Source organism: Ovis canadensis, chromosome 7 (genome assembly GCF_042477335.2).
Source record: "Ovis canadensis isolate MfBH-ARS-UI-01 breed Bighorn chromosome 7, ARS-UI_OviCan_v2, whole genome shotgun sequence".
Lineage (NCBI taxonomy): Eukaryota > Metazoa > Chordata > Mammalia > Artiodactyla > Bovidae > Ovis > Ovis canadensis.
The window spans coordinates 96980981-97052325 of record NC_091251.1 but is presented as its reverse complement, the minus strand read 5'-3'; the positions used below and the strand labels follow the sequence as shown (position 1 = coordinate 97052325).

General features: G+C 49.1%; 1 protein-coding gene across 7 annotated transcripts; it reads right to left on the bottom strand.

The window, feature by feature from the left end:
- Positions 1–17406: 17406 nt before the first annotated feature.
- Positions 17407–60682, bottom strand: JDP2 (Jun dimerization protein 2). Of its 7 annotated transcripts, none has more exons than XM_069595189.1 (5): positions 60409–60645; positions 55426–55602; positions 49201–49424; positions 26068–26172; positions 17407–18544 (listed from the first exon to the last, which is right to left on the bottom strand). In XM_069595189.1, the coding sequence occupies exons 2-5, from the start codon at positions 55508–55510 to the stop codon at positions 18359–18361; spliced, it is 600 nt and encodes a 199-aa protein (XP_069451290.1). In that variant the 5' UTR covers positions 55511–55602; positions 60409–60645; the 3' UTR covers positions 17407–18358. The 7 variants fall into 7 exon arrangements, with proteins under 7 accessions (XP_069451290.1, XP_069451291.1, XP_069451292.1 ...); XM_069595190.1 differs by lacking the exon at positions 60409–60645 and adding an exon at positions 59213–59449; XM_069595191.1 differs by lacking the exon at positions 60409–60645 and adding an exon at positions 58124–58337.
- Between the last annotated feature and the right edge of the window lie 10663 nt (positions 60683–71345).

The following is a 71345-nucleotide window of genomic DNA, read 5'->3' as shown; positions in this document are numbered from 1 at the left end:
CATTATTAATATCCTGTATTAGTGTGGTATAGTTATTATAATTGATAAACCAGTGTTGATATATTGTTCATGGCCAAAGTCTCTAGTTTACAATAGGGTTCACTCTTTGTGTTGTACGGCGCTATGAGGGTTTTTTGTTTTTATTTTTGTTTTGTCATGTGGTATGGGGTGTGGTATCTTAGGTCCCTACCAGGGCGTCAAACTGGTGTCCCCTGTATTGGGAGTGCAGAATCTTAACCACTGGACTGCCAGGGAAGTCCCAGTACTTTGAATTTTGACAAGTGTATAATGTCATATATATACCATTAAATATCATACAGAATAATTTTACCACCCTAATCATCCCCTGAGCTCACCTATTCATCTCTCCCCACCGCACCCTCCATGAACCCCTGACAACCACTGACCTTTTTACTGTCTCTTTTGTCTTTTCCAGAATGCCCTATAGCTGAAACTATATATATGTAGCTTTTCCATACTGGCTTCTTTCAGTTAGTAATATGAACTTAAGGGTCCTCAAAGTCTTTTCATGGATTGATTGCTGATTTCTTTTTATTGCTAAATAATATTCTATTGTCAGGATGTCCCACAGTCTGTTTATTCATTCACCCACTGAAGGACATCTGATTGTGATCAATTTTTGGCAATTGTGAATAAACCTGCTTCAACTTTTGGGTGGACATAAGTTTTCAACATATTTGGGTAAATATCAAGGAGGGCAATGGCCAGATCATATGGTGAGAGTATGTTTAGCTTTGTAAGGAACCACCCAGCCATCTTCCAAGAAGCTATACAATTTCGCATTCACACCAGTACTAAATGAGAGTTCTTTTCTCCACATCCTCACCAGGATTTGGTATGGCCATTGTTTCAGATTTTGGCCATTCTAATAGGTGTGTGGTTCTGTCTCACTGTTGTCTTAATTTGTGAATCTCTAGTAATATGTGACGTGGAACAACTTTTCATATGTTTATTTGCCATCTGTATGTCTTCTTTGATGAGGTACCAGTTCAGATCTTTTGCCCATTTTTTAATTGAGTTGTTTGTTTACTTATTGTTGAGTTTTAAGAATTCTTTGTATATACTGAATACAAGTCCTTTCTCAGATTTGTGTCTTGCAAATATTTTCTCCCAGTCTGTGTCTTTTGTATTCTCTTAATTGTAGGCTATTTTTCAGGGATACAGACAGTGTGGTATATAGATATAGATGGGATATATATACATATATACACACACACATAAATATATACAATAAAATACTATTCAGCCATAAAAAAAGGAATGAAACAGTGCCGTTTGCAGCCACATGGACCTAAAGATTATCATACTAAGTGAAGTAAATCATACAGAGAAAGGCAAATATTGTATGATATCACTTACAAGTAGAATAAAAAATGATTAAAATGAACTTATATACAAAATAGAAACAGATTCATAGACACAAAAACCAAACTTACAATTACCAAAGGGGAAAGATGGCAGGGAGGGATAAATTGGGAGTTTGGGAGTAATATACACACACTACTAAATATAAAATAGATAACAAAAAATAAAAATAAAGTATCCCTCCTGTTCACTAAAAAAATAAAAATAAAATAAAATAAAATAGATAACAACAAGGGCCCACAGGATAGCATAGGGAACTATATTCAATACTTTGTAATGACCTAGATGGGAAAAGAATCTGAAAAAGAAAATACATGTTTCTTCATGGATGTAACTGAATCACTTTGCTGTACACCTGAAACTAACATAACATTGTAAATCAACTATACTTTAATAAAACTAAATGAATAAAAATTAGAGGCCATTTTTCACTTCTGTGTTTTTCAAGTAAATGTTTAAATAAAGAAGACAACAGTGAACAAGAATGACTTAGTTTAGCCTCTCTTGCCTGATTAGAGGACTAGAACCAAGTCTAGTGAGGAGGAATCCACGTCTACATGTTTTACTTTTGAACAGTTTTGTATTTCTGAAACTAATTTTTAAAACTCCATTCATTGTTTTTATCTACAGTTTATGAAGAAAGAACCCCCTCCCCATCCCCCCCCCTTTTTTTTTGCAAGGCCTAATTAAAGAACTGCTATTCAGTATGTGGGAGCGGCAGAAATTGGACTCCAGGGCACCTTTGTGGGTCAGCTACTTCGTGGTGGGGGCGCCCAGTCAGGGATGGAGTGTGAATGAGGGGCTGCCTCTCCTTCCACCTACCGGATGCAGAAAGTGGGGGGTGTACCTGACCAGGCCCCTCCAAGTCAGTTCCCTGAGAAGCTGAATGTTTTACTTGAGCTTATTTCAGGAGACTCACAGCAATGACCTTGGTTGGACTCCTTTCTTCCCTTTGTAATGAGGAAAGGGACTCTCTAGAGCTCTGGCTGGAAGCTGCTTAGAAATGCAAAGGTTCAGCTACTTGAAGGGAAAGCATTTGAGGGAAATCTCCCCTGTGCCTTCAAAGAGGAACAGAGCTTTTTCAGAAACCAGGTGTAAAGACGGAGAGTTCAGAGGCTCTGGTCCCTGGGCCCAGAGGAGGTTTCTTCCCAGGCAGTGTTATGCAAATCTCACTTAATAGAAGAGTAGACCGACTCTTTATTCCCAGCAAAGAAAAACAGGGAAGGAGAAATAATACCCTTCACATTTGGACTATAAATACCACAGTAAATAGGGCTGGAAGGGAAGGATTGAGGCCTTGGGGGAGCTTGTATCCACTGTGAGGCCTACAGCTGGTGCTTCAGCACTGCTTCTCATGGGAAGGACTGGAGGAGCTGGATTGAGGGGCTGGAATGGACACCGATTGGAACAACCGCCCCAAGGACACAGCCACCGCTGCCTGGTAGCCCCTCTGTCATCTAAGAGCAGCAGATGGCTGAGAAGAAAACGTTCCCTGTTCGCTGACCATCGGGGATCAAAGGGACCAGGACTGCTGTCAAAGATTAAAGCATTGAAATGAGAACTACCTTTGGGGGAGCAAAATGATGAAATGGTCACCAAACCAAGATGTGTGCTCAGCCAAAACGGGGTATTGTTTTCCCTCAGAAGGAAAACATGCAGACCCGAGGGTCACCTGACGCCAGGTAGAATCTCCCTACCTGTAGCCCTAGACCTGCCTCCGTCACCTTCCCAAAGGACGGAGACCTCCTAAAGGCAGGGGTTCCATCAGGTCTCTATTTGTTTTCCAGCCTGGCTCAATAAAATGTTGCTGGGATTGAATCTGGTGGTGCTAACTGCCTCAGTTTCCTCATCATTAAAATGCAACTTAAAATTATAACAAGAAGCTAGCACATGGTAAATACTCAATAGACATTAATATATGTCCTTTGTTCGTTGTGAAGTCATATTCTGCTGTAATTGTGTAGTAATCTGTTTTTTTTTGGCTACTCTCTGTTGCAGACAGGATCTTAGTTCCCTGACCAGGGATCAAACCCATGCCCCCTTGCATTGGGAGCCTGGAGTTCTGACCACTGGATCACCAGGCAAGTCTTTGATAATTTCTTTTTCACAGCTACATAATCATAAGTCTGTTAAACTTTATAACCACAGTGGTAAAGAACCAGCCTGCCAATGCAGGAGAAATAAGAGACATGGGTTTGATCTCTGGGTCAGGAAGATCCCTTGGAGGAAGGCATAGTAACCCACTCTAGCATTCTTGCCTGGAGAATCCTCATGGACAAAGGAGCCTGGCGGGCTACAGTCCATGAGGTCACAAAGAGTCAGACATAACTGGAGCGACTTAGCATGCATGCACCCATTAACTCAGAAAACGGTGTATCAAGACACTAAAACTCAAGTTTTGACTGAGACACCAAAGCATAACACTTTGATATTATGATACATGATATCTGCACATCACCAAGTGCAGACTTTACACGTTTTAAAGAACTGGTTTCAAGGTAGCTGGACCTTTATCCAATTTGTGAATATAAAAGGGGCTTTTAGGCTTGGAGAAATGGGGAAAGCATTTGTAGAGCCAGTTCTTGGAGAAAAGAAACCTTGCTGTGGTGCTGAGTCCCCATCTCCACCAGGCTGCACGGAGGAATGCTGCCTCCTTTTCCTCAAGCCAACTGAAGAGGGGGCTGCCCCTGGAGCCCCTTGAGGAGATAGTTGTGCCGGGCCGGGTCTGTGTGCCCCAGTGTCTCTGGGCAAGGCATGACTGAGATCTTCCTAAGGCCGGTGTGGGCTGGCCTGCGTCTGTCTAATAAGGCTGTCTAGAAAATCCTGGATGTACCAGCAAGAAATTGGAGGTGAGAGACAGTCTCCTCGGCCCCAGGAAAATTGCTTCCTGCAAATATATTTGCCCAGGTAGAGGGACACACAGATGGAGAGTTCCCTGGAGACATAACCTAGGGAAAAAGAATTCGCTTTAAATATTTGCCAGACCCTGCGCATCTGGGTCCTAACAGTTCTAGGTCAAGAGCCCATTCCTAACCCCTCATCAGTGCTTCAACCCTGAGCTCCATCCCTGGGAGGAGCCAGAAACTGGCCAGCCAACTTGGGGTGAAGGAAGGGAGAAGACAGCGAGGAGCAGCGTAGAAGAGATCCCCAGCTGTGCCTCCCAGCTGCCCGCTCTCAGCCTGATGCAGGCCTGTGCCGGTGCGCAGGGAGAAGACCTGAGCCGACGAAGCCTGGGGTTTCTAAGGAACAAGTTGACACTTAGAATGGCGCAGGACTGTCTCTTACCTGAGAATCAGCGGAAAAGCCCCAGGCCTGCTGGAATTTTCACCCTGGGGCAAGGAAAGATGATCCTTGTTGGATATATTTCAAAGAGATCATGGGAGATAACACGGTAAGCTGTATTTTAATTTAGCTTGAGTTGTGCGTTCACAATAGCCAGCACCTTTCGGTCCATGGTAGCTCTTAGCCTCACTGGATCTGCCAGCTGCTACGGTGGCAGCATATATGGCGACATGGTATCTACGGCAGAGCAGCTGGTGCTGCAGCCTGGCCCTGCTGTAAGCACTTTCTTGTTCCAGGCACCATTCAAAACGAGTAGCTTTCTAAGCCACTGATAAATAGGTTAGAGCAGTCGGACACGACTGAAGTGACTTAGCAGTAGCAGTTAGCAGTAGTCCTAAGTGAGATGTACATATGTATTGCCTCCAAAATTCTGAAGCAGTCTACCAGGCCCTGTGCTTCTTAGTGATGGAGTGCGAGGGGCAATTGTCTGTCCTTAATTTTCAAGGTGAAAGTCCCTCAGTCGGGTCCGACTCTTTGTGACCCCATGGACTATACAGTCCATGGAATTCTTCAAGCCAGAATACTGGAGTGGGTAGCCGTTCCCTTTTCCAGGGGATCTTCCCAACCCAGGGATCGAACCCAGGTCTCCCACACTCAGTTCACTTCAGTTCAGTTCAGTTGCTCGGTCATGTCTGACTCTTTGCAACCCCATAAATCACAGCACACCAGGCCTCCCTGTCCATCACCAACTTCCGGAGTTCACTCAGAGTCACATCCATCGAGTCAGTGATGCCATCCAGCCATCTCATCCTCGGTCGTCCCCTTCTCCTCCTGTCCCCAATCCCTCCCAGCATCAGAGTCTTCTCCAATGAGTCAACTCTTCGCATGAGGTGGCCAAAGTACTGGAGTTTCAGCTTTAGCATCATTCCTTCCAAAGAAATCCCAGGGTTGATCTCCTAAAGGAGATTCTAAAGAATGGACTGGTTGGATCTCCTTGCAGTCCAAGGGACTCTCAAGAGTCTTCTCCAACACCACAGTTCAAAAGCATCAATTCTTCGGCACTCTGCCTTCTTCATGGTCCAACTCTCACATCCATACATGACTACTGGAAAAACCATAGCCTTGACTAGACGGACCTTAGCCGGCAGAGTAATGTCTCTGCTTTTGAATATGCTATCTAGGTTGGTCATAACTTTTCTTCCAAGGAGTAAGCATCTTTTAATTTCATGGCTGCAGTCACCATCTGCAGTGATTTTGGAGCCCCCAAAAATAAAGTCTGACACTGTTTCCATTGTTTCCCCATCTATTTCCCATGAAGTGATGGGACCGGATGCCATGATCTTTGTTTTCTGAATGTTGAGCTTTAAGCCAACTTTTTCACTCTCCTCTTTCACTTTCATCAAGAGGCTCTTTAGTTCTTCTTCACTTTCTGCCATAAGGGTGGTGTCATCTGCATATCTGAGGTTATTGATATTTCTCCTGGCAATCTTGATTCCAGCTTGTGTTTCTTCCAGTCCAGCGTTTCTCATGATGTACTCTGCATAGAAGTTAAATAAGCAGGGTGACAATAGACAGCCTTGACATACTCCTTTCCCTATTTGGAACCAGTCTGTTGTTCCATGTCCAGTTCTAACTATTGCTTCCTGACCTGCATACAGATTTCTCAAGAGGCAGGTCAGGTGGTCTGGTATTCCCATCTCTTGAAGAATTTTCCACAGTTTATTGTGATCCACACAGTCAAAGGCTTTGGCATAGTCAATCAAGCAGAAATAGATGTTTTTCTGGAACTCTTGCTTTTTCCATGATCCAGCAGATGTTGGCAATTTGATCTCTGGTTCCTCTGCCTTTTCTAAAACCAGCTTGAACATCTGGAAGTTCACAGTTCACATATTGCTGAAGCCTGGCTTGGAGAATTTTAAGCATTACTTTACTAGCATGTGAGATGAGTGCAATTGTGCGGTAGTTTGAGCATTCTTTGGCATTGCCTTTCTTTGGGATTGGAATGAAAATAGATCTTTTCCAGTCCTGTGGCCACTGCTGAGTTTTCCAAATTTGCTGGCTTATTGAGTGCAGCACTTTCACAGCATCATCTTTCAGGATTTGAAATAGCTCAACTGGAATTCCATCACCTCCACTAGCTTTGTTCGTAGTGATGCTTTCTAAGGCCCACTTGACTTCACATTCCAGGATGTCTGGCTCTAGATTAGTGATCACACCATCGTGATTATCCAGGTCATGAAGATCCTTTTTGTACAGTTCTTCTGTGTATTCTTGCCATCTCTTCTTAATATATTCTGCTTCTGTTAGGTCCATACCATTTCTGTCCTTTATCGAGCCCATCTTTGCATGAAATGTCCCCTTGGTATCTCTAATTTTCTTGAAGAGATCTCTAGTCTTTCCCATTCTGTTCTTTTCCTCTATTTCTTTGCACTGATCGCTGAAGAAGGCTTTCTAATCTCTTCTTGCTATTCTTTGAAACTCTGCATTCAGATATTTATATCTTTCTTTTTCTCCTTGGCTTTTCACCTCTCTTCTTTTCACAGCTATTTGTAAGGCTTCCCCAGACAGCCATTTTGCTTTTTTCCCATTCTTTTCCATGGGGATGGCCTTGATCCCTGACTCCTGTACAATGTCACGAACCTCAGTCCGTAGTTCATCAGGCACTCTATCTATCAGATTTAGGCCTTTAAATCTATTTCTCACTTCCGCTGTATAATCATAAGGGATTTGATTTAGGTCATACCTGAATGGTCTAGTGGTTTTCCCTGTTTTCTTCAATTTCAGTCTGAATTTGGTAATAAGGAGTTCATGATCTGAGCACTCAGGGGGATTCTTTACCAGCTAAGCCACCAAGGAATCTTGAAGGGGAACTTCCAAACACCTCTGACCACAGGACCACTAAAAACACCATCCCAAGGGACTCCCGTGGTGGTCCAATGGTTAAGACTTCACTTTCAATGCAGGGATTGTGGGTTCAATTCCTGGTCAGGGAGCTAAGATCCTGCTTGCCTTGTGGCCCAAAAAAACAAACATTAAAAAGCAGAAACATTGTTGTAACAAGTTCATTAAAGACTTAAAAATGGTCCACATTAAAAAAAAAACTTACAAACAAACAAACAAACAAACACCACCAACATTCAGTTCAGTTCAGTCACTCAGTCGTGTCCAACTCTTTGCAGCCCCATGGATTGAAGCACGCCAGGCCTCCCTGTTCATCACCAACTCCCAGAGTCTACTCAAGCTCATGTCCATCGAGTCAGTGATGCCATCCAGCCATCTCATCCTCGGTCGTCCCCTTCTCCTCCTGCCCCCAATCCCTCCCAGCATCAGAGTCTTTCCCAATGAGTCAACTCTTCGCATGAGGTGGCCAAAGTACTGGAGTTTCAGCTTTAGCATCATTCCTTCCAAAGAAATCCCAGGGCTGATCTCCTTTAGAATGGACTGGTTGGATCTCCTTGCAGTCCAGGGGACTCTCAAGAGTCTTCTCCAACACCACAGTTCAAAAGCATCAATTCTTCGGCACTCAGCCTTCTTCACAGTCCAACTCTCACATCCATACATGACTACTGGAAAAACCATAGCCTTGACTAGACAGACCTTTGTTGGCAAAGTAATGTCTCTGCTTTTGAATATGCTATCTAGGTTGGTCATAACTTTTCTTCCAAGGAGTATGTGTCTTTTAATTTCATGGCTGCAGTCACCATCTACAGTGATTTTGGAGCCCCCCAAAATAAACTCTGATGCTATTTCCACTGTTTCCCCATCTATTTCCCATGAAGTGATGGGACCAGATGCCATGATCTTTGTTTTCTGAATGTTGAGGTTTAAGCCAACTTTTTCCCTCTCCTCTTTCACTTTCATCAAGAGGCTTTTTAGTTCCTCTTCACTTTCTGCCATAAGGGTGATGTCATTTGCATATCTGAGGTTGTTGATATTTCTCCCGGCAATCTTGATTCCAGCTTGTGCTCCTTCCAGCCCAGCGTTTCTCATGATGTACTCTGCATATAAGCTAAATAAGCAGCCACATGCAGATCCCTAAACCCTCATGAATGGGACTCTCTCCCACCCTCCGGTGCTCATGCACCTTACAATGGCATCTAGGGCACTGTCTGCTCTGCAAGTCGCACCAGCACTGTGCCAACCATATAACGGGAGCAACTGGACTCTCTGGAATGCCAAGGGGATCAAAGCGCCTGTGGGTTAGACTCTGATGGGGGGCAAGAGAGTTAATACAGCCCTTGGGCTAGACAGTACATGGACACTTCTGCCTTTCTCATGTATAAGTGAGCTGGTTTAATTGATTTTGCTTATTGATGGGAATTGAGTAGAATGCATTTATCAATTAATAGCTGCTTGGGGCTTCCCTGATAGTTCAGTTGATAAAGAATCTGCCTGCAATGCAGAAGACCCAGTTCAACTCCTGGGTTGGGAAGATCCGCTGGAAAAGGGATAGGCTACCCACTCCAGTATTCTTGGGCTTCCCCTGGTGGCTCAGCTGGTAAAGAATCTGTCCACAATGTTGGAGACCTGGGTTCAATCCCTGGGTTGGGAAGATCCCCTAGAGAAGGAAACAGCTACCCACTCCAGTATTCTGGCCTAAAGAATTCCATGGACTGTATAGTCCATGGGGTCACAAAGAGTGAGCGACTTTGCAATTGAGTGACTTTCACTTTCACTTACCAAAGACCAGGAGCAGTGTAACCTGTTCTAATCATGATAACACCCCAAGCATGGCAGCTGTAGGAGGGAATACCACTTGGTAAGGTTTACACTGTTACATCATCACCCACCACCATCCATCTGATTTCGCAGAGATCAAACAAGTGAGTTCTACAAGAATATGATATAAATCACCACCACCCTTTGCATCCTTTAAGTCTTTGCTGGCGGTGCTGTTCCCTGCAGTTGCACCTAGGATGTAGTGTCATTTCATGTCTTGGCTGGGGATGCTATAGTTTCAAGCACTCCCATTCAGTTTTTTCCTACCAAAACACTCTTTATCAGTCAGGAGCTGGGGAAAGAGCCATAAGAAGGCTCTGTGGGCCCAAAAACCCACTGGAGGCAGACATAGGCCAGGACATTTCTTATCCCCTGTCCTCCATAAACCCATCTCCAGCCAGAAGAGCATGATAGCAGGAGGGCTGGTATCAGTGACATCTCACACCCTTAGTTTTAATGCGGGTGCTGGGATTGATTCAATGGTGGTCAAGAGATGTGATAATTCCCTTCCCTCCTGTATAGTTACTCTTTAAGGAAGGACTGGGAAAATGTTTATTGAATACATGTGATGGTAACATAGGGGTTTTCCTCAAGGGGACCCTGCCTATCCTTCAGTCAGTGGGCTCTGGGTCTGGGAACTGACTTAGATCTAGAAAGTATATGAGGCTCTTGCTGTCCATGGTACCAGTTAATGGCCTTCATCTGGCCTCTTAGTTCAGTTCAGTTCATTTCAGTTCAGTCGCTCAGTTGTGTCTGACTCTTTGCGACCCCATGAATTGCAGCACACCAGGCTTCCCTGTTCATCAGCAACTCCCGCAGTTCACTCAAACTCATGTGCATTGAGTCAGTGATGCCATCCAGCCATCTCATCCTCTGTCGCCCCCTTCTCCTCCTACCCCCAATCCCTCCCAGCACCAGGGTCTTTTCCAATGAGTCAAATCTTTGCATGAGGTGACCAAAGTATTGGAGTTTCAGCCTCAGCATCAGTCCTTCCAATGAACACCCAGACTAGTCTCCTTTAGGCCTCTACCACTCTGGAATTCCATAATCCCCACTGACACTAGGGAACTCCAGTTCTATGGCAACATCCCCTGTTGTCCAGCCTGGCCTATAGAGGTGGCCAGTTCAGGGCTTCTCCAAGATGCCAGTGGCCCCCTCTCCGGTATGTCATCACCATCTTAGTGACGTTCCAGCCCTCCTGAGAAGCATGGTCAGGTGACATCTCACATAACAAATCCATCTGACCACAGCTGAGCAGCTCATCTGACCATGGCCCCCTCCCAGGACCTTAGGACCTTCCGACACTTCCTTAATTCTCTGCCAAGGCGAGCTGAGCACCTCCACCTCATTTACTCTAGGTTCATATCATCTGTGGCCTCCCCAGGTGGCACTAGTGGTAAAGAACCTGTCAAAGAGGAGACATAAGAGACGCACATTCAACCCCTCGGTCAGGAAGATTCCCTGGAGGAGGACATGGCAACTCACTCCAGTATTCTTGCCTGGAGAATCCCATGGACAGAGGAGCCTGGCGGGCTACAGTCTATAGGGTTGCACAGAGTTGGACACGACTGAAGTGACTTAGCATGCATGCACATATCTTGTAAAAGCTTTGAGGAGCCACACCAGTCATGTATTAACGTACATTCCAACATCAATGCCAGGGCATTGAACCTTGGTCACAGGTGAGTGTTTCCATATAAAAAAATCATCCCCTTCCCAGATATATTCTGGGTCCCTCAAGACCTAATCATTCTTCTCTCTCTCTCTTTTTTAGTGAAACAAGTCTTTATTAGGAGGAAAAAAGAGTACAGTATGTATGGATAGACACAGGCAGTCTCAGAGAGAGAGAGAGGATGGCTGAGTCATGCCCTTGTGGCTGTTTAAATCCCTTATAAAGACCCGATCATTCTTATTTGTCTTTCCCTGATGCCTGATAATACAGATCAGCCATGTCCTGAAGTTCTTTCAACAGATAAGTGATGTTCTTCTGGAGCAGGGACTGTTTTCCCCCTGCTCGCACTGAACTGAGAGGTGACCTTGTTTATCTGCCTGGCAGTAATGAGGGTAGCAGAGGTGGATCTTGAGGGTAAACATCATGCTGCTCTGACAGCGATCCTTCCATGGTCTCCAAGCAAGGGGAGGCTGATTTTAAGGGGCAGGGGACTGCTTCTGCCAGTCCAGAGGGCTCAAGGGATTCTAGAGTTTCAGAGTCTCATTTATCCAAAGGCCCCATTTCAGGTCTCAAGCTTCTACATTTTTCCCTATTAGCATCCTGACTTTGAGACTGAAAATTTCTCAAAGATGGACATTGCCGCTGCTGCTGCTGCTGCTAAGTTGCTTCAGTCGTGTCCAACTCTGTGCAACCCCATAAACGGCAGTCCACCAAGCTCCTCCGTCCCTGGGATTCTCCAGGCAAGAATACTGGAGTGGGTTGCCATTTCCTTCTCCAATGCATGAAAGTGAAAAGTGAAAGTGAAGTCGCTCAGTTGTGTCTGACTCTGCGCAACTCCATTGATTGTAGCCTACCAGGCTCCTCCATCCATGGGATTTTCCAGGCAAGAGTACCGGAGGGGGTTGCCAGTTCCAGGATGGACATTGGTTCTTCTTAATGGGTCTGCCATCCTTACAGTTAGATTCTGGGCCTGACTCTCAGCACAGTGTGCCTGAGACAAGTGTCTCCTTAAATACTACCAAAAAATGCACTCTGATTTTCACAGCGCATCTTGAGTTTATAGTTGCCTAACTCAAGCTTGCTCCTTGGAAGGAAAGTTATGACCAACCTAGACAGCATATTGAAAAGCAGATACAGTACTTTGTCAACAAAGCTCTATCTAGTCAAGGCTATGGTGTTTCCAGGAGTCATGTATGGATGTGAGAGTTGGACTCTAAAGAAAGCTGAGTACCGAAGAATTGATGCTTTTGAACTGTGGTGTTGGAGAAGACTCTTGAGAGTCCCTTGGACTGCAAGGAGATCCAACAAGTCCACCCTAAAGGAGATCAGTCCTGAATATTCATTGGAAGGACTGATGTTGAAGCTGAAACTCCAATACTTTGGCCACCTGATGCAGAGAGCTGACTCATTTGAAAAGACCCCGATGCTGGGAAAGATAGAAGGCAGGAGGAGAAGGGGATGACAGAGGATGAGATGGTTAGATGGCAGTGGACATGAATTTGGGTAAACTCCGGGAGTTGGTGATGGACAGAGAGGCCGGGCGTGCTGCAATCCATGGGGTCGCAAAGAGTCAGACATGACTGAGCAACTGAACTGAACTGAACTGAACTCAAGCTTTATATTTTCTTTTTCTGAGGCTTTCAAAATGGTTAACAAAAGGCAACTGACTCGAACTTTCTAAGTTATCCCCATGCCATCCAGCTGCCCGAGATCACTTGCCTTTCTACCCATATCACATATGACATCTCGATCTACGCAGAAGAGTCTGAGGAACTGCAATAGGTCAGGGATTCTCGCCACCCCACTGACTGTCACTGCAAATAGGCTCAGGTCTGAACATCCCATCCTAAATGTCCCCGAGGGTCTGATTTCTAGGACTGCTTCTAGGTGCCAGGCACTGGGGTTGCCTGTGTAGAGACGCCATCCTCATGGCACTTACACAGAAAACAGCCTATCTTTGCCAGGGTAGGAGGAGGGCTGGCTTTTAGAATCTCCACCTCTTAGATCCCTATTGTAATAGGCAGAATAATGCCTTCCAAATGCGGAACCTTTGAATATGTTATGTCACATGGCAAGGGGAATGTAAGGTTGCAGATGAAATTTAAAGTTGACCTTAAAATAAGAGTATCCTGCCTTATCCAGGCGGGCCCAATATAATCACAAGCGTCTTTAAAAGATGGAAGGGAGAAGGAGGAAATGTCAGTGTCAGAGTGATTGACAGGAGAAAGACTCAACCAGCCAGTGATGGCTTTTAAGATGAAGGGGTCACGAGCTCATGGAAGGTGGGCAGCCTCTATCAACTGGAAAAAGCTAGAAAATGGATTTCCCCAGAGCCTGCAAAAAGGACGCAGCCTGCTGGCACCTTGCTTTTAACCAGGTGAAACCCATTTTGGACTTCTGCCCTTCAGAGCTCTAAGATACTAAGATTTGTGTTAAGTCTGTGGCACTTTGTTATAGCAGCAAGAGGAATCTAATACCCTGTGACCACTGGGTCTTTGAAAGGCTCCTCCTTTGCCTTAAAGCTGCCCTTAAAGGTGGAGGTGCATTTTACACAGGGATTGGGTTGAAAATCCAGGATGTAACAAGAAAAGTTAGAGTCTGAATTAACCTTGAACATGCCTTCCATGGCTCATTAAGTGGTACAGATCAACTATCCCCAAGGTGCCCTCACCACAGGGCACCCTCACCACCAGGCACACCGCTTGTTAACTAGAAGGGCCAGCTAAACAAATCACACGCTTTGTATCAACTTTCTCTCCCTCAAGGCATGCAATTAAAATTTGCATAAATTCCAAGAGCATATGCTGCGACGACTTTGTAATTTCAGATATTTTTATTTCCTGAGCTTGCCAAGGAAAGGATGGGAAAACAAAACCTTCTATTGGTGTTTGTGGCTTGTTCTTTTTTTTTTTTTTCACTAGGAAATACACCAAGCATACAGAGAAAGTGTGGAAAAGATAACTCACGTGTGTATGCCCAGCACCCATCTCTGACAAATGCAAACATTATTCTACATTTGATTCAGATTTTTAAAAGTTAATGAAATGTTACACATACAGTTGAAACCCAGTGTCCTCTATAGCCTTGCAGATACCATCCCAAAACGCTTCCTCCCCTTCTCCAGGAGTAATTCCCTGTTACTGATTTTGATATTAATGACATTCCTATGCACGCTTTTACACCTCTGTCAACCAGATCTATGTGTACCCATAAGCAATAAAGGATCAATTTCCACGTTTGGAAACTTTGCATAAATGGCACACCACATATATTCTTCTGCAACTAGCTTCCCATTCTCCAGTTCAATAGTGTGTTTCTGAGGTTTATCCACACTGATGCTTGTAGTTCTGATACATTCTTTTTAGCTACCTGCAGAATAATACTCAATTTTATGAAAACACAGTTTATCTGCTCTTCTGTTCATCAGTGTTTAGGTTGTTTCCAACTTCTCTTAAATACAGATGAAGCTTCAGTGAACGTCCTTGTACTTTTCCTTGTGCCCCTATGCTGGAGTTCTTCCAAAAATGTGTACTTAGAAGGGAAATTGCTAGGTCAAAGGATGGGTTTAGCTTTAGTGCCACCGGTTATTGCCAAATTGCTTTGCACAGTCGCATCAATTTCCCACTGGCAGCACAGGTTAGTTCCCTTTAATCTGAATCCTGACCAGCACTACTGCTTACTGCCCATCTGCTAATGGGTCTTATCCTTCTCAGGCTGCCCAGTTGATTCTCATAGCAACCCTGGGCAGAGGTGGTACACATTTCATTTATGACCACTGGGCAGGAAGGCACAAGAAAGCCCAGGGAGAGGATAATGAATCCAATATAGCTGGCTGTGACTGTTCAGGAGCCGAGCAAACTCTCGTATCCCAGTGTCCATTGCTATGGGAACTGGATACATGGCCAGAACACTAACGCTGCAGCCACCTTTAGGAAATAAGATATTCAAGTGATTTGTACTGTGTGGTAATTAACAACCGTTCATGCTAACAGAGGGCAAGAGACTTACCACTTTGTGGAGCTTTGTGTTTCTGAAAACACTTTTACATGCATTCCGTATTTGACCATGACAACAACCCTATTTAAAAAAAAAAAGACTTAGATTGTTACTGCTCCCACTTAACAGATAAGAAAATTGAGGCTCATGGCTAGTCAGTAGAAGATTGGATCGTGAACCTAGTAGCCTTTAAAGTGGTCTTCTGTACTTACACTTGGAGATGGGTGTCTGAGAGCTGGGAATCCTCAACCCATGCCATTTCCCCTGGCCTCTGCACACAAAACTGAGGTCACAGGACAAACACAGAGCGTCTCCCACAGGGGGAAGTCCCATCCAGCTTTTTACACCTGGAGTCAGATTATAAGAACATTCTGGCTCTGCCACTCAAAGGACTGTGAACTCTGGCAAGTTCCTTCTTCTCTGTGCCTTGGTTTTCTCATCTGCAACATGGAGACGATGGTACCTACCTCCTGACAAGGTCATACAGACTGGCCCCGGTAGCCCATCTAACACGCCAGATGCACAGGAAACCCAAGCACATTAGCTCTTATGAGACAGACGACTGCGACTTCTGGCTTCCCGCAGCAGGGAGCAGGGGTCCTGGTGAGGAAGGGTGCATCTCGGCACAGCGCGTGCCACTGATTCTGGGAGACAGCGGTCCTCAGAGGCGAAAGATGATACAGGCTGGTAGGTACAGGCTGGCAGCTCCCAGGACAAGACCAGAGGAACCACAGCCAGGGGTGGGCGGTGGTCCTGCCGGAAGGGCACCAGCTCATGTGAGGGGCCTGCAAGTCCACATCTTTGCTTCTCTCAAGGCTTGGCGACTGTCAAAGGATTACAGCCTGGGGGGTTGCTGTGTGCCACCACATCTGCCAGGGAGCTGACAGGCCCTGCTTCTAAGGTGAAGCCTGGAGTGGGTCGCCAGGTGGGTAGGGGTGGCACACCAAGTAGGTTGGGTAGAGGGACCTGAGACAAGGAAGTAAGGGACCAAAGGCATTTTAACGACATTTTCTTGGCTCCTGTCCATCCTGGAAGTCCTCATTCAAGACGTGAGAAGCAACCCAAGCTCACTGCTGTCCTTGACATGAAGCCTGACCAGCAGCAACTAGTTATCTAGCCCCAGTGATGGAGGAGAGAGCACACACCAGTAGACAGTAGAAGAGGAGGCTTCAGCTCCTGGTTCTACCTGTTTCCAGCTGTGTAAACATTATTTTGGGGGTTTTTTTGGCTACACCATGCAGGATATGGGACCTCAGTTCCCTGGCCAGGGATCTAACCCACATCCCCTACGCTGGAAGCACAGAGTCTTAACCACTGGACCTCCAGGGAAGTCAAACATTAATTTTTGTAAGCCTCAGCTTGCACAGCTAGTGCAATGGAACTGAAACCCTATCCCATCTACCTCCTGGAGCTGGAATATCAGATGAGCAACACACATAAAAGTGCCTTTTGAGCCATCATGTGCCACGTGAATGGCAGCTCTTGCCTATGGCATCGAGTCCTTCTTGCTCTTCAGGGTGGTGTTCAACTCTGAAGGTGAGGGCGTGGCTGAGACAGCCACACCGTTTGCTCACATCACTGGTCCACTCCACGATCGTGGCACAGCCTGGAACTCCATCCAGCCCTCCCAGAAACTGGCCCTGCAACCATGGCCTCCTTGGCCTCCTGTTCTAATCAGGTGGGATGTTCCCTCACGGGGGCAATCACACAATTAGCTGGCCACAGCGGGAGAGTCACGGGCCTTGGGAAGCCAAGTTCGAGCATCAGCTCTGTTCCTCACTAGCTGGGTGACCTCGGATGAGTCACACACCTTCTCTGAGCCTTAGTTATTTACAAAATGATGGGCACTGATGCCTATTTCATGTTTTGAGAGAAGTGAATGAGATTATATATGCTAGCCACTCTGTTAAGTCCTCAGCAGGGCAAGTTTTAAACTCCCTGGGCCTCGAATTCCTCATCTACAAATTGGGACCATTGCTGCTCCCTGTCAAGGCTGTTGTGAAAATGAACGGTGTATGGAGCACATACAAGATCTAGCTCATGACCATCAGCTCCATACGTGCAGGGCCCAGCGACTACTCAGCACCTTGTAAGAGTCCCTGGCACTCCCGGTTGGCACTTAGGAAACGTGTGTTGAGTGAATAAATGAAGTACTGTGTATATATATATAATAACTTCTCTGAGCCTCGACTTCCTCATCTGTAAAATGGGCATATAAAGACTTACCTGGGAAGGGTTGTTGTGAAAACCAAGGGCCCACGATAGATGCTCCAAACATTCTCTGACACCGCACACCACAGGTGACCAAGTGTGCCCTGTACCCCCATCCCCCAGGCAGACACTACAAGGGGTGGCTGGGTAAGAGTAACGTTTACTGAGTGATACAGAACTGAGTACTATGAAGGGTTTACCAGGATGGAAACACACCCCACCCCCTCCCTGGCCACCCCCCAACACCCAGAGACTACAGTACTTAGAAGTTACACACAATGACCATAACTGCTGGATATTTGTTCATAACAAACAAACCATAGCATATTTATACTGTATCACATCGAGTGATTATAGAAATCCATATATATATTGCTTGTATAAAATCTTTTTTTTTTCGTAAAAAATATTAAAAAAAAAAAAAAGAAAGTATAAAAACCATGTGCAGTTGAAAGCCCTGCCAGGACAGCCAGTCTGTAAACATTCAGTGAGTATGTGCTTTGGAAGGGCGCCTGCGCCTCGTGCCCACGGCAAACTCCAGCAGGGCCGGCCAGGGTGCACCCAGCTGCCACTCTCCAGCAGGGCCCCGCGGGGCCCCGCATCGTGACCCTCTCTCTCCAGCCTTGCACCAGGGTCGGCAGGCAGATGGCAGTGTCACTCAGTTCGATCCTCAGCCGCGCGTTTGGTTGCAACTCATGGCTTTTCCTGGCTGCTCGGAGGTCCCTGGGGTGGGTACCCTGGCAGAGAGCCCAGAGAAGTGCCTGAGGCTGCTTTCCGGCCCCGGGTGCCTCTGTCCTGTCTCCCTGGAGCTGGGCCCCAGCGGGACAGCCCCACCCTCGAGTCTACTTTGGTCTCAGCGCTTGGTCCTTCTGGGTTTCATCAGCCGGCTCTTCCCCTTGTGTGGCTGATCTGAGTTTCACAAAAAAAAAAAAGAAAAAAAAAAAAGCCCGGCCAATTACTGGCTGTGCTGAGCCTCCGGTGTAAAGTTTTTCGCACACCAAGGAAGAGCCCTCTGGTGCCCTCCTCTTCTTCCTCCCTCTTGCCATCTCCTACGCCTCGTTCATCCTTTGTCCTCCTCCTCCCAGCCCACGGTCACTTCTTCTCAAGCTGCTCAAGCAGAGGGTTGCCTTCTGACTCGGGTGTCTTGACGCTGTCGGTCCGAACGATACAGGTGGGACGATGCCGGTTCAACATCAAGATGAGCTGCTGTCGCTCCTGCTTTAGCTCCTCGATCTGGGTCTTCAGCTCAGCGTTCATGAGTTCCAGCCGCTCAGATTCCTGCATGCAAAAACAGAGACGAGGCTTTAAGCTTTCAGTGGGGACCAGCTCCAGGGAGAAGTTCTCCACCTAGGTAGTCACAGGGCGCTCCAGGCTGGTCTTTGTCTATTTTCTGTCAGTTTCCCCCCTGGAGAAGCACAGAATCTGCTACGGGGTCCCTGGGAGTAACTGACTTTGTTCAGGTCCTGCCCGTCATACCAGACACTGGCCCGTGTTACTAGTGGGGTGAATCCAGGGTATACCCTGGGGCCAGCCTGGTTCACGTGCCCCTCTCTTCCCCTACTCAATCCACTCTAGCCACACTGGCTTCCTTTGTGTGTTGTTGTTTAGTTCAGTCATATCTGACTCTCTGCAACCCCATGGACTGTAGCCTGCCCGGCTCCTCTGTCCATAGAATTCTCCAGGCAAGAATACTGGAGTGGGTTGCCATTTCCTTCTCCAGGAGATCTTCCTGACCCAGGGACTGAACCCATCTCCTGCACTGGCAGGTGGATTCTTTACCACTGAGCCACTGGGAAAGCCCAGTGGCTTCCTTGCTGTTGCTCAAATATGCCAAACACTCTCCTGCCTCAGGACCTTTGTACAAGAAACAAAGGGTGGGAGAAGAATGGAGGCCAAGTGGATCCAGAGCAGATGCATGGAGGGTCCACAGAGGGGTTAGAGGTGGCCCACAACGGCAGTGCCACAGAAAGCGCTTTATGTGTGATAAATGCATGTTGGGGATATATTGGCCTGTGGCATCCACAAGCCCAGTGTGGTCATGTAATTCCCCAAACATGTGCTTCCTGGTTATCGGTCTATAATTATTTAAGCAGTCTCTTCCTTATCCCCTGTTAGCTAGAATCTTTGCTCACTGGGAGGCAATCAACAGTCTTCCTTCTGGATCTAAAATGTGGTTTTAAACAATCCCAGGTAAGATTTCCAGAGAACTTCCAGTTCAGTTGAAGAGGCTCCAGGGTGAGGAAGTGATGTTGATTTGATTTATGGGGAGTTTTCTTGTTCATGGGGCTTCCCTGAGAGCTCAGTTGGTAAAGAATCTATCTGCCTGCAATGCAGGAGACCCTGGTTCGATTCCTGGGTTGGGAAGATCCGCTGAAGAAGGGATAGGCTACCCACTCCAGTATTCTTGGGCTTCCCTTGTGCCTCAACTGGTAAAGAATCTGCCTGCAATGCAGAAGACCTGGGTTCTATCCCTGGAAGATCCCCTGGAGAAGGGAAAGGCTACCCACTCCAGTACTCTGGCCTGGAGAATTCCATGGACTATAGAGTCCATGGGGTCACAAAAAGTCGGACATGACTGTGCAACTTTCACTTACTTACAAGTTCGTGACGTAGAGAGGTGATGGGCACACCAGTTCAATACTTGGGAGTCAACACAGTAAAATACAGAAGCGCCTGAGCTGGTATTTCCTGGACTCTATCTAAAAACATATAACCAGTGTGGAGGTTGGAATTCACCCAAAGGCTGGCAAAGGTTGAGACCAGTCATTCCCAACTAGAAGCGATTCTGCCTCCCAGAGACATTTGACAGTATCTGGAGACATTTCATGTTGTCACAACTGGGGAGGGTGGGTGCCCTTGGAATTCAGAGGGTAGGGCTCAGGGATGCTCCTAGACATCCTTTAGCGCACAAGAAGCATCTGGTCCATTGCCGAGCCCGGGCAACCCGCATCCAACAAAGAACGGGCTGTGGTTGTGATGGGCTGAGTGGCCCCTCCCTGCCGGGGCTCAGAGATCCCTCTGGGGCCTCTGGCCTCAGGGCTGCTGTCTTCCCCACATCAGCCAGGCTGACTGAGCTGTTCCTTGTACTCATACCTTGGAGCAGCACAGTGCCTGGGGACTCAGAACTGCTGAGACGTGCAGTCCTCGGGACTAGACACTGAGGGAGAAAAGCCTCAAAGAAGGAAAAAATGCTCGGGGGGGGAAATACCAAAAGCCAGCTAGGGTGGTTTGGGATTCAGCGGGACGAGGAGCGACAGGGAGGCCAGGCTGGTCCACTGTTCTCCTAATACCCCAAGCAGAGAGCCTCTGAGGGCAGGAGAGACCCCACGTGGAACCATGAGTCTGGGGCAGGTAGGGGCTAGGCTTAGCTGCCTGCTCACTGGGTCTACAAGCTGGTGACCATGGGAATGTCTCTGACCCCCCAGACACAATTTGAGCTCCAACTTCAAATCCTCTGAGCTGCTGCCTCTAGGAGTCTTGGTTCAATCCACCCACCCAGGAACAAGGGCTGAGAATCTGCTTTGTGCAGTGAACCCTCTAAGGGGCCCTGAGATCCATGAGCCCCTAACACGGATAGTGTGCAGCTTCCACTCAAGGGGGAGAAGGATCTAGACAGCCAGGCAGAGCTTATCAAGTGCCATCAGCCCTCCGGGGTCTAGAAGACCTTCTGAGAGTGGGCTGAATGACTGGGTCTGATCTTGGGTTTGGAGAAATGGGTTGACTCTGGTTGAGAAGAGACAGTCAGTGGGAGAATGGGAAGATGTTTCAAGAAGCAAGCTCTGAGTGAACCAGGATGCGGACATGGGAGAGTGTCAGATGCGTTTAAGAGATTAAAAATCCTCCCAGATGACCACATGTCACTTTTGGACCTATTAGGGTACCAAGCTGGGAAGGTGGGTTTAGAGCCAAACCTGGGGTTTGGAAATCAGAGTCAAGAGCAAGTTTCTTAACTTCCCTGAACCCCAGTTATCTCCTCTGTAAAAAACATGATGATCGTGGGGGATTAAATGACTTCACGTGGGAAAGGTACTTTGTAAACCAAGGGTTAGGGAGGCTTAAGGAATTTTTGCTTTAAGCCACGAGCAAGGGGGGATGAAGAAGCAAAGGAAGAGAAGCAGAGGAGGAGGCCGTTTCCAAGAAAACTTGGCAGGTCTGGGAGACTGCCTGCGTCTGCAGAGTGGGCGGTGGGTAGACAGCAGCGTGTGAGCATGGGGGAGGGTCCAAGGAAGTGGGGAGGTGGCAGCTGTTCTGGAGGGCGGTGGGCAGGACGAGGAAGGGCTGGGTTGTGCTGGAAATGGAAGTTAGAATGGGACATGCAAGGGGCAGGGACCGGCAGGCCTGCGCACACACCCTCGCCCTTGAAAAGACATCACACCCACCTCACATCTGTATCACACAAAAAGACCAAGTGGGAGTGAGCAACTGGCTTCCCCGTGCATTCATCATAGCAACGGCATGACATTTTGCTGGTTTGAAAATGTACAGGTACATCATGGAATAGCCTGAGCTTCTACAGTCTGACTGTCAGGCTGTAACTAGCTGCTCTGTTGTTGATTTTCTTCTGTTTTATTTATCAATGCTACATACTTATTTACTGGGTAAGTATAAACTGAGTTTCGAAAAATCTTTTTTTAGCTGTGATTGTAGAAGTGGTTTGTGGTTTTAGAACAACAATTACCTAATCTGTTTTTCTAATTAATTCAACCAACATGGGCTAGGATCTTCACACCTTAATTAGGAACTGAACAACTCTGCTTGCATTTTTGTTTATCGTTTTGCCTCTGGTAGATATTTACTGCCCTAGAGAAAATGAAACCATTTGTCATTTCAGAATGGAATTAATGCACGTGAAGGAGGTTCTGCCTCCTCCGTGGCAGTCAGGGAAGGCAGCAGAGAAAACACAGGAAGAGGGCTGAGATGTCCCGGCCGTATGCCCTTGGCCAAGTCATTTCCCTTCTCTGGGCCTCAGTGCCCCCCACCCCCACAGAAAATATGATTGGCCCAGGGGACTTCCAGCATGAAGATTCTCTGACTCTTATTTTTCAAAGTTACCCTAATGCACTTAAAATACAGCCCCACTTCCCAACAAATAGCCTGATGCAGACTTCTGAGCCCCAAATCCCTGTCTGAATTAAAATCTTGACTCTGCCACTTGCCAGCTAGGCTGCTGTGAACAAGATCCCCCGGGGAGGCCAGGCAGTGGAGGAAGCTCTGGGTCCCCATCCTGACTCGGCCACTGTGTGAATCTCTCCGAGCCTCAGAATCTGAGCCAGTGGATGTGGCTGCCTTGCCTCCTCCCAGAGTTACTGTGGCCGTCAAGGAGAGAGTGGCCTTGAAGAGCAACGCACAGCAGCGGAGCGTGTGATGGTTTTAACTGCTGCCCACTCCCAGGGAACCGTGTCCGGCCCAGTGGGGTTGCAGAGGCGGCCCCACAGCAGCCACTGCTCCTGCCCGTGGACAGCAGAGGGGCTCAGGTGGCACTGGGGCCTGCAGGGCAAGGGATCTGACCCAAAGACCTGCCTCTTGCCTCCTTCAGGGCCTTGCCTGGTCGAGGCAGATGACATCTGAGATGCCACAGAAACCGCCTAGCCTGGATATGAGTCCCCAGGGGTCGAGGGTGACTTTTTACATTGTACATATACATGTGTATACGTGCACGTGTGCTCATTCACTTCAGTCGTGTCCAAGTCTGTGCGATGCTATGGACTGCAGTCCGCCAGGCTCCTCTGTCCATGGGATTCTCCAGGCAAGAATACTGGAGTGGGCTGCCGTGTCCTCCTCCAGGGGATCTTCCCGACCCAGGGGCCAAACCTGCGTCTCTTACGTCTCCTGCATCGGCAGGCGGGTTCTTCATCACCAGTGCTACCTCAGAAGCCCATATGTGTGTATGCACGTGTGTGTGTGCGTGTGTGTACACACACATACATATACCTTTGTACCTCTGAGCCTTGTATGTATTTGACATATTAAAAAATAAACGACAAGAGAATCCCTTATGTCATCAGGTACGGACTGTCCATACAGCCTCCACCTTTGGGCCCTAACCCTTACACGTGGCCTCAGCCTCCATGGTCAGAGGGGAGGAGGGGAGCACTGTGAGGGGCTGGGTGTGGGCCCCGACAGAACTGCCCAGGCCCCCCTTCCAGACCCCAAGGCCATGTACTTCTCTTGGTCAACAGCTGCCTTCTCCTCCCCTGGGGATAACACAGCGACCTAACCGATCTTCCCACTCGGGCCCTGGGGGGGGGGGGTCCCCCAGTCCACGCACCTTGCTGTAACCACAGCAACAGGGTGTGTCCCTCTCCTCCCGAAACCCTCCCATGGCCCTCTGGCACTGCACACTTCTTCATCCTAATGGGGACACGGCATGAGAGTGAAAGAAGGTGCTGTTAATAACCAGGCCAGGACAACAGGCTTAGTTAAAGCGGGATTGCCCCGGACAACTGGCACAGGGACCACCCCACACATGAGGGCTCTGGGCCCCTTTCTCTCCATGGACCCTGCACCCTAGCCACCCCGGCATTCTTTCCGACCCCATCACCGCATCCTTAAACGACACCTTGGCCTCTGGCCTGTGCTTTGGCTGTTCGTGGTGACCCCTCCAGCGCTGTCCCTCCCCAAGTGGGCTCCTGCCCCGGTCTGTGTGTCCATCAGGAGTCATTCTGCAGTCTCGACTCGGACAGCTGCCCCTCCCCGCCCCCATCTGTGCTCACAGCCCCCTCCCCCGGGCTTGCCCAACCTCATGCTCAGCACACATCCCATCCCTGTTTTCTGCCTGTCGCCCCCGCAGCCACGGCCTTTGGGCCCACTGTGCGGTGGGCGCTCACTCGGCACTGAGGATGGATGGATGGGTCAGCAAACGGATGGATGAACCCTGACTCCACTGCACGCTGGCAGTTGTAACCTCGGGCAAGGAACTTGACCTCTCTGTGCTACAGGTATGTGTCTAAAAGGGGGATCAGCAGGGTGCTCAGTGGAATGAGAATAAATGGGACCCAGGAAATGCCTGGCACGCAGTAGGTGCTCAGACCATGTCATTGGAATGCCAGAGCAGCTTGCCCACTCATCTGGCACTGACCGTTGGTGACACTAGTGTGTCACTGGTGTCCATTCACTTGGCACAGCTTGCCTGCTGGTTGTTTGGCAGGCCCTGGAAGGCGGGGGTCGAATATGAGTGCTCCCTCTGTGCCCCGCCCAGCTCTGCAGGCTCTCAGGGCTGGAAATGAGGTGTGTGACACTCCATCCATCTTAAAGGCTTATGTGAGACCCGTGTCTTAGAAATTTCTTGAAACCTTCCCTCTTGGTGTCAGTCCACCATCCCTTCCGAGGGGCTTCCAGCTCCAGAGTCTAAGTCCCGCCTATACTGACCGTTCCCCTGCTGAAACGCTCACAGCTGGAGGTGCACACACAGCCCCAAGGCGGTGACACCCTTGACCTCTGATTTGTTCTCTGTTTTGTTGCAAGAATGAGAAGAGACCCATAGATCTCCAGAGAAAACCCAGGCCAACCTGGCCTCGTCCCTCCAGCCCCCATAGGAGGGACCACGACTAGTCCTTCCTAGGTGGGGTGTCCCCAGCACACCGAGCACAGGGCCAGGCACTCAGTATACGCTTGACACTGCTTGTCCACAAATCAACAAACAAGCAAAAGAATGAATGAACAAAGGCACGAACAAACCCAGGAATGAGGAATGAATGGGAGCCAGGAGAGCAGAGTGCTGAAGACAGACGCCCTGACGTTAGCCTCAGGCCGAATCTCAGCTCTCCCGGGTCACTGCTGAGTGACCGGGGCCAGTTACTTATCCCCCGTGCCTTCCTTAGTGTCCCCATCAGCAGACTGAGAATAACGCAGGCCCCTACCTCATACAGCTATGACGCCAATAAAACACACACTGTGCCTTGCCCAGGGCCGCCCTTCACAAACGTCAGCAGCTGCTGTCCACTGCTGCTCACTGTAGAAGGTAGCCTGACCCAGGACATTACTGTTCTGTAGTGTCACTATTGTTATTTAGAAACCAACCACAGATTGGGAGTGGGGAGGCTGGAGACCACTGGCTAGGACCAATTCGCGTTTTGGTCATGTCCCTTCAAAGTCATCAACCATTTCTGAAAAACAAAAATAGGAGGGAAATCCTAAGGGACAGAAGAAGGAACAAACGCCTGTTTGACACATTCCAAATGAAAGGGCAGGGGCGTGCTCTGAGGGCCATGAGGCAAGGCAGCCTTCCACTTGCCTCGGCGTGCAGAGCTGACCTCTGTGGTCCTGGAGGCAGCAGCCAAGAGCTGGGGGTGAGTCGGGGGATGTCAGCTTCCGTGGGACAGAGTCCAGGCTGATAGGAATCAGGACCAGAAGAGCCTCCTGCACTCGATGGGGGGCGGGGGGAGGGGTTCTGCCCCATGGCTGCATGTACTACCCCTGTGCACGGAACTATCACGAACTTCATCTGTACCCACGTCAAACAAGTTTGGGAGCCCCCAGTGCACCAGCAATGGGGAGTACCTGTCCTGGGCCACCTGGGCCCCTCAGCACCCAGGATCTAAACCTCAGCTGGAGGCGGGGAACTTGGCTCCTCCCATCGGCTCTGGCCTTCCTGCAATCAGGCTGCCCCCTGGGTCGTCTCAGTTCAGGGAGGGGGCACTGGATAGGAGAGGGGGGTAGGAACCGAGAGGTCATGGCCGCCTGGGCTGATGCCAGTGAGCATGCATTGATTCTGCAGGCCCGGGATGCTGTCTCCCGGGTTACCAGCACACAAGCCTCTAAAGGACAAGGCCAGGGTCCACCCTGGCCACTGCCTGCCTCACCCGCTGCAGAAATTCCGTCCGCTCCTTCTTCTTGTTCCGGCATCGGGCCGCCGCGACTTTGTTCTTCTCTCGACGCCGTTTCCTCCGCTCCTCTTCCTCGTCTAGCTGTGGGGGCAAAGAGCCACGGATGAGACACCAAGGCAAGCCTGGCGGCCGGCTGCCCTCCCAAGACTCAGATAGACGGACAGACGGATGACATAACCCACATTCCGCCGTGAGTGAGCGGCCCTGCCAGCCCACTGGCCTCTCAGCAGGTGGGATGCAGCGGTTCCCAGCTGGCCCCCAGGATGCTCGAGGAGCAGGTGGGCATCCCGGGGAGGAGTCAGTGCCCCAGGAGGGCAGGGCCACGTGGGTTCTGCCAGAGTTCAGGAGGCCTGGAGCCTGGCGATCACCTCACTCAGAGGTGACACCCAACAGGCGGTCTGTTCTCTGGCCTGGCCCGAGGCCTCTGGGCACTGTTTTCCAGGCCAGCAGCTCCCAGGCATTTCCTTTCAAAACACCTTGAGCATGAGTGTTGATTTTACCTTCTGCTCCACCCATTTTCATTCCCTGTCCTCCCTTTCAGGTCCTTCCGAACCCTCAGCTCTCTCCTGATGATGGAGCAGTCTTCCCACCCCTCATCAGGTTCGTCCTTCCCTCTGCCAATGCACTGGGGAAGGAAATGGCAACCCACTCCAATATTCCTGCCTGGAAAATTCCATGGACCGAGGAGCCTGGTGGTCGACAGTCTCTGGGGTGACAAAGAGTCAGACACGGCTGAGCAACTGATCACACATGCACGCTGCCTCTGCATTTTCTTTCTCCAGGATACCCACTTGCACCCCAAGATCCCAGGGGCTCCCCGAAGTGCCCTCCTCAGGACCTAGGCAGAGGAGGCTTCTGAATCTCTAGACTTACTTCCCTGGTGGCTCAGCTGTAAAGAATCCGCCTGCAATGCAGGAGACCTGGGTTTGATCCCTGGGTTGGGAAGATCCCCTGGAGAAGGGAATGGCTACCAACTCCAGTATTCTGGCCTGGTGAACTCCACAAACAGAGGAGCCTGGGTACAGTCCATGGGGTCACAAACAGTCGGACATGACTAAGTGACTTTCACACACACACACACACACACACACACACGGAATCTTATCCTGAGTGAAACAGGGCCTACTGAATGGGAAAGAAGAGGCTCACTGCCTGCCAATATGGACTTCAGAGCTGTGGCTATTACTGTTTAATATCATTCATAATAACAAGAGCTGCCATCTGTTGCCCTCTTTGTTCAATGCTTTCAACATAGGTCCTATAACCCTCACACTCACAGTCTGATGAGGAAGTTCTATGACTGCCCCATTTCACAGACGGTGAGACTAAGGTTCACCCGCTCAGTTTACCCAAGGCCCTCCAGCAAGGAGATGATAGAGTCAGGCTTCCCACTCCGATTTCTCTGACTTCACCCGCCCTGATCTTGACCACAGCCCCAGCCCATCAGGATCACTTGGACATAAAGCCTCTCACAGTCCACTGCCTACTAGGGGATTCTAGAGGACACACAGGATCAGCCGGGCTGGACAGGACCCAGAGTCCAAGGCCACTGGAGGAGTCGTCGGGCAGCCCTGGGCCTGCCAACCCTCTCACTTCTGGAGCCAGTGGGGGTGCTTCTGGCAGCCTGAGGCCTGGAACAAGGTCTCGGCCCAAAAGGGCTGCAGGCCAGGAAAATAAACAGCCTCTCTGCCTACATTCCCGGCAAGCTCCGGGAGCTCAGGACCAACGGGTGAGCCGGAGACCAGCACCCACGGCCCCCGGCACAGGCCCTGGCAGGGGCCGCCCCGTCTCCTGGTCCACCACCTTGGAGCTTCTCTCTGACCCACGCCCTCCCGGCCTGGGAGGCTGGCTGGAGAGGTGCCCTGTCAACACGGCCGCACCCAAGCACCTCCCAGCCCCTTGGCCTCCTTTGAAACTGAACCAGAAGTGACAGCTCCTCTGGCTGACCCGCATCTGGGGAAATAGAAACCCGGACAAAGTTGATTCTACCCAACCTCTACCTCACCCCCAACAAGGTCGAGGTAACCGTGACGACAGGCAGAGGGAAGGAACTGGAGGAAGTGGCTGGCAGTGCAACCTCCCCTCGGCCGAGAGGGTTTGCCCACAAACTGCCAAGGTGATGTGTGCAACCTGGGCCCTGCCAGGCGCACAGGGCCTCCGGCCCCTCTCCCAAAGCAACCCCTGGGTTCTGGCAGAGCCTGGGAGATACAGCCCCTGTCCCCCAAGAGCCAGCTCCCTCCCCCACCCCTGTGCAGGGCCTCATTCTACATAAAGTTGGAAGCTAACGGAAGCGTGCTAGCAGCAGATGCAAAAAGGCTCAGCACTGGAAGTTTAAGAGATCAGTTGAGCCAGGATGACACCCAGATGGGGGGGCTGCTCCTCCTGCCCTCTGCAGCCACATCGGTCCCCTCCTACCCTCACTCTAGGCTCCAAATGTCTCACCTTCTCCAAGTCTGCCAGGCCTTCCTATTGGTTAACTCTTACAACCCTCAAGAGCAAATGCCACCTCCTCCAGGAAGACACCTTGACTCCCCAGATTGAATGGACTGCTTTTCCCACTGTTTATGATAGCCAAGACATGCTGTGCTGTGCTCTGTTGCTTCAGTCATATCCAATTCTTTGCAACCCTAGGGATGGTAGCCCACCAGGCTCTGTCCACGGGATTCTCTAGGCAAGAATACTGGAGTGGGTTGCCACACCCTCCTCCAGGGAGCCAAGACGTGTAAGCAACCTAAATGTCCATCGACAGAAGACTGGATGAAGGAGATGTGGTACATTTATACAATGGAATATTACTCAGCCAGTAAAAGGAATGGGATAATGCCATCAGCCACATGGATGGACACAGAGAGTGTCACACTGAGCGCAGAAAGTCAGACAGAGGAGAAATATCATATGCCATCCCTTATATGGGGAATCTAAAAAGAAATTGTACAAATGAACTTACTTACAAAACAGAAAGACTCACAGACTTAGAAAACGAACTTATGGTACTCAGCAGGTAAAGGCAGTTAGTCACTTTGGGATGGTCATGTGTACCCTGATACATATAAAATGGATAACCAATAAGCACCTATTGTGTAGCACTTAGTACCCTGCTCAACGATATGTGCCAGCCTGGATGGGATGGGAATATCGGGGAGAATGGATACAAGCATATGTATGGCTGAGTCCCTCTGCTGTTTACCTGAGACCACCACAACATTGTTAATCACCTACACTCCAGCACAAAATAAAAAGTCTAAAGTTTGGTTAAAAAAAAAAAGAAAGAAAGAAAAAGAATTAACTGCCTTTTCAGTGCTACAGCCCTTTGAGTTCCCCGCTGGAAGAACCTCCATCACACCCCACCGTAATTCTCAGCTTCTGTAGGCAGCTGCCATCCCTGCTAGTCTGGAGGATGGGGGACCCGGTAACCCCAGCACCTGGCACAGAACGTGGCACTTAGGAGGGGCGCAGAAAATGTTAGTCAAATGAATGAAAGGAATGAAAGATTCAGAGAAAGATGCCACAGGCTTAAATGCTATAATTACAAAAGTGATTTATTGCCTGTATCTGTATAACCTTTGCTCCAGGGCTTCTAAGGAGCCTTCACCACCAGGGATGACCTCATCTTTCTGTCTGCAGGAGGCCAGCAAAGCTTGGGAATTGGGTCCTGCCTTCCCCAGAAACACACTGGCCTGAAGACGGAGTCAGGATCTGGGGTGCAGGCCACCTATAGCTGTGAAAGTGAAAGTCACTCAGTTGTGTCCGACTCTGCAACCCCATGGACAGTCCATGAAATTCTCCAGGCCAGAATACTGGAGTGGGTAGCTGTTCCCTTCTCCAGAGGATCTTTCCAACCCAGGGATCAAACCCAGGTCTCCCACATTGCAGGGGGATTCTTTACCAGCTGAGCCACAACAGAAGCCCAAGAATACTGGAGTGGGTAGCCTATCCCTTCTCCAGTAGATCTCCCTGACTCAGGAATCAAAACGGGGTCTCCTGCATTGCAGGCAGATTCTTTACCACTGAGCTATCAGGGAAGCTTCCTATGGCTGTGGCGAGAGCACGAACCCCAGGCAGGACCTGAAAGCATCAGGCTGTGTGTACTTAACCCCCAAAACCCCAGCACCCATAGCACCGCTGGCTTCCAAGCCCATGCCTGGGCCTTTCCCATGCCTGAGTCCTGCCTTGGCTCACATGACCCAATAAAGCAAGAAATGGCTGCACAGCCCCTTCACCACACTTTCCCCTTTGAAACTGTGCTTCATCTCCCCCTAGTCCTCCTGCGGCTCTTTAAGAGCCCCCCAGAGGGCTCGGAGGAAAGAGAGTTCCTGCCTGAAGGAAGACAAGGGTTGGGCAGTGCCCTCGGGCCCCACATCCCCACGGGCTCATTCTGGCTCCTTTCAGCAGGGCCTGCATGGGCTGCGCCCTCTGCCTGGAGCTGTTTGGAGACCGGCTCAGCCCTCCCCCAGGCTTGAGGCCGCTGCCTTCTCCTAGACGCTCCCTGGATCCTCTAGGCATCTGGTCCCGCGTGGGTGAGAGACAGCGCCGTGTTTTCACCGCACACGACTCCAACATCTAAAATCAGAACCCTGAATGGGAGATGATGACTTTTTCTGCAGACACAGCTGGAGGATCCAGCATGTTTGAGGAGGAGGCAGCTTGAGCTTCAAGACTTTGAAAAACCATAGTCGGGGTGGGGGTGAGTGGGGGCAGGCAGGTGGAGCAAGCAGATCGTTTCCTGTCCTCCAACTGGGTTCTGGTTCTGGATTTCTTCAATTCCCAGGACGGCCCAAGGACAAAGCTGTCTGTGTTCTGGCAGTGATGGGCCGGGGGGGGGGGGGGGGTGGCCTTACACCATCCTCCACCTTGGAGGGCCAGACCTGGGGGTCCGGATCACGGCCAAGGAGGCCCTCACTGTTGAGCAGTCCCTCCTCAGACAGCCTGTTCTCAAGCCCCCTGAGGAGGCCCAGGGCAACCCTGGCCCCTGCTCTAGCTGACTGTATGTGGTATGAGTGGCTGACCCGACCTGGGCTGTATTAGCCAACAGGATATCTGAAACTAAACTGCTGGGCCGGGAGGTATGCAGGCTGGACAATCAACTTCAACCCAGAGAAGCAGAAGGATCAGACTGCTGATGTGTTGAGATGAGCAGAGATCACCCGGCAAGAGAGAAACAGACACTCGGCTATAGGAGCCAGTCAGACAAAGAGAGGGAATGGGCGAGAGAGGGAGAGAAGCACAGCCTGGACAGGGTGTGGTGAGCAAAGGGCCCGGGGCACAGATTTAAGAAGGTGCTCAACTCTGGAGCTTGTGCCAGGGCAGGGTCAGCACCCGAGGGTGGGTGTCTCCTTAAATGTCACACGCTGGGCATCTGGCTTGCCCCATCCTATCCAAACCCCGAGAGACAGAGAGAGCTCCAGACAGAGAAAGGCAGATACACAGACAGGGAAGACAGACAGAGAACACAGAGAGACAAGATGGGTGGAGAGAGAGACAGAGAGCATGGGGCAGAGCTGCAAAGAGAGAAACACAGAGATGTGGCCACAGGCCGATGGTACAGACAGACGTAGGGACAGACAGCACACAGACAGGAACACTGATTCCACCCCTGCAGAGGCCTGACTGCTTCGTCTCCTGGGGATCCGTGATGGATACGTCTGAATCTACCCTGGAAATTCCTCCACTGGCCTGCAGGGAGCTGGAGAAGGTTTCTGCCTCTTGCCACTGAAAGAAACGTGGGACACCAGGGTCCTGCTCTTGTGAAGTCAGGTGATGCCAGGTATGCAGAGGGTGGTCCCCAGGGATCCAGGAGAGAAAGCCTACCCAGGAGCAATGCTTCTAGAAGAGCTGGGAAAGCGGCAGAGCCTGGATGCAGAAGAGCTCTTGAGCAAACAGAGGTGGGTCACCTCAGCAGGAAGGAAACCCTGGAGATTCGGGGCCCTGGGGGTTAAATGGTATCAGGAAACCGAGCAGGACAGGCCTACTATCTTCCTCACTTTCACGGATGTGCAAACTCATGATATCAAGCTTGATATCAAGACATCAATGCTGCCCAAAGGGCAGTGACAACTTCGAATCCAGGCCTTTGGGGTGCAGGGCCTGAGCACCTTCTGCTCTTTGAAGGGCGGGTGGCCTGGGTAACAAGACCCCGACTGACCCTTTCAGCTCCATGCCCAGGGATGGAACTATTAAGAATCTAACTGTGAGGACAATGACCGTTTTATTTTTTCCTGCCTGGGTATTTCTCTCTCTTTTTTTTAATTGGAGGATAATTGCTTTAACTGGAGGATAATATTGTGTTGGCCTCTGCCATACAACAGCATGGATCAGCCACAGGTATACATGTATCCCCTTCCCGCCCCGAATCCCTATCCCGTCTCCTTCCCCATGTCACCCCTTCCAGGTTGTCACAGGGCACTGGGCTGAGCTCCCTGAGTCATACAGCAAATTCTCATTGGCTATTTATTTCATATATCTGCCTGGGTATTTTTAAGTAAAGCATATTTGTTGCATAATTAACACGAGAGTGTAGCACAAAAGCAGTGTAGTTTACAGGAGGGGGACCCACCCTGCTCCAGTCATGACTCTCAGGCCCCGTCTGCCAGCCACGTGGCTCTCACACGGTGGCAAGTCACCCAGATGTGACTTTTGAATCCTGACATTTCATAAGCATTTCCAAATATGTATCTTCAGTTCAGTCGCTCAGTCGTGTCCGACTCTTTGCGACCCCATGAATCACAGCACACCAGGCCTCCCTGTCCATCACCAACTCCCAGAGTTCACTCAGACTCACATCCATCGAGTTAGTGATGCCATCCAGCCATCTCATCCTCTGTCGTCCCCTTCTCCTCCTGCCCCCAATCCCTCCCAGCATCAGGGTCTTTCCTTACAGACCCGCAAAGAATCAGGATGAGAAAGAGCAATGACACTTGGTAACCCCAGGCACGGCAAACACAGGAACTCTCACATGGGAACTCTCAAAAGGACAATGAAGCAGGTGCCCAGCCAAAACCAAGAGAAAAATCAAGTCAAACCCTCAGTGCTAAGCAGAGTAGTGAAGGGCTGAAAGACTTATCTCAGACTGAAAACTGTCTCCCAGGCAGAGAGAAGCGGGCTTATCTGAGACTTGGGACATCAAGGTTGTCAGCATGAACTTTGGAGTCTGAGAGGCCTGGGTCCACCCTGGTAGCTCTGTACACCAACTCTTCCTGCATATTGCCTTTTTTTGCTGGAAAATGTTATATGTTGAATAAAATTTTCTATAAAAATTTTTTTTTTTAATTTTTAGTTTTTTATTTTTTAAATTTTAAAATCTTTAATTCTTACATGCTATAAAAAATTTTTTTAAGTGCTCCGGGGCAAGTCCCTCAGCCTCTCTGAGCATCACTTGTACAAGGAGGACACTGAGCCATGCTGCACAGGGTTGCCATGACAACTTAAGTCTCATCCCAGAGCTGGGGACACAGGAAGGGCTCTGAGAATTCCAGCTGCCCTGTCTTTCTAGGTGACGCCAATGCTGCCCCAGGCCCACCTCCCATACAGAGAGAACCTGGCATAAAAGGAGCCCAGGGGGCCGACTGCAGGGTGGGGGTGCTTCAGGGCACACGAGTTGTCAGCGGACAGGCCTGAGTGACCGCCCTCATGCCTCCAAGTCGAGCCCTGGCCGTGCCTGCTGGGACCCTCCCCCTTCCGTGGAGGAGCCACATTTCAACACCAGGGACCCATGAGCACCCTGGGAAGTAAACACCCAGATACCAAACATACCAGACATCCTCCCACATAAACACAGCTGCTGGGAGCCAGGGGCTGCGGGCCCTGCCCACTCCCCTGCCCAGGACCCTCTATATCCACTGAGTGGTTTCAGCCACCACCTCTTCTCGAGTGCCAACCAAGTCTTTATTTTCAGGGCAAAATGTCCACTATCTGCTGGATGCTCGATCCAGACTGTCCTCAACTGGTGGTTTTATCTCTCTTCTCCACCCTAGCTGGCACCATTGCCCACCCAGTTACAGGCTTCGCCCGCTTACCTGTCCGTCCCCGTGTCTCCAGTTTGACCAGACAAGCCATTCAATACTACATCGTATATCATCCTAAGACTTGCTCTCCACTCTCTACCCACCTGCCGTTTTCCAGGTTTTCTCTCTTCTCTCATCTCTGTTTCTCTGTCTCTCCATCTCTCTCTCTTCTGCTCCACCTCCTGGGAGGCCTCCTGACCATGTACAACCATCCTCTACTCCAGCCATTGGAGGGAAGTTTCTAAAATGCAAATCTGATCCAGTTACTGACCTTCAGGGGCTCCTCGTTACGCTCAGGATAAAGCCCAAGCTCCTTAATACACCCAACAAGGCACCCGGTGACTTGGCCCCACCTGCCCTGGTCTCACCCTCATCTATCCCTATCCTACACACCCTAGTCCTGCAACACTGAGCCTCTCCTATACCTCACACTTCCCTGGCCTCATGCCTTTGTCTCTGCTGTCCCCTTGGTTTACTTTCATTGCTGTTCATTCAGCTCAAGCGTGACCTCCTACAGGAAGTCCTCCCTGATTCTCATCCCCTCCAAGCTGGGGAGGTGTTCCTCCGCTCTGGGCTTTCATAGACCTTTGAGTTTATCCTGGCCTCTAATGTGCTGTATTCTAGTCCCAGTTTCTGCCTCCACTAAAATGGGAGTTCCATGAGGGCAAAGTCTGTATTTTGTTGACTTTCTGTGTGCCCCACACCTTGTAGAGTTTATGGCCATCAGTAGCACTCAATAAATGTTTGCTTAAGGGAAGCCTGATCCCCAGAGTTGGGGACCTGGACAAGAACCCAGGACGCCTGACTCCCAATTCAGTGCCCTTTCCAACTGCCCCCAGTGTCAGGCTGTAATCCAACACTTTCACCTATAAGCAAACCCACACATCTGGATGCCATGCTCACTCAAAGCTCCAGCCCAGCCAACCACCAGGTGAAGGCTCTGAACAGAAGCTGGCAGAGGCAATGGCTGCACCTGCCAATTCACTACACTCAGCTCTCCTGGCTGGGGGCGAGTGCAGGTGGAGAGGTGACTGCTCAGGGCACTGGGCCTCTGTGGGGAAGCGCGGGGAACAGCAAGGCAGCAAGCTACTCTCCATCCTGAGGTTCTGGAACTAAGAAGACCTAGAGATCCTTGATTCCTGCCGCATCCGAAGGCCTGGAAACTCAAGTTCAGGGAAGCGGAGTGAGTCCACGCAGGACTCTGGGTCAGACAGTGGTGAGACCACCCAGAACCCCACTGCTTTCTGGAAAGCAGCAGGGAACCCGCTCCTATTCTTCTTGTTGCATTAGAGCCATAGGGAATCCAATCAAACAGACTTCTCTGAGGTCTTGCATCTCAGTAAGAGGAAGCATCTCGCGACCCCTGCCTCATGGGCCTCAGTTAAAACCTTCTCCAGGGTTAGAGACCCTCTAAAAAAAATAGGCCACCCAAGGCCTGAGGCTGGTTTATATGCACAGAATAGGAAAGGGCCATTCTCTCAAAAGCAGTGGAGAACAGCCTGTTTCTACCACTAAGAAAAGGCAGCATTGTGTTTGGAACAAAGCCTGAAATAGCCGGCTGGGCAGGGTGGCACCCATCTGTGGATGGCCCTGCTAAGCGAAGGGCAAACTCTGTTACTGTGAAAGTGAGGGGGAGGCTGGGAGATAGAGGCAAAAATCACCTTGGCTCAGGCAGAGGAAGAGAAAAGGGACAAAGTTTGCCAGGAAATCCTTTTGCGGACAACAGCTATTTGAAGAATGATGGCTCTTTTTTTTGTTGTTGAAATCTGTCTATTCCAGGCCTGTTTCATATTTATGGTTTAGGGAGGTTTGGTTTCCCACTAGGCAATCAATCAATTTTCTTGCCCAATTGACATTCACTTCAAAAAGACGAGAAAAGGACAGAAATAGTGGCCTCCACATATGAGATTCTCCCCACCCCCAACAGAATGGTCAGAAGCAGAATATACCTGACAGGGGAAAATCCATTTTCTTCACAAAAAGAGTTAATCATACAATAGAAACTGGGTCTTTAACAATAGCAATAACAATGAGCTGTGTAATATACCTTGATTGCACAGGGCAAAAAAAAAAGAGACAAGAGCCCCTGACTGAATGACAGTCTATAATTAAATGAAAATGCAGCTGTTGCAAAGAATATTTATGAACAGGTCTGTTCTGAAAGTCCCGAGTTGGCCAAAGTAGAAGAACTTTCAAGTGCCATCATCCTATTAAAGCGCTGGAAATCATTCGTCTTTCATCATGAAGGTGAAAAACAAGGTCCTTGGCTTAATTATTCTCCACCAACGCAGTTCTGTTTAATCTGTATGCAGGGTGTGTAGCTGAAATACAGATTTCAGCCAATTTCTTTCAGACACGAGGCACAGATAACAAATCACTGAGTGAAACGGAGACCTCTACTTTGAGGGAACAGAAAACCAGCTAATAAAAATCCCATCCAGATGACAGTGGTCAAAGGAACTGGCAGCCAGGGATGCCTGGCCTGGAGCATGGAAGGGTGATTTCACCATGCATGACTTATACAGCTAAACGGTTGCAGTTAAAGTTCATAGCGGGCGAAGGCGGGGCTTTGTAGCATCTAGACAGATGATGGGGGCTGAGACCCTCCCCCTCCCCAGTTCTCAGACCAGAGCTGCTGAGAACTCTGGGCCAGATACAGCAAGTGAATGCTCCTTTGGCATCAGAACAGTGTATCTGATTCTCTCCCTTCGACAACAATAACGGAGCTGCTCTATTGACAAGCTCAGCAGCTTAATTAATTGGGAAGTCCCTTTGGGTGTGAATGCTAGCAGCAGGAGCATCTTAAGACCTGAAAATAACTGCTTTGGAAATGCTAAGGTGTTTGCAGACTCAGAGAACAACCCTGCCTTATGCAGACTCAGATACCACATGATGGCATGCAGGTTCCTCCAGGAAACTTGAGATAGGTTTGGAGAAAAATGTGGCTTCAAGCCTTTGTAGCCATTCTCCGAGAGAACCATCACCAGTCAGAGCTGGAAGCGATGTTCAGTTCTGAGAACATCAGAACCTACTGGAAGGCTTCTGATATCACAGATTTAAGGGCTCCACCCTCTAGAGAGTCTGCTTTAGTAGGTTTAGGGTGAGACTCAGGAGTCTGTGCTTCTCACACACTCCCAGATGCCACTGGGTCCGTGCCTGACTTTGAATAATGCTGACTCATTGGAAAAGACCCTGATGCTGGGAAAGATTGAAGGCAAGAGGAGAAGGGTACAACAGAGGATGAGAAAGCTGGATGGCATCACTGACTCAATGGACATGACTTTGAGCAAACCCCGGGAGATCATGAAGGACAGGGAAGCCTGGCGTGCCACAGTCCCTGGGGTCACAAAGAGTTGAACAAGACTTAGTAACTGAACAACAACAACAATATACTAAATTGATAAAGGTGGTATTTTATTAAGGGGCTCAAATTGTATCATATACTTATTAGAGTCATTCAATAAGAATATAAAGATGAGTTCCGGTTGATGCAAAATCTTTAACTCAGAGGTTATGGGGGAAAGTTGGAGGTTTCTGATAGCTTCAGGATCCAAATTATTCCTGTCTTATGTTTCCCCTGCACACACAAATCGGTAGTTGCAAACAGGTGTGTATGTGTTATATAGGTACACACACACATACGTAAATAATGGTTTTCCAGCTTGCCCTGCACTCTCAAGGCTCAGCAGTAAAGAGAAGTAGCAGAAAGAGCTTTGTTCTGAATAAAACAGACCCACCTGGCACCAGATGTCACCTTGGCAGTGCTCTCCAAAGTGTCAGATTTGATCATTAACAGGTATGAGCATGGGTGTAGAACTTGCTTTTTTAAAAAAAAAAAAGATTAGATAAAATTATGCCTTAAAAATGAAACTCTGGCAAGTTAATCTCTCTGAGCTGCTGGTTCCCTAACAACTAGTGGTACTAAAAAAAAACACCTACCTCATAAGGTTTTTGAAGAGATCAAAGGAGATAATCTATGTAAAGCAGATTTCAAACCATAAAATCCACTGCTCATGTGATCCTTCTGTCCTGAAGGCAAATGTCCTTACTCCTTCAAAGACGTGGGTTTCAACCAATGGCTACAGATTTCAACCAATGGCTACAGATTAGAACCACCTGCCGGCCCCACCCAGACCAACTGAGCTAGAATCACTGGGATGAATTCCAGTATTTTTTTTTAAACACTCTCCAGGGGATGCTAATGAATAAGCAGGATTACGCCATATTTCCTCCCAAGTTCCATACAAAACCCTGCCAGGCTGCTCCCACTGCTTCTGCAGGGCTGCTAGCAACGAGAGAGAGAGGAGAAAGTATCCCTAACAAGAACCTGGCTTTTCCACCACTATTGGCCTAAAAGGGGCAGTGGTGGGGGTATTAATCATCATAGCTACTAATTCTGGAGCGTTGATACACACTGTGCGGCATCACGGCTGTGGCATCACTGCATCACACATGCTATACGATTAACATACAGTATCCCTTTTAATCCTCCCTGTACCCAAGTGAGGTATATATTACGCTTGCCCATTTTTGCAATAGCTTTGAGATAAAATTCACACATCCCATACAATTCAGTCCACTTAAACTGCACAGTTCAATTGCTTTGAGTAGATTCTCAAAGTTGTGCCGCCAATCACAACTAACTTTACAGCATTCTCATCAGCCCCAAAAGAAACGCCATACCTTTGAGCCGTCACTCCAACTTCTCCCATCTCCCCCGACCTTAGGCACCAGGGAACCAGGTCTCCTTCTTGTCTCTATAGATTTGCCTCTTCTAGACATCTCGTAACAATGGACCCACGCAACGTGCAGTCTCCTGAGACAGGCTTCTTTCACGTAACGTTTGCAAGGTCCATCCACGTTGTGGTACATACTTTATCCCTTTTTATGGCCAAATAATATTCCTTGATATGGATATGGAACGCTTTCTTTATCCATTCATCAGCTAATGGACATTTGGGCTGTTTCCACTTTTGAGATATTGTGAACACTCCTGTATAAGTTTCTGTCTTAATTTCTCTCGATCACATATACCTAGGAGTGGGATTGCTAGGTCATAGAGAGAAGAAAATGGCAACCCACTCCAGTATTCTAGCCTGGAGAATCCCACGGACAGGGAAGAGTGGCTACAGACCATTGGGTTGCAAAGAGTCCGACACGACTGACGGACTAACACACTTTCATTTCATGGTAACACTATGTTTAGCCTTTTGAAGAACTGCCAGATTGTTTTCCAAAGCATCGGAACCATTTTACATTCCCAACAGCAGTGTATGAGGATTACAACTTCTCCACATCCTTACTAATACTTGGCATTATCCGTCCTTTTTATTACAGTTATCCTAGTGGGTGTGAAGTGGTACCTCACTGTGGTTTTGATTTGCATTTCTGTGATGGCTAATGATGTTGAGCATCTTTCCATGTGCTTATTAACTATCCATATATCTTCTTTGGAGAAATGTGTATTGAGATACTTTGTCCATTTTTTAAATTAGGCTATTGTCTTTTAATTAGAATTTTAATCATTCTTTATATATTCTGGATACAAATCCTTTATCAGGTCTATAATTCGCAAAAGTTCTCATTCTGTGGACGGTCTTTTCACTTTTTGTCCTTTGAAGCACGACAGTTTTTAATTTTGATGATGTCCAAGTTATTTTTCATTGCTTGTGCTTTTGGAGTTATATCTAATCCAAGGTCACACAGATTTGTGGCTTTTTCTTCCAAGAGTTTTGTGGTTTTAGCTCTTACAATAGGTCTTTGATCCAATTTGAGTTAATTTTTGTATCTGTTGTGTGACAGGGAGGAAGCTAAAGCTCAATGTCTAGTAACCTCTCTAGAGCCAGACTGTTCCAATCAGCAGTCCTGCTTGGCTACATGGCTTCCAAAGAGCCAAGGTTCTGTATTGGGGGTGGTTTGGGGGAGAGACAGGGAGCAGGGGCATGGAGGCAAGCCACAAAGGAAGTTGTCACCCAGGACATGCATGTGCTCTGTACTTGGTAAAGGGGGACACTGCAGTCAAACAGCAAAGCACAGCCAATGAGCCCCTCCAGAGGCCAGCATGTGCACAGGTCCTCAGCCCATCAACCTCATTCCAAGTATCTCTGCAGCCAGCCTGAATCTGCTCCAATGTCCTTCTAGGTCTCTGAGCTCAAGCTCTCCTGAAGTTGTCTTGTATCTTTGGGGCACAGTAGAGGGGAAAGAGATCTGGCTGGCTTCAGAGTTGACTTCCCTGGCGGCTGAGGTGGTAAAGAATCTGCAGGAGAACCAGATTCAATCCCTGGGTCAGGAAGATCCCCTGGAGAAGGGAATGGCAGCCCACTTCAGAAATCTTGTCTGGAGAATTCCATGGACAGAGGAGCCTGGCAGGCTACAGTCCATGGGGTCACAAAGAGTCAGAGATGACTGAGCAACTAACAGTTTCACTTTTACCGTTTCAGAATTGTTCAGTCAGAGGAGGACCCGTGAGGGGACTCAGTTTCCCAACTCTGAGTCCATATTGCCAGCAGGTCTGGGGACACCAACATAAGATGACCAGCATTGACAGGGCTGCTAAAAATACCAAGGATTCTTCGGAAACTAGCAATGCCCTTAACACCACAGGAAATGAGATAAGAGGTCACTCAGGACAACTTAGTGGAGACCTGAGGGTTGAAGGGCCTTTTCATTCACAGTTTGTGATGGTAACTAAAACTCTGGCTACGTTTAAACAACACAAACAACCAGAAACAGGAAGGTCAGCTTGCCTCTCTGAAACCCTGGTCATGGATACAACACATTGGAAAGACCCCTGCTGTCAGAAACTCTAGTGCGATTCACGGCAAGTGGACTCAATCCCTAGTAAAGGTGACATAAGGGTGTGATGACTATAGTCAGGCTATCTTTACACACAGTACCTCACTTTAAGTTCACCACGAAATTTCAAGAGTTTTAGTTTCCTCCTTTTGTAGACAAGAAAACTACACTCAAAAAGATCAGCTGACTTGTCCAAAGTTGTCCAGGGAGTAGGCGATGGAGCCAATTCTGAAGCCAGAAGCTTGAACCCAAGCCCAAAGCTCTTTCTAGGCCCAAGAAGCAGCCCATTTGCTTAGGCAGCCAGGTTGCTGCCCTACTTCCCTGACACCGGGACACCTCCAAACACTCAGGCCACTCACCACTTCCAAGGGTAAAATACCACAAGCAAATGAAAGTCCAAGAATCAAGTTTCGAATCAATGATAAAAACTAACTTGCCTGATTGACTCATTTGAAAAGTCGTTGTAGTCATGTCTTACATTTGTTGTGTATCTTCTTAAGTGCCAGGCATTATGTGAAGCCCTTCTTTACCTGCATTAGTTCACTTAATTATACCGCAACACTAGAAGGTAGGAGCTATTATTATCCCCATCTCAAGGCAGACATCTAAGAAGGCGGCATGGGACTCCTTGAACTCTTCAGAAGTGTCTGATTTCTGCTAAGAACATACAGATCCAGCCATGTCCCCACCACCACCTCTCCAAGGGGCCTGGTGCTAGGATAACATTCTTTTGACGTTAAAAAAGAAGTTTGGAATCAAAACTGCAATGAGACATCACCTCACACCAATCAGAATGGCTATCATCAAAAAATGCACAAACCACAAATGCTGGAAAGGGTGTGAAGAGAAGGGAACACTACTATACTGCTAGTCAGAATGAAACTGGTACCACCACTATGGAGAACTGGAGACGGCAATGGCACCCCACGCCAGTATTCTTGCCTGGAAAATCCCATGGACGGAGGAGCCTGGGGGTCTACAGTCCATGGGGTCACTAAGAGTCAGACGCGACTAAACAATTTTCACATACATATATTTGTAAGCCATTTGAGTTCGTTTTGTGGCTCAGCTGGTAAAGAATCTGCCTGCAATGCAAGAGACCTGGGTTTGATTTCTGGGTTGGGAAGATCCCCTGGAGAAGGGAAAGGCTACCCACTCCAGTATCCTGGCCTGGAGAATTCCATAGACTGTATAGTCCATGGGGTCTCAAAGAGTCGGACAAAACTGAGTGACTTTCACTTTCACTATGGAGAACAGTATGGAGGTGCCTTAAAAAATTAAAAATAGAGCTACCACATGACCCTGCCATCCCATTCCCAGGCATATATTCAGAGAAAAACACGATCCGAAAGGATACATGCACCCCAATGCACTCTGCAGCACTGTTTACAATAGCCAAGATACGGAAGCAACCTAAATGTCCATCGACAGAGGAATGAATAAAGATGTGTACATATACGCAATGGAATATTACCCAGCCATTGGAAAGAATGAAATAATACCATCTGCAGCAACACGGATGGACTTTTAGAGTGTCATACTGAGTGAAGTAAGTCAGACAAAGGAGAAACATCACATGACATCCGTTATATGTGGAATCTAACAAGAAATGATACAAACGTACTTACAAAACAGAAAGAGACTCACAGACTTAGAAATGAATTTATGGTTGCTGCGGGAAAGGGATAGTTAGGGAGTTTGGGAAGCTATATTCAAAATGGATAACCAACAAGCACATGGAACTCTGCTCAGAGTTATGTGCCTGCCTGGAGGGGAAGGGGATTTGCAGGAGAAGGGATATATATATATCCATATATATATGGCTGAGTCCCTTCGCTGTTCACCTGAAACTACCACAACATTATTAGTTGGCTATACCCCAATAGTAAATTAAAAGTTTAAAGTTTGAAAAAAAAAGTTTGGAACCTTGTGAATGCTCAGGTTATGGTATGAAATAAGAGTAAATACCACAGGGGCCAAAGTTACACACATGCATGGCTATCTTTAGCTATCACTCATTTGCCCTCAAATTCAATGATTAAAGTCGGTGGGGTGAGGGGGAAGCTAACAGCTTTGGAAAATGTGCTAACAAAGAGTGACAGAACGAAAGTGGAAACTTAGGATTTCAAAGATGAGTTGGGAGATTCTATTCCAAGAAGGGACAGATTGGATCTCTCTGCCAAGCAAGTACGAGACAGAAAAAGCATCTGAGTCAGAGGGAATAAGGCCAACGCTATTCCAAAGAGCCACAGATTAAAAACCAATTATGCAACGCTTGCGAAAAAATGTCAGTGGGCTGCCTTTATGTTTTAAATCACTAAAAACACAAGCATGCTTAGGCCAACATTTACCCAGCACATCAGCTGGTTTGGGGCAATTTTTTGCTCAGGCTAAACATGGATGAACATTTTGGTCTTTTTGGTGAGGAAGCTCTTAAGAGTGAGCACACCTTCCAAGATCTCACAATAGTTCATTGATTCAAAGTCCCACTTCTTCCAAAGGGGAAAACCTTCTAAATGTTCTCAAGGGTCCCCTAGAGAAGTTGGGGATAGCGACCAATGTGAAATCCATAAACAGGTAAGTCTCTCCTCCTGCTTTCAAGACGGTGAGGATAAGGATCTAGTCACCACGTGGATTCTGCTGGAAAGGCAGACCGTGATGGAATGAAGACACTGATTCCTAGGGAATCAGAAGAGTACAAGAAGTACAAACACAAAGTCAGGTTCCCAAATGTAGCCAAGTACTCCCTGGACCCTCTAAATACACAGATTCCCTGGACCCTCAGAGATTCTGAGTACCTGGGCCTAAGGTTGGGTCTGGGAATCTGGATTCATAAGAAGCTTTCCAAGTGGTTTTGATGATCAACCAAGTTTGGGAATGGCTGGTTTGATTTTCATTGTGTCCTCTTGCCTGTAGCCTGAAGTCCCTTATGCTCACAAACAGGAAAAAAAAAAAAAATGGACAAATGCCTGGAGGTGAGAACTGGAAGATATAGAAACTAAGGGACGGAACGTTTAAGTGACTTGCCAAGTCGACACAGCTAGTTAATGTTCAAACCACCAAGCATGTCTTAACCTACAATCTATAGACCAGGCAGGCTTCCCTTGTAGCTCAGATGGTAAAGAATCTGCCTGCAGTGACGCAGAAGACCCAAGTTCAATCCCTAGGTTGGGAAGATCCCCTGGAGAAGGGAATGGCTACCCACTCCAGCATTCTTGCCTGGAGAATTCCATGGACAGAGAAGCCTGGCAGGCTACAGTCCATGGGGTCACAACTAGTTGGATATGACGGAGCAACTAACACTTTCACAGGCCAGGCAGCGTCCACTGTCTGGTGGAAATAAAAGGGAAGGAATGAAAGGTATAGTCCCCGTCCTTGGAATCTAAACACAGGACAGAAGCTCAAAAGCAGGCTGGTGACAGGGTGTGAAATGGGCTGAGTAGAAGGCAATAGGGGGCAGTGGGGACTGCGGAGAACTGAGGCCCACGTGCCAACACAGTGAGCGTCTGCTACTCAGTTCCAGCTTCCTGGTGCATATAAGGCTGTTGGCCTAGAGGGGCCACATATTCTGGGTTTTTTAAAGAAGCCAAAAAGTCCACATTTCCTGGCTTTTAAATATAGCAACTCTTTCAATTAAAAAAAAAAGAAAGAAAAAAACCCACACGGTGAAGGCCAAACAATTCATCTGTAGGCTGACTCCTGCCCATGGAATGACAGTTTGCAATCTCTTTCTTAAAAGGTCATCCAGGCTAACCTCCCATGAACTTGAGTCCCTACTAGAGCACCCCAGAGTGGCACAGAGGGTGAGGGCTTCTATCCAGCAGGTTGTTAGAGCAGTGCTTGGCGGGTTTGGGGCGGGGGGCGGTTGCAAGGACAGGGCTTCTCGTCTCCCTCCCCCACTACTGGAAATGCATTCCAGGCCCAGAGGCAGGGTGTGGCCACCACAACCAGAGCAGCCCACTCAGAGATGACCCAGCTGGGAAAGGCGGAGACCTCCAGGACAACAGAGAGTGCTTGGTGGAGAAGTCCAGCTTTAAGAGGCTACAGAACAAAAAAATGGAAGAAGGAAGGAAAGCTCTGGAGAAAGCCAGGGAGCAAAGCTGCCTTGAAAAGGAGTATTGGAAAGGAAAGAACAAAGAGGCAAGAGAGAAGCATCAGCTCTAAAAATGCCATAAGTCACAATATAACATATCCACACACCCTAGCCAACACGCAGTCTGGCCACTGGCCATCCACGTGGTCTACTGAATTTATCTTCGTGACACTGGCCACTACCTGGCCTTTTATATTGTATGTGAATTTGCTTATTCTCAGATGTCCCCACTCTAAATACATAGTCCAAGAGAAGGTGGGTTTTGTCTACTTGGCTTACGGTTCAGTATCCAGTGTCTGGCCCAGTGGTTGGCACACGGTGGGTGCTTTGCAAGTATCCCTGGATAAATGGACTGCAGGAAAGCAGCTGGCATGAAAACAGTTTCACATGATGTGTCAACCATATAATAATAACAACATCAGCACGAAGCGCTTTATCATTACAAAACCTGTCCTTTAACTTAATTCGTCCGATTTTCTCTTACGCAACTGCTTTGGGTATTTGGACATGGCCCAAGAGGCTGCTGGCCTCCACAAGGCGGACAGCCCAAGAGCCAGCTGGGACGGAGCTGCCTGCACAGCGGCTTGGCCTGTCCGCTCTCTGGGGGCCTGGGAGATGAGACGGCTGCAGAACTGCCGGGCTCAGCGCTAATCGGGCCACGTCATCAAAATGATGGAACATTCTGGGATCAGGTTCATCTGCCTCCCCAGCCTGCTAGAGCACTGATTAGAAGCCTGGAAGGCAGGCAGTGAGCACAAAGGGCAGCGGAGCATGAGGTTAAAGCTTTGGCTGAAAAGCCAGACTGCCTAGGCCTGTTTCCCAGCTGTGCGACCTTGGATGTCCCCAAGACTTGTTGACGGCATCCATACTGTGGGCATAACAATAACAATAGTAATAATAATGACTTCAAGAGGGTTCTCAAGAGGGTTTGGTGAGACGCTTCGCAGAGCATGCCCAGGTGCACCCCGCCAGTTACAGCAGCAGCATCTTCCCCGGGCAGCTCCCAGCTCTGCCATCCTCCAGCTGTGCAACCCTGCATGACTTGACTTCCTCCTCCCTGGATCTCAACTACCTACCTCTTCTTTTATTTTTTTAAATTAAAAAAAAAAAATTTATTTTGGCCACACCTCTTGGGCTGAGGGATCTAAGTTCCCCGACTAGGGATTGAACCGTGGCCCTCCGCAGCAGAAGCATGGAGTCCTGACCACTGGACTGACAGGGAAGTCCCATATTCCTCTTCTTTAAACTGGAAGAGAATCCGATCACCAGGACCAGGTAAGGAACAAAAGAGATCATAAGTGTTAAGCCCTTAGCAAAAGGCCTACTACGTATTAAATACTCCATAGACGTAAATTCGTATCTTATGGTTATTGAAGAAACTTTTACAAGTCCAAAGTGCCACTGTGAAAATTCACCAAAGGCAGTGTGCCATATGCAAATGACTCATCAGGATGTAAGATTCCCAGTGCAAAGGTTCTCTCTCAACCCCCTTTATTTTTCAGTTGCTCTCAGAAGGGACCCCCCACCCACCTTGGGTCTGACTCAGCGCATTGCAGGTCAGCTCCCAGTGCAGGGCTGACCTTACTCCTCGCCAGCGCCTCTGTGCTCCTCCATCTGGCCTCATCACCCCCGCAACACTGCAGTCTGACAGCGGGGGAGAGGACATGCAAATACACCCTAAAAAAAGGCTTGTTATTTTCACAGCCTGGATGGTGCACATTGTGGGTGCCTGCGAGGACAGCACGTCACTGTCAGGTACAGGGCATATGCCACCAATTGGGGGAGGCTGTGAAATGCAAAAATATGCAATCCAAATAAAGGCATTTTCCAAAAAAGAAAGCTCCTCTGGCACCTTTTGTGGAGGGAAGAGGTGGTAACTCAGCCCCTGCCCCCCACCCCACCCAGGGCAGATCCCAGAGACCAAGGCATCTGGCTCTTCATCAAGCCCAACAGCCTCAGTGCCCCCTGCTCAGCCACTGGTTTTAAATGGTTTTTAATACTGTGGAATGACCCAGAAATGGATACTTTCAAGTTCTGGGCCTGGGGAAGTGAAATAGCAAAAAAAAAAAAAAAAAAAACAACAACCTAAGACAAGTCTCTCCACAAAGAATGCAGAGCACCGACTAAGCTGGGAAGCGTGTTCCACAGCACACGGACAAAGTCAGTTTAGAAGAATATCATTACCATCCGCTCTTATCTTGTCATCAACAGTCCCTAGGGAGCCGCTACAGGCCACCTAACCCAGGTGTCTCCAGTACAAACGTCTACAGCAGGGGCCACGTAGCCCAGGGTAGATGAGAGCTGCAGGCAGCAGTGAAAGGCAAGCCAACAAGGGGAAGTGAAATCGTCGAGAGTTAACAGGGAGGCTCAGGGCCCGTGGGAGATGGGAGAGAGGAAAGAGGGTCCCTTCAGGGAGCTGTGGCCACGCCAGCACCGGGCCCACTGCGGCCAGATCGCCCCATTTTGTAATCAAAGGTTAGAATCCAAGTTTTCAAGTGAAAGGTTGGTTCCAGCTTCTTTTAAAACCCAGTGCAGGCCAAACCAAACACGCCTGAGAGCCGTGGCCAGCCCCGCCAACGGCCAGCATGCTGCCCCGCCAGCGGGGCTCCCAGCATATCTTCTGTGCAGGTTTATGGTGCTTTTGGGGGAGACAGAGGGCACAGCGGAAGCACCATGAAATACTTAACTCCCCCCCAACCGACAGTACCCGGACAGCTTTCTCCATCTAGAGACCCCCTCTCTGGGAGGTCCAGCCCTGTGAGCTCCATCCTACAGGATGGGCCCCCATCCCAGAGCACGTTTCTGAATGCTCCCTCCCCAAGAGTGGCCCAGCATTTGAGACTCAGCTCCCCCACCCGAGCCTGCTATCTGACACCTCTCCAGCTTCCCAGGTGGTGCTAGTGGTAAAGAACCCATCTGTCAACGCAGGAGACACAAGAGATGTAGATTCGATCCCTGGGTTGGGAAGATACCCTGGAGAAGGAAATGGCAACCCACTCCGATATTCTTGCCTGGAGAGTCCCATGGACAGAGGAGCCTGGCGGGCTACAGTCCACGGGGTCATCAAACAGTCGGACACGACAGAAGCGACTTCAGCATGTTTAGCGTGGCTCCCACCACCAGCTCCTTCTTCCTTCCAGGTGGGCAGCTACTCAGTCTGGCCTCTAAAAACACGGCCCTGATGGGGCCCTCACAAGGGCAGGCCTTTGGACAAATTGCCAGCCTTGGGGCAGTGACGCAGGGCGTGCCCAGCACTGATGATCACCCACCCTGGGGACTTCTGCTTCTCACTAGTCCCCAGGGAAATGCTGCTGTTCCACAAGGAAGGCTCATGAGCGCTGCAGCTGCAAGGGACCTGAGGAAGGCATGCTGCATGGTGGGTCCTCTGCAAATACCAGCTAAAGCGGGCGACGCTGGGTGACCGAGGCCAGGCCCGGCTCTGGCAGCACTTTGGGAAGGGAGCCCACGCCCTCCTCCAAGTTCCTGCTTTCAGCTCCAGCCTGGAGCCAAGAGCAATAAAGACAATGATGTGACCAATGATAACAATTTTTTAAAACTAACCCAATATTAGCTTTGCCTTATATACTTTTCAAAGCATGTGTACATTTCCATTGTTTCCGCTGACCACTGCCCCCCTCAACACTCCAGAGTGATGGTCAAATGTCAAATGGTCAATACTTTCATGATTAATCACTCTTCCCGTGCCCCCTGAAGAGCCAGAGACAGGTTTAGCACACTGACCTAGCCCAGTGCTTCTCAAACATTAATGTGGCCATGAATACCCTAGTGTGTGTATGGGAGGGGCCAGTTTGTTAAAAATACAGGTCCTGATTCAGAAGATCTGGGATGGGGCCTGAGATTCTGCATTTCTAACAACCCCAGGGTGACATGGATGCTACTGGTCCTCAGACCCCACATTAAACAGCAAAGCTTAGGTCACATGGCAAGTTTAGGGCTAGACCTTGGATGCTAGTTCAGTTGGTAAAGAATCCACCTGCAATGCAGGAGACCCTGGTTCAGTTCCTGAGTTGGGAAGATCCCCTGGAGAAGGAAAAAGCTACCCACTCCAGTATCCTGGCCTGGAGAATTCCATGAACTGTAGTCCATGGGGGTCGCAAAGAGTCAGACACGACTGAGCAACTTTTCACTTTCACTTTGGGATGCTAACCCAGGCATCTTACCCTCCCCAAGATCCTGCCTGAGGGAACAAGGCTCGCTCACCTCACTCTTCACAGGCTGGGGCCTCTTGCCCAGTTTCACCTCCAGGAAGTGCAAAGGGGCGATCATGGCCCCAATGTTGCGGATGTCGGCGTATTTCAGCTCCTCTGCAGTCAGAGCCGAGCTGGGGAGTCCGGTCAGGGGGCCGAGCCCTGGCAGAGAGCCCGCAGTCACGGAAGGGTCTGGGATCTGCCCAGGCATCATAGCAGGAGGAGTGGCAGTCCAGCCTGGAGTGGACAGAAGAGCAGGACAGGCACTGTCAGCTGGGTGAGAGCTTCTGTGAGGGACTTAAGTCCCAAGTCTTGCCGGGACCCCGCCCTTTCTTTCACCAGCGTCCCCCTAAACCCCTTCTCCACTCTAAGTTGCTCTTCCTGCCCTTACATCCATTCTGTTATCGAGAAAAACTCGATCAATCAATTCAGTCAATCAATCAATTCACACCATCCCCCAGGCAGGATCACTGGCACCTAGGCAATGCTGAACCCAATCACAGGCCACATGGATTCAACATTTGCTCTGAGCTAAGCACTGCGGTCATCCTTCCACCAGCCCCAAAAGACTAGGTCAGAGCCCAAGACATGGAGGAAGAAGGAAAGCTTAGAAAGAGAACTCACTCCAGACTGAACACTTTAAAACTGGTAGAGCTGGATTTAGACTGCAGCTCGCCGCCTCCAAAGGGAATGGATCAGAATGGAGGCACATCGAGCACCTTTGCACATATTTAAGAGGGAGCTATTTTGAGGCTGGCATGGTGCCTCCCCTCCAATCACACATCCCATTCTGCCTACTTGTTAAGACACCCTGAATACGAGATGAAGCAAATTGAAGTTAACAGTGTGTGTGTGTGAGTTCTTGCACCTGGCATCTATGAGGAAGAGACGGAGGCAAAGGAGATGGAATTAATTAGCATGTGCTTTCCCCGTGGAGCCCAGGACAAGAAAAGTCTTCCACGGGCTCTTCACTCTCAAAGCAAACACATATTCTGGCTCCTCCAGACTCAGAAGGTGTGCAAAGGAAGACAGATTCAGGCATGAAAGAAAGACATAAATTAGGCAGGTCAGCACCCAGGGAATCCTTATTTCTTCCTTCCTTTCACTGGGGGAAGCTCATGGATAAGAAACAATCACTTAAAGGCACAGATGGCAGGAAGAAACCTTGTCTGCCAGTAACGCCAGACTTTCCGGTCACTTATGGGGCTCCTATCCATCCATTCAACCATCCATCCATCCATCCAATTGTCAACTACCTGCTATGAGCTGAGAGGCACTGAGAATAGTATGGATATCAGTTGTACACATTCTTGGCTTCTAGGCAGCCTTGTAAGCAGTATTTTAGTACAAAACTGCTTCTAGACTCTAATTCTATAAAGCAAATCATTTCTCTGCCCACCCTACCCCCCGCAACCTCTTCCTGCATCTCTGCACAGGGCTATCAAATCAACACTTCATCTGTCTTGGAAATCCTGGGGGAGAAGCTCTGGCCCATCTCTCTACCTTCCCTCTCTTCCCACAGAGAGGGGTGTATTTAGCGAGACAGGGAAGACGGGACGTCCATCTGACCTCAAGCCTCTGCTGGGCAGTAACTCCTGTGACCACGCTGTCTGGGTCTCAGGCTCTCACGTCTAGATTTCAAGGAGAGCAGCATATTAGCAAGGCCATTCGGGTCATGAGCCCAAGTCACCTTCTCCATCTCCATTTCACTTCTAAAGGTGAAATTTGGTTCCCTATCCAACCCGGTGTTTCTTTCTCAGTTGGTTCTGCACTTTGTGGGGAGAAACACATTGGTGATTTGCACCCTGAGACCACCAACACTTCCACTGGACATCAACTTTCTTGGAAGAAAGGCACTTGTGAGCAGACGGCGGACCTGCCATTTCATCCTCAGCACCAGCCGCATCTGCCATGAAGCCGCCTTCACACAGTGCCCCACCTCGCACCCCAGTTTACACTTGGGCCCCAGGCTCTTTCCTCTGTGCTCTGCCTATTCTGCCCCCCACACAGCAATCCCCTTCCCCACCCCACATCCTCTCAGCAATCCCCTTCCCCACCCCACATCCTTTCTCCCCTTCCTCAGCACCCCGTGTCCCCTGGGCCATTCTCAGAAAAGGATCTCAGGCTCATTCACATCAAGTTATAGTTTTAGAGCTGGAGGAGGCCCTGTGCTCATCTAAACCACATCCTCATTTTGTACAGGAGGAAACAAGCTCAGAGGTTCAATGACCTCCCCAAGGTCACACAGCTATAGAGGGACAGAGCTGGACTCCTGGGCCCTGGATTTTAGAACCAAAGCTTTCTCACTCCACCCTTTTTAATTCCCCTCCAGTGGTCCAAGAAATGTTAGTGCGGAAGGAATGACCTTCTAATGGTGGATTTTCAGACATCAGCCCATAGTGGAGGATCATTCTCTTGCACAGAGGACCCTCTACTCTACTTTCCATGGAGATCCAGGTTCAAGAAGTTCCCCGAAGAACTACACGACAGGCTAGGCAGAAGTCCAGACATAGAAGAAACAGACCCTGGGACCTCTTCTACGTGGTTGGTCAATGTGCTGTGACCCTCCCTAGGCCTGAGCTGGACTGGAATCCAGGTTTGGTGATAAAGTCCCTCCCTCCACCCTCTGGAGCTTCCCTGGTGGCTCAGACAGTAAAGAATCTACCTGCAATGTGGCCCAGGTTCCATCCCTGGGTCAGGAAGATCCCCTGGAGAAGGGAATGGCAGCCCACTTCAGAAATCTTGTCTGGAGAATCCCATGGACAGCGGACCCGGCAAGCTACAGTCCATAGGGTCGCAAAGAGTCAAACACGACTGAGCAACTAACACTTTCACTTTCCACCCTCTGGAGCCAGGCCTGCAGTGCAGAGGGGGCAACAGGCTGCCAGGCCCAAAGGCTGCTCCAGGGCACAGTGGGTGAGTCACATGTCTTCTGGGGACTCCTCCAGGGAGAATAAGAAAGGGCCAGTATAAGGACTCACTCCTGTCTGGATAAACCATACCTAGGATCTTCCCGACCCAGGGATCGAACCCATGTCTCTGACGTCTCCTGCACTGGCAGGCCTGTTCTTTATCACTAGCGCCGCCTGGGAAGCCCAATTTCAGGCTACCTGAGCCAAACTGACAAAGGAAACTTACATCTTCTTCTCAGAAAAGGAAAAAACCCTACAACGGCCCACCCCCAACCCCAGCACCCCTTCTAGACCTGAACTGATGCTACAAAGAGTCAGCAATCCCAGCAGGGATGTTTAACTGAGCAGGTCAAAGTGGACAGGAGACGGGAAACTTGAAAATGTTCTATACCTGGTGCTTCAGCTGAACACCAACCCCTAACCGGGGAGGGAGTCACCACGCCTCAGGTGTGGAACAAAGCAAAATAGAGTGCAGGGTCCTCTCCTTGGCCCGAAGCCCCAGAGCCTCCCTGGAGTGTAAGGACCCACGCATGTGGCAAAATGTGCCTTGCGGCCACTTAGCCAGTGGAGGGTGAGCAACAGGCATGCCTGTTGTTGCCGCATGAGACCCCACACCTGCATCATTTATGGCACAGAAAGGATAAGCCACAAATACTTGACTGAACGAATGAACGAGGGATGCGTTCATGGGGGAGCCAAATTCAGTGAGTCGGTTGAGGATCTGTCTCTGGAGGTTTAGATGCTCGTCATCCACCTCCAGACCATTCGCTCCCACAGTAGCCCCCAAGAAAAGTCCGCCAGAGGCTTCTGGATGTTTCCTCGCCTAAGCCATCTCAGGAGATGGAAGCCAGACGCCTCTGTGTTCCGGGAACGATAGGCTCGGCTTGCAGTTTCTGTTTATTTTCATACAGATGGTATAAATGAGACACTAACAAATGATCCCAAAGTATAATGAATTCTCTGCTACCGTGAGAACCCCACCCCTGCCAGAGGGAGCACCCCCTGGGAGCAGCAGCCCCATGAATTCTTGCCATTCCTGCTCCCCTATGAACCCACCCCAAGGACAAGCCTCACTCAGGGGGATTAGGCACCAGGCTTTCCTTTGCAGAAGTGGAAAAAAAAAATCTCCCTCTCCTGCCCTTCCCCTCAAGGGTGCCCCTAAATGCTCAGATACAAACCACAAAGTCCTTAACACATGCCATTCCAAGAAGACAACCACAACAGCTGACATCCACCAGCAAGAAGTCATCCTACATGGCTCCAAAGGCGGGGGTGGGGGGGGGGGCAGGGCAGAGACGGAGGAGCTGGAGCAGCTGCCTCTCATAATTGGATCCCCATTAACTGGAAAGAGCTGGCTGACAAGCCCTGGCTGAAAGGCAACTTGGGCGATTTGAAAACGAAAACAATTTGCAGTGATTTAGGGATCAACTAGAAGGTGTGTATGTGGGAGGGGGAGCGGGGTGGCAGGGAACCCACAATAGTCAGGAGGAATTACAGACGGAAGATGACAAGAGGCGAACTCATCTCCCAGACTGGTTGTTCCATAAACAATTTGGTGGGAAAAGGAGAACTACGCAGCAGGAGATTTAGGGGAAGAACTGAGTGTTGCCCTTTGGGCCCAGGGGTCCATATGGAAGATAAAGATCCTCCACGCCTTCCATGACATGGAGGAGACCCTCCAGGTCTCATTAGCAACTGGGTTGCATAAAGAAAGAGCAAACCCTATATGCTGGCAGAAGACCCATATTGGCAAATAGCTCTTGAGCCTCAAAAGACAGGCCTAGAATCCAAAAAGACTTTGGCAATTTGGGACACTGACCAGGAACGACCTGGAAACTAGCCAGTGGGGAAAAACTGGGTACTGTGTAGATCCAAGAGGAGACAGACAAGACACAAATGAGACAGAAAACATTTGGAGGTCACAGTGGATCCTAAGCTGTTGTTGAGCCTAAGATTTGGGATGGTCTGATGCAGCTCCCTAAAAGCCAGCTTGAAAGAAACAGGGACCAGTTGGATCCAAGGGGGAAAGAACCTAAAGAAAAGATCTGCTATGTCTTTGTCCTGACTTCCTCAGGGACTTGTAGGCACATGGTTTGGGGGCGCTGCCTTATACAAGTAGAAGAAAAAACACAAAACACCTCAAGTTCCAAAAATGGGCCCTAATGGGAGACATTAAGATGAAGAGTCATTCCAGCCAAAAGAAGGAAGTGTAGAAGTAAGTTTTTCCCTCTTATTTTCTTCTCTTGTTTACTGTATGTAAACCTGTAAGATATATTTTTTAATGGGGGTATCTATAAGTAAACAACAGTCCCAACTTCTGAAAGGCTAGTCTTATTAGAAAGTGCCCAATAATGGGCATCTCGATCTAAAATGGCAAAGACAGATTTTTTTTTTTCCCCAAAAAGACAGGTTAAGAAAAGGTTATGATCTGCCTCATGAACTTTCTGCCCATAAAAACAAAAGTTTAAAGACGGCTCTAAAATCCCTGGGGGTTAGCTCCCTTCTAAGCAAATAGCTGACCTGGGCGAGCATCGGGAGCCAGAAATAGGGGTGCAAATGAGTGCCACTGGCCCAAGGCTTCAAGGCTTGGTGCAGAAAGTGGAGGTGAGTGAGAGCAGGTCAAGGAGCAACGGAGTTCATAGGGTCAGACCCCAGGAGCACTGGTGGGTTTGGAAGTTAAGAGCAAGCAGCTGGCAATTGAAATCAACAAGAGCGACCTGGAGGTCTTAGGAGCTGGAGCCTCGGAAGAGTCCCAGGAAGAAGCTGTGGAAGGCGGAAGTCCGTGGCAGCAAGTAGGGAGCAGAGAGGCCAGAAAGGTGCCAGGCCAGACATCACAGAGTATAGCACTAATGATCATGAATCTTGAAGAATTAAACACCAAATCTGTCCCTAGAGCTAAGGAGTTATCTGGGATGACCTCTCTCCTGGAATCTGAAATGATGCAGGCCAACCAGCTTCCAAAAGACAAGGAGATCCAGGAGGCAAGAAGGAAAAGGTGGAGAAAGCTCCGAGATGGAGCACAAGGGCAAGCAGCAGAAGACCATCTCCGAAGGCTGGCTCAGCTCTGCAGGCAGGAGAGTGAGGCAGGTTAAAAGTGGAAACTCCAGAGCCAGATCATCTGAGTATGAATCCTAGCTCTGCCCCTACTAGCTGTGTGACCTTGGGTAAGTTCCCTAACCTCTCTGTACCTCCCTTTCCTCTGCTGCACAGTGGGACTAATCACCTTACTTTCCCTGTAAGGCTAAGAAGATTTAATTAGTTAACACTTGGAAAGCACCTGGAATAGCACCTGTGAGCATGACGTCAGTGTGGCTTTGAGCGCCTACCTTCCTGGAGCAACACTAGTGCTGCGTGAGCCCTCGAGGTTCCTTCTGCACTGTATCCTACGGCCAAGAAGAGGATCCACGCCATCAACCCCCGGCCCAGCCCAGAGGATTCTCTGCTCTTCTACTTCCCAACTTGAAACCTCAAGAGGGCAGGACCATCCTGCATCCAGGCAGTCACTGCAGAAGAGAAACAACAGGTGGCAGATCGGGGCTGGGTACAAAAGTGCGGAAATGAGACCCAGCACCTGCCCTTTGCCTCGGTTCCTCCTAAGTGCTTCTCCATCTCGCAGGCCAGGACAACAGCTACATAGATCACTGGCAACAGGGTGCCCCCATGGCTGGGCTTCCAGGCCCACCTCCAGAAGAAGAGGGCCAGCATTTGCTGTGTCTTTCAATTCACTGTACCCCTGCATTGCTTAGAAGGGGTCACTCTTCAGATCTTCATAAGAAAAAATGAGGGGTGGTAGGTGTCAGAAGAAGCCCTTGACATAGTGTGAGCTCTGCGTAGCTAACACAACCATGAAAGAAACTAGAAAGTCTCCCCAAGAAAGGTTCTTCCCCAGAGACCAGGGAAATGCTTTAGACAAGCCCTGCCTACAAGCACAGCTTTGTCTCCTGCCTAATGTAGGTGCTCAATAAATACACTGTAAGTCATTTCTGCCTGGATCTTTATTCTGAGCAGCGAGAAGCAGCTGAGAAGGAATTGTCTCTGGGCCTCCTAGACTCTCTTGCCTCCTCACCCTGTCTTGTTCCTCGGCACCAGGAGCTCATATTATGATACACAGCACAGACACACACACAGCCTGTGACCGATCCTCTGGCTCTTTTTTAAAAAAATATGCCATCGGCCAGTTAAAGCTTTAGAAATTGAGCTCCACAAATGGAATCCCATGAGTAGGAGCAAGAAAACAGATTGAAAAAAAGAGAGAGAGAAAAAAAAAAAAACCAGAATGGTGGGCTCTGGCCGGGCCTCCCACAGCCAGCAACGAGTGTAAAGAAACACAGGCTGAAAATTCTAACCCTGGGTCGCTAAGGCATTTGTCTCTGCTGAGTTTCGAGAGGCCAAACCACACACATGCACAAGAGCGAGTACACACACACACACAGATATATGTGCGCACACACACACACACACACAGGCATACAGAGCTTGGCAGCCTGTAAGTTCCAGAGCTGGTAACACAAGCCACGGAACCTACTGCCAAGACAAGCAACAGAATGAGCCAGGCTCAGTTTCATTGGCCACCATACGCTGCATATGGCCCGGGACGCAGCCAAAACAGTGTTCTCACCCTCCTCAAAGGCATAGGAGACCCTCTGTTTTCAAACACACCTCCACAGAGCCTTAATTAAAGGAAAATGGAAAAATAATGTGCCCGCTGCTTTCCCCCTGCCTATATAGGTATGCACACACACATACCCATATACACTCTAGTTTTCTCTTCCTATTTCGGTTTCCAACATAATTCATTCACATGGAAAAAAAGCAAACTGCATCCTGCGCAGAAAAGCAGAAAAGAATGTAGCTTGCCCTCAGCCCTGGCTCTGACTCCTCAAGTTGAGCTGGGCCTGAATGAATACAGAGCAGGCCAACCTAGAGTCTGCACTGGCCCCTTCTTTCCAGAGCAGAACTGGAAACAGAGACACTTGTGTCAGAGACAGCCCCGTTGCAACACCAGCAACCCCAGGACAAACAAGGCCTAGAAAGCCTAGCCCATCTCAGGGTTCTGCCAAGAGTCTGGCAGGTTGGAAAAGATGCCTAAACATCCTGCAAACAGGTGGGAGAGGCAATGACAGATGCTGGTGGCTGCAAAAGCTAGGCAGCAAGTGAATGGAGAGATTCTTGTCCAAGTTCTTCCTTGGGGAACACTGTCACCAGTTATCAACACATCTCCTTTGAGGTGGCTGCAACCAACCCAGGAGAAAAGTCAGAAGCCTCTACATCCATGCCTTCTGAGTGAAAGTGAAAGTGTTAGCTGCTCAGTCGTGTCCGACTCTTTGCAAACTCATGGACTGTAGCCTGCCAGGCTCCTCTGTCCATGGAATTCTCCAGGCAAGAATACTGGAGTGGGTAGCCATTCCCTTCTCCAGGGGGTCTTCCCGACCCAGGGATCAAACCTGGGTCTCCTGCATTGCAGGCAGGTTCTTTACCATCTCAACCAATTCATGCCTTCTAGCTGCCCTTCAAATCTCACAGCACCCAGCTCTTCAAGAAGATTCTGGGGCTACCTACAGCTCTGAACCAAAGCCAGAGTAGAAGGGGAACAGGAGAGTCTTTGAGAAATCAGTTCTCCATGTTTTAAACAAGGAGAAATCTTAACCAGCCCGAGGCACGAGAACAGATCGTGCTTCTCTTCCCTGGTTGTCAGGTTTATATAAAATCAGAGCCATGCTCACACCTGATACTTGGCTAAACTCTCCCCTAGAAACCTGTGAAGGAAGATAAGGCGTCCATCCAAAACTGCAGCCAGATTGGCAGGGAAGATGAAAGCAATGGGAGGTGTTTTTAAAAACCCTGGGGGAAGGCAGATGACATGTGAACACAGTTTTCTGCAAGGTCTTAAAGGACAAGCGGGCTCCCAAGCATAGTTCCAAGCTCCAGTTTCTCATGTTCCCCAAACCAAGACCCTGAGGACAGTCCACCGAGATTTAAAGGTGGGAACACACACCAGCCTGCAAACTTTTTTGAGAAGCTGACCTGAACCCAGCTGCTGTGAGCACGTGTGGTCAGGCCACAGCCCAGTGTCCTAGATGTCAGTCCTAGATGCCATGCACAGTGGGCAAGGGTCAAGCAACCTTGCCCTCCCAGCTGACCCAAGGGATCAGTCGAGTTCTTCCACCAGCCTCTCCATCTTCAGCTGCAAGGACAGCCCATCCTCCCTGCCGAAGAGCAGAGGGCCTCCCTGTCCACCCCCGACCCCACCACTGACCCAGGCAAAACTTGGGACTGCAACCCCGGGATTAGGGGTCCAGGCCGTGTTAAGTCCTAACCTTTGAGGCTCTTTTGAGGGGCGAGGCAGGAGAGAACCGTCTAAACTGGGCTGGGCAGGAGAGGAGGGGCTGGTTACCTAGCGCAGCCGGCTTGACTCCTTATGTAACCTGGCTTGGCAGTTGGGGGAGCCCAAAAGGGACTTGGCCGCCCCTAGACACACCCCCACCCCCTCTCCGAGAGGGGGAGTCCCGGAGCAATAGCCCTGAGGAAAACCCTCTTCATTGTACGGAGAGCCAGCCCTTGTCAGCGCCCTCTTCCAGGTCCTCAGGGAGCCGCGCTTCCTCCCTGAGAAGGGGAGGGGCGGGCACGACTTGCCAGCAGGTCCCTGTCATCCCTCCACCACCAGCACCCTTGCACCTCCCGGGCCTTCAACCCTCCATCTCCACCCCAGGGCAGTCTTCTCCCCACTCACCCGCCTTCCCCGCCGCGCGAGAGCACCTCCCTGCAAAACGGACGAGGGAGGAGAGCGCGGGAGGGAGGCAGAGAGAGAGCCTCGGCCGTCCCGGGAGCGGACGGAGCCTCCCGTCCCAGGGCGGGAACCAAAGAGAAAGCCACCCACTCGCGGGCGCTTAGCGGGAGCGTGTCCGGGCTGCAGAGCGCCCCCCTTGCCGGGGCCGCGCGGGCTCCCAAGGCTGCGGGAGCCTCCCCGAGGGGCTCGGGTTCCGGGGGCTCCGGCGCGCCTCGCCCGCGCTGGGAGGTGTGGAGTGTGCGGCCGTCCCAGGTGCCCGCGCCCGGCGCGCCCCACCCCGCCCTCCCGCCCGGCTCCCCCCGGCGCGCGCGCGCCCTCGCACCCACCGTGCAGAAGCCGCGGGCGGAGGCGGCGCCCCCGGGGCCAGGGCCCTGCTGCAGGCGCCGTGCCCGCTCAGCGCCGCTGCCGCCCGGCCGCCGAGCTCCGCCCGGTGCCCAGGCCCGTCCCAGCCCGGGAGCCGCCGCGGCGCCAGCCCAGCCGCCGCCGCCGCCGCCGCCGCTGCAGCGCCCCCCCTCCGTCGCGGCCGCCGAGCGTCCCTCCCGCAGGCTGTGGCGGGCGGCGGGACGGGTTGCATCAGCCCCGGCTATATAGCGGCCCCTGGGCGGCGGGGAGGGGTCGGGAATGCGGAACCGGCCGGGCTGCCAGCTCCAGACGTCAGAGGGGGACGGAGAGGAAGGGAAGGAGGGGACAGGGGGGGACAGGGGAGGACCGGGGGCGGGGGGGGGGGCGGTGTGCATCGGGCGCTTCACACCCACTGACCTTCACCTCCCCCGCCGCCTCTCGCGCCCTCCTCCCGCAGCTCCTCACGTTCATCTCCCCCCGGGGGGGCGGCTCCGGCCCCGCAGCGCCTGCCCCGGCTCCATCGCGTTCCCCCCCCCCCCGCCCCGCCTCCCCCCAGGCTCTCCAAGCCCGCGCGGTGTAGGAGCGCGCGCGAGGAAGCAGGACGCGGCCGGGCGATTATGTAAGAGCATCCCCCGCGCACCGCCGCCCGGCTTCCACCGCGAGACATGAGCTCTGGCCGGGAGAACTGAGAAGGCGGCGGCAGGACAAGTCCAGAGCCCCTTGGAGAGCAGACGTAGCATGTGTTGAACCATCTTCCTCAATCCTTAGCTCTTTTTTTCCCCCCCAAACCGAGAGAGAGAGAGAGAGAGAGAGAGAGAATTTCAACACATTTTCATCCTTGGACACTTCAGCACTGAGTGAGGAAATATCTCGCAAGCCTGTTTCATTTTTTTATAGAAGGATGGGCAGAGGACCAAGGCGTTTGTTGGGTGCTTCTCCCCCCGACCCACTAGCCCACTTGGCCACTTCAGCTGTCCTTAAGCCCCAGGGTGGTGGTTCACTTCGAGAGACCGGCCTTCCTTGGGCAGCAACCTGAGCCCCTTTCCCTTTCCCAGTGGCTCACACAGTTTGCCCCCTAGTCTTTTCCACCCAGGGACACTCCTGTGAGCAGCCCAGACCTCAGCCCACCCCAAATGGCCTTCTTCCCCATGACAACTTCCATTGCCAACTGTACTCCTACCTTCATCCTCCTAGAGTGGCAGATGGTTAAGGGCAACTCCAGAGGAAATGTGTCCTCCCCGGTGCCTTCAGTGTATAAAGGCACAGAGACCCTGAGCCCTCAAGCACGCATGTGGCGCCCAAGACCTTGGCTTCGTGGTTTCTGTCCCCTTCCTCCAGACCTCTGGGCGCTCACTCAACCCTCTGCCTTTCTGCCTCAGCCAGAGAGGAGTGACAGTGTTTATATTCGGCGACCTTCAGCCTCTTTCTCAGGGTGATGTCAGACCATCACCCGCAGAAGAAAGGAAGTGAAAGAAAAAGTTCATGCCTTCTTGGAGTGCAGATGCTCAGAGTGAAAGAAACAACAAGCCTTGAGACAGATGGGAGCAAGCGAGCAGAGCCTAGCGAACAGCTCTTTCACAGGAGGACAGTGAGGTCCTATTCTCCTTATGGCCCCAGTGCAGGAAAGTATTTCTGGATTAGAGGACTGGTGTTATGGCAGGAAAGACAGAGCAAATCCCCATGATACTGACCATTTTCACCTTCAATGACAGCTCTCTCCCTCAAAGCATTGAAGTTAGCAAGCAAAAAGAAAGTAAGGCCCTGAAAGAAGGTACAATGGAAAATGAGTGGTAATTTGATAGTCTTGTGAAAGAACATGACTCTCAGCTCCAGAAAGGTCAACTGCACCTTTTCTATAGCATAAAGATCAAAGCTGGGTACTGTGAAACCAGCTTACGTTGTTTCCCCGAGACTGAAGTCTGGAGTTATATGGAAGAAAACACTGAACAGGGAGAATGTTACTCTGTGCATCTTCATCTGAGACTTTGGAAAAACAAACTGATCTATGCGTTGTTCAGTTGCTCAGTCATGTCCAACTCTGCAGCCCCATGGACTGTAGCATGCATGCCAGGCTTCCCTGTCCTTCCCTATCTCCGGGAGTTTGCTCAAACTCATGTCCATTCAGTCGATGATGCTGATCTATGTGTGGGACTAATAATTAGTGTGTGTGGTTAGAGCAGTCCTCTCCAGGGTTGACTGGGCCACTGGCAGGCCAACTGGGCCTTTGCTTCATTCACAAATAAAATGCACTACAGGGGTGGCACCGAGCGGTAACTTGGAGGTCTTTAGCTCCTTCCATCTCCCTATAATATCCATTAGGTCTCCTCCTTTATTTGATATGGATGCTTTTAAATTTTAAGACCTCCAGCCACATGGTCCCCTACTAGGCTCTTCTGCATAGTCATTGCCTCTGGAAGTCTCTGGAGGGAGACGATAAATTGGCCCATTTATGTTTGTGTTGGTCTGCTTCTCCTTGCCTTGCTGTTGGAACTGATCTACCACTGGCTCTTGGGGATGGACAAGTGACCTAGGCTAAAGCAGTTTAAATGTAGGCTTCCTATTCCTTGCAACTAAAAAAGTCCTGGTTAATACATCCAGCCCTGGTCAATGCATTGCCTCAGAGCCTGCCATGTGTCCCAGGTGAGCCTGATGAGACTAGCAATTTTGTGGACCTGCTGGGAAGAGAAGCTACCAAAAGTTGGACCTGAATCTGCCAGAAGCTACCATGTAAGAGAATTTACTGAGAGTGAAGCTAATGCAAAGAAGAGTAGAGAGGAGAATAACCAAGCCGTGGAGGTCAAGACAAATCAAGTTCAGATGGCATTGTCTGGGTTCTTCAATGCAGCCAGACCTGACATTATTCCTGCCTCTGGCATTTTTAGTTGTAGAAAGCTGTACATTATATCTTACCTAAGGCAGTTTGAATTTAGGTTTCCTATTCCTTGCAGCTAGAAAAGTCCTGATTAATATACTCTGTTTTGCTTTTCTGACTTATTTACGTATTGTGTTTTAAAACTTAAAGGACACTGATGAATCTCAGCCTGTGTGTGCTTAGTTGCTCAGTCATGTCCGACTCTTTGGGACCCCAAGGACAGTAGCCTGGCAGGCTCCTATGTTCATGGAATTCTCCAGGCAAGAATACTGAAGTGGATAGCACTCCCGTCGCCAGGGCATCTTCCCGACCCAGGGATCGAACCCTGGGTATCCTGCATTGCGGGCAGATTCTTTACTGTCTGAGCCACCAGGGAAGCTCTGATGAATCCCAACCTCTTTGCAAACAGGAAAAAGTGAACCGGCAAGGTAAAATAATTAATTGCCCACACCTGTTCCTCCACTGTTAGTGAAGGAAGTGGTAATTCAGAGTAAACAACCAATTAAACTAGTCTTCATGCTGAGAATTTATTGAAATTATATTTTGTGCCTGTGAGTTACACAAAGTTTAAGACATGATTCCTCACCTGTCCCTACCTCCCCTCTAGTTAGGAAGGATGACATGAACACTAATAAACTGCTAGACTGAGAGTAACTAAAATCTACTGAGTGACACTGACTATAAGCAACGTAGGAGTTCAGAGAGGATGGTTGCACAATAGAAAAATCATTCATTTGTTGTTCCATTCTCTACTCAACCTGTACAGACCAAAAATTGCAAACTAGCAGCTGCCAGGGTGAATTTGGCTTTGCTGGCTCAACCTTAAACTCCTTTTTTTTTTTTTAACTTATTGAAGATTTCAAAAATCTCGATTGCTGTGCTTTTGAAAAAAAATCAAAGGTAACACATAATAATCAGCTTAAGAAATATACCTGGGCTTCCTTGGTGGCTCAGAGGTAAAGAATCCACCTGCCAATGCAGGAGAAACGGGTCCAATCCCTGGTCGGGGAGGATCACACATGCTGTGGAGCAACTGAGCCCGTGTACCACACTACTGAGCCTGTGCTCCAAAGCCCGGGAATCACAGCTCCTGAGCCCACAGGCTGCAGCTACTGGATCTTGCATGTCCTGGAGCCTGAGGACATATATAAAAAGAAACAGACTCACAGACTTAGAGAACAAACATGGTTGGGGGTGCATAGCGGGGAGGGATAGTTGGGGAATTTGGAATTGATGTGTACACATTGCTATATTTTAAGTGAATAATCAGAGGGACCTACTATATATCACAAGGAACTCTGCTCAACATTATATAACAACCTAAAAGGGAAAAGAATTTGAAAAAGAATAGATACATGTATAACTGAACCACTTTGCTGTATACCTGCAACTAACACAACTTTATTAATCAACTGTACTCCAACAGAAAATAAAAAGTTATTTCCTGGAAAAAAAATATCCAAAAACAGAAATATAGGTTAGGACAGGTTATGCTGCAGTAGTAAACATCCTCCAAAACTCAGTGGCTTAACTTGAGAAGAGTTGATTCTTACTGCACAAGGCTGCTGTGGATTGAGGTGACAATCAGGGCAGCTGTCCTGCAGGTGATGGCTCAGTATGGCACCTCCATATCAGCAAATGTGTCCCTGGTCAAGATGGCATGGAAAGAGAGAGAGGTGGAGAGGGCCGTGCAGCAGCAGTTAAATATTTCCTCCTGGAGTAACATACCTCGCTTTAGTTTATATCTCTTTGGCCAAAACAAGACACATGGCCATTCTTAATTTCAAAGAGGTGGAGAAATTCAGCCCTCCTATGTACCAGGAGAAGAAGAGAACTATGTCCTAGTGAACGGTTAATATATATCCCATCATGAACTGTCTAATGGCAACAGTGGGCTGCAGCCTACTTGAAGCAGCCCCCTTGGATGGGACTTAAACACCCCAGTTTGCCACAGTTTCTACCCAGCCTGCTGGGGCATTTACATGGCTTGCCTGGCCTCTGGAAGCATTTGATTTTGCAGCTCCTGGTATAAATAAAACCAATCTCAATATCAGTCTTTCAGTGGCCCTAGTGATCCATGGGGTTATCACAAATTCTTCAAAAACGAGGTTTTAAAAAATTAGCTAAACTTTAAAAATGCCACAGAGAGTTCTTAGGTGAAGGGCAGGATGGTATCATAAAATCAAACAAGAAGTTGAGACTGGCTGTTATATAGTCTACAAAATACAGAGACCTGTTTAAGACAGTTTCTTCCTCCTACCTTCCCCTGGCTCAATGAAATATTTACAGGAGAGACCAGGAGAAGTGAGCCTTCCACTCTCTCCCTTAGGGTAGGAGGAGACGTCTACATGGTAGTGATTTGGGGTGGGGTGTGTCTGGCTTAAAGCTTTAATAATGTCCCATATATATGTATGCATATATATTCATGGCTGAAGTATTTAAGAAGAAAATTTGAGTTGCCACTAAATACAGAACTACGCTGAGCTGCCTTATTCCGAGTTCAGTAAGTCATTTAAATAATTTAGACACCTTTGTTTGAATGTTTGCTATGAGGCATACATTATGTGCCACTCTATTTGAGGGGGCAAAGCAAAAAGAAGATATCATCCTTGCCCATAAAAACGACAGAATTTATGAGAATTTAGAGGACCAGGAAGATGGATGATATTCATTAAAATGGGGAAATGAGGACTTGAGTGATCTAGGGAGGAGCTGATGCATTCTGCTCCCAGAATATTCTGTTTCAGCATATGTCTTGAAAACACCTGGAAGATGAAAGGTCCATGTGGGGATGTTATTGTGTAAGTCATGCATATATAGGTGCTCCCTGAAGTTGACACCAGGATTGTAGGTAGAATCACCAGACTCCTTTAAAGATGATCTTTAGAAATATTAAATTTCAGATAGTAGGTGATTAACAAATTTTGAGTTAATGAATGAGTAAGCAGAAGCTGGCCTAGGACTGAGTCTTAGGAGATGATGATAATTAACAAACTGGGGCTATAAGAGGAGGCAAAGAAGTTAGCAGACAAAGAGTACCCCCAGAAGCACAGAACCTCAAGTTTCCGCAGATCTATCTCCCTTGACACAGGAGTGGGTTCCCCACTGCCATGGAAGCCAAAATGGTTTGTTAGTATGGTCACATGTAACACAGAGAAGATCTGAGATGAGTCCTCTGTACTTATTCAGATCTGAAAAGTACGTTATAAATATAGGGATATACACTCTAGAGGCCTCAAGTCATTTTTATTTTATTTTATTTTTTTTAATTTTAGTTTTTTATTTTTTAAATTTTAAAATCTTTAATTCTTACATGCATTCCCAAACATGAACCCCCCTCCCACCTCCCTCCCCATAACAACTTTCTGGGTCATCCCCATGCACCAGCCCCAAGCCAGTCAGAATGGCTGCGATCCAAAAATCTGCAAGCAATAAATGCTGGAGAGGGTGTGGAGAAAAGGGAACCCTCCTACACTGTTGGTGGGAATGCAAACTAGTACAGCCACTATGGAGAACGGTGTGGAGATTCCTTAAAAAATTGCAAATAGAACTACCTTATGACCCAGCAATCCCACTTCTGGGCATACACACCGAGGAAACCAGAATTGAAAGAGACACATGTACCCCAATGTTCATCGCAGCACTGTTTATAATAGCCAGGACATGGAAACAACCTAGATGTCCATCAGCAGATGAATGGATAAGAAAGCTGTGGTACATATACACAATGGAGTATTACTCAGCCGTTAAAAAGAATTCATTTGAATCAGTTCTGATGAGATGGATGAAACTGGAGCCGATTATACAGAGAGAAGTAAGCCAGAAAGAAAAACACCAATACAGTATACTAACACATATATATGGAATTTAGGAAGATGGCAATGACGACCCTGTATGCAAGACAGGGAAAGAGAGACAGATGTGTATAACGGACTTTTGGACTCAGAGGGAGAGGGAGAGGGTGGGATGATTTGGGAGAATGACATTCTAACATGTATACTATCATGTGAATTGAATCGCCAGTCTATGTCTGACTCAAGTCATTTTTAAAAGGAGTTTAATCTGAAAGCGTTGACATTATGCTATGAAAATGTTTCCACTCAACACCCAAGGAATGCTGCTTCTAGAGAGATGGAGGACCCTTCTTCACGTTTTCCTTTCTTCCTAACCCCTGTCCCTTCATACCTACAAAGTGTTACTATGGATTGGTCAAATTCCTCCATAAAATCTTTGGACCTCAGTTTCCCTGTCTGCTAAATGGGGACAATAATAGTGCCTACTTTAGAAGGTTGATGTGAGGATTCAATGTGATACTTATTATCAATACCTTCCACATGCTGAGTTCAGTAAGTTTGCCTGTATTCGTCATTATCATCTTTACCTCCATTCTCATTACATTTTAGCCAACCCAAGCCCTATTGCTAAGTAATCTTCTTAGATTTGTCAAACCCAGAGAAATTTCTCCCTCTTTCAACCTTGAGTAGCATATCCCCACCCATCTATCAGTGAAAAAAAAAAAAAAGAAGTGAAGTTGCTCAGTCGTGTCCAACTCTTTGTGACCCCATGGACACTAGGCTCCTCCGTCCATGGGATTTTCTAGGCAAGAGTACTGGAGTGGGTTGCCGTTTCCTTCTCCAGGTAACTTCCCGACCCAGGGATCGAACCCAGGTCTCCCACATTGTAGACAGACGCTTTCTGTCTGAGCCACCACTTGATCTTAGCCAAAAGGCCAAGAAGTAATCATATGCTGTTCTAAATTGTTCTCTCTTTAAAAAATTTTTTTGTTTATTTGGCTGCATTGGGCCTTAGTTGCATCATATCAGATCTTTTGTTGAGACACACAGACTCTCTGGTTGTGGCCTGCAGGCTCACTAGTTGCAGGATTAGTTGCCCTGCAGCATGTGGGATCCTAGATCCCTGACCAGGAATCGAACCCACATCCCCTGTATTGCAAGGTGAATTCTTAATCACTAGGCCACCAGGAAAGTCCCTAAAAGTGTTCTGTTTATTTCATATACACAGTGTCATTCCAGTGTGCTTGAGGTTACCTGAGATGCAGGGATGTCTTACATTTCTAAAACTTATATAGCACCTGTCATATACTGACTTTGAGGTTTGCATTTAACAGCCACTTAAATAAGTGGTAGGCAAGAGTCAGAATATCATTTCTTTTGTATCCTCAATAATGTCGAAAGCACTCTGGGCTCCCAGCACTTAAGGAATATTCATCAAACAGATGCTGAGCAGAATGTAAAAGATCAGTCACTCCTCATACAGCACACACTTGTAGAATATTTAAGTGAGGAAGGGGCTGTATTTTATAGATGAGGAAATTGAGGCCCACGCTGATGACATAGATCCAGCTGAACAAAAGTTATGATGGGAATAATTCTCGGGACTCTTTTTATGCTCTGTGTTTTAAAACAACCACCAATAAAAAAGTTATTTCAGCAAATGTTTATCGAAGGGGAAAAAAAAAAACGTCCCAGAGGTTTTCTGCGGGAGGTGGCGTTTCCTCTTACACTCAACAATTTTGGTGGTGTGGCAGGCCGAGGTGTGGGAAGGAGCCAAGGGGAGGGGGCCCTATGACTGGGCTGTTGTGTGAGCCCCAGTGTTGGGGGAGGGATGGGATTTTTCACTTCTAGGAAAGCTCTTCCAGCTCCAGGCAATCCAGGCCAGGTTTTGCCACCTACTTTCCTAAGCACACCACCCTGAGTTGGCCCAAGGGTGCCTTCCAGAGAGCTCCATACCTGTCCCCAGGCCAAGCTCACAGAAATTCAACCCAGGAACCAGAAAAGTTCCCCGTACTTGGAACCTGGCGGGGAGGATGCTGTCCCTGGGCAAAGAGGAGAAAACATTTACAGTCATTAAATAGAACTCACTGCTGTTAGGACACATCTGGGGCTGGCCACAGGATGAGGCTCTGAGGGGGGCCGCTCTCCCTGCAGCCGGAGGAGTCCTCCGGACAAGGAGCCTTTGGTAGCCCCGGCCAGGCTCACAGGCTCCCTTTCAGGTTTTATGCCCACATTTCCCTACCCTCGCCTCCCGCCAGTGTTTCTCTATCTCTTAAATATACCTCCCTAATCCTCCCCTTCCTCCTTTTTAAAGCCTGCCTTTCCTTTCAAATACTTCCTCAAATGCCAACTTGTTATTTTTGTGCCCCCTCCCCCCCAGGAGCCTTCCCCAGCTCTCTGACTGAAAGTATACTTCAGACCACAGGGCTGGATTTTCATTCATTTCTTCATTCATTCATTCACTCAACAAATATTTGATTCCATGTGCAGGACCGTGGCGATAAGATCGTGAACAAGGCTGGCCCAGTTCCTTGGTGAATAAGTCATTAGCTAATTAACTAAATAATTACAAACTGTGAAGAGGAGAATGAATGGGGTGTTACAGGATAGACAGAGAAACCAGCCTTTCTCTCCCTGGTCAGAGCCTCTTCCCCAAATCAGCTTGGTGCCCCAGGCCTCTTCCTCTCATCACAGGAGCAGGTGTCTTACCAAAAGCTTCCTAGGAACTTGTGCCCTTCTCCCACAGGTCACAGTTTCAGTGCTCCAGGGGGCCTCCTCAGACTCCACTGCCCAGCCCTAACTCTCCCAGACCTCTTATTCATCATGAGGTCTCAGGTTGTCACCGTGGCCAGCCATACACAAGGTTTTCATCTACTTATCTGATCTTCAAAGGTTAGCGCATCATGCAGGGCAGTAGAGCCCAGTGGCAAACAGCATAGACTCTGGAACCAGACTGTCCCTGTCTCTGATACATACTAACTGTGCGGCTTTGGGCAAGTTACTTAATGACTCTGTGCTCGATTCCATCATCATTAAAATGGGGTGTGTGTGTGTGTGTGATAATACCCAACCCACAGGGGTATTGGGGACTTCTCTGGTAGTTCAAATGGTAAAGAATCTGGCTGCAATGTAGGAGACCTGGGTTCAGTCCCTGGGTCAGGAAGATCCCCTGGAGAAGGAACTGGCAACCCACTCCAGTATTCTTGTCTGGAGAATCTCATGGACAGTGGAGCCTGGCAGGCTAGAATCCATGGGTTCACAAAGAGTGGGACACAAATGAGCGACTAACACACAAACATAGGGGTATTATAAAGATTAAAATATATAAATATTCAAAGAGTTACTGCCTGCAAAGCACTTGGGACAGTGGTTAGCACAAGTAAGGGCTCAGCAAGGGAGTTCTTGGATGCTATATTTTGAATCTCCCCTGACAAGGTCTCCAACCTTGGTCTGAACCCAGCTTGGGTCAGAGGCTCAGGGTGCTGCTTGTATGGGAGAAGAGCTTGGACCTTTCTTAAAAAGACAAGATACCGGCAGCAATGAAGACTGCCTGGAAATAGACAAGAGTGGTGAAGCCAGCTGTACGTGGGACATGAGGATCTCAGGGATCTCAACACCCTAAATCAGGGGCCATTCTGACTGTCTGTTGCTCGGGCAACAAGAAGGGAGCCCAGAGACCTGGTTTTGAGCAGGGCTCACCTACCTCCAGCTTCTTACGTGCTATGCACTATGCTTAGTTGCTCAGTCATGACCTACTCTTTGCAACCCCATGGACTGTAGCCCACCAGGCTTCTCTGTCCATGGAGATTCTCCAGGCAAGAATACTGGAGTGGGTTGCCATGCCCTCCTCCAGGGGTTCACAGAAGAATGAAGGAAGCAAACAGAGTCCCTTGGACTGCAAGGAGATCAACCAGTCCATCCTAAAGGAAATCAGTCCTGAATATTCATTGGAAGGACAGATGTTGAAGCTGAGACTCCAATATTTTGGCTACCTGATGCAAAGAACTGACTCATTAAAAAAGACCCTGATTGAAGGCGGAAGGAGAAAGGGACGATAGAGGATGAGATGGTTGGATGGCATCACTGACTCAATGGACATGAGTTTGAGTAAGCTCTGGGAGTTGGAGATGGACAGGGAGGCCTGGCATGCTGCAGTCCATAGGGTCACAAAAAGTCGGACATGACTGAGCGACTGAACTGAACTGAATTGATGCTGCCTGTGTGATCTTAGTCTCGCCACGAGGGTTGGAACCCCTGCCCCCTACATGGCGAGCACCGAGTCTTAGCCACTGGACTGCCAGGGAAGTCCCAGGGGGTTAATGCCTATGTGTAAAAGCTTAGTTTCTGGTTCTTGGAGGTTTCTCATTCAGGACTTGGCCTCTCAAAGAAGAAAAAGCTTTTCCAAGCCACAAGGCTTAGTAATCATGGTCTCCAAGAGAAAGCTCCCTTAAGGAGGCACCATTACCTGTCACCCCTCCCCCCACCACTGTTACTGAAGCATCAAAGTAAAGCACAGGTGTGGTCAGGGGGTTGGCTACCAGCCTCCTCTAAGAGCAACTGGTGGACCCGAGTCCACGTATGCTCCCATTTGGCCAGGCTCATCCAGCAGTGACAGCTGCACCCCTCTCCCTGGAGGAAGGCTCCCTGCCTTGGGCTAATGTGGAATAGTAGCCAGGTGCCATTACATCCCAGACTCAGTCTTTGTGTCAACAGAGATGAGCCAGGGCCCATAGGCCCAGTCAAAGGAAGTTAGTCAGATGCTCTTTAAAAGACATCAGGAGCAGTTTAACAGAAATCAAAATAAAATGGCGGAAAAACGGCGCTCCGCCCACCAACTGAAGAATATGGTTCATCAGGAGCAGTTTAACAGAAATCAAAATAAAATGGGGGAAAGACAGTGCTCTGCCCACCAATTGAAGAAGATGGTTTCTTCCGCACTCAATTTTTAAGGTCAGAAAAACCGCTTCCTTAGACACACCCCCCCCCTTGCATCTCATTGGCCAGCTTTAGTCACATGCCCATCTCTAGACCAATCCCTGGCTAGGGTGCTAGGTTGATTGCGGTCTGCCTCATTCCTTGGAGGCTGCATGATTACCGGAGCTAAGTAGAAGCTCTACCAGCCGAGAAGGCAAAGGTGGGGGGTTAGACATGCAGCTTCCAGCAAAGGGAGAAAGTGTTAAAACAAAGGATGGTGCATGGCTCTGAAGCCAAAGAACTGGGTCCAAATGGTGCCTCTTACCAAGTGAAAAAAGTTGAGTGGGATCCTTGGTCTCCGAGAGCCTCAGGTTTCTCTAACAAGGCTGTTGTGAGGGTCCAAGGAAATAATTTAATGTTCATGCAAGCCCCTGGCAGACTTTAACATCCCATGAGACAGATGCCTCTATCACAATTACCGCTACTAGTGAAATGATGATGCAGGTGGATCTTCATGGAAGGGGAAGTGGCGGGAAT

Excerpts from the sequence above, each read along its gene's own strand:
- JDP2 (XM_069595189.1), bottom strand. The coding sequence starts at position 55,510 with ATGGCGTGGATCCTCTTCTTGGCCGTAGGATACAGTGCAGAAGGAACC. Across the intron at positions 26,173-49,200 it reads CCCAGCCTGTGAAGAGTGAG|CTAGACGAGGAAGAGGAGCG; the intron begins GTGAGCGAGCCT and ends TTGCCCCCACAG. Across the intron at positions 18,545-26,067 it reads GGACGGAATTTCTGCAGCGG|GAATCTGAGCGGCTGGAACT; the intron begins GTGAGGCAGGCA and ends TTTTGCATGCAG.